Here is a 72,089-nt window from a genome sequence, read left to right on the forward strand (position 1 = left end):
ATGATGAAACTTTCTCGCCCGTGGCGATGCTAAAGTCTATAAGGATATTGTTTGCCATAGCCGCATATTATGACTATGAGATATGGCAAATGGATGTCAAAACTGCTTTTCTAAATGGGCATTTTAATGAAGATGTTTATATGGTTCAGCCTGAAGGTTTTGTCGATCCACAACATCCTAACAAAGTATGCAAGTTGAAGAAATCAATCTATGGATTGAAACAAGCATCCAGAAGTTGGAATCACCGTTTTGATGATGAAGTTAAGAAATTTGGATTCATCAAAAACGCTGATGAAGCTTGTGTGTATAAGAAAGCTAATGGGAGCATCATAACCTTTCTGGTATTATATGTCGATGACATATTACTGTTTGGAAATGACATTCCAACCTTGGAAGGTGTGAAAGCCTGGCTTGGAAGCTGTTTTTCCATAAAGGATCTTGGTGAAGCCGCCTATATTTTGGGAATAAGAATCTATATGGATAGATCAAGGCGGTTGATAGGTTTGAATCAAAGTGCATACATTGACAAGATCTTGAAAAGGTTCAAGATGGAAAACTCTAAGAAAGGTTTGGTACCTATTCAAAGAGGAACGATGTTGAGTGCTTCTCAATGTCCAAGCTAAAAGGATGAGCAAGACAAAATGAGTGGTATCCCATATGCATCTGCTATAGGATCCATCATGTATGCCATGATTTGCACTAGACCGGATGTGTCATGCGCCTTGAGCATGACAAGTCGATACCAACAAAATCCGGGAACTAGCCATTGGATGGCTGTTAAGAGCATATTGAAATACCTTAGAAGGACTAAGGATATGTTTCTAATATATGGCTCTGGTGAGGAGGAACTCGTTGTAAAGGGTTACACTGATGTGAGTTTCCAAACTGATCGAGATGATTCTCGATCACAATCGGGATACGTTTTCGTTCTCAATGGTGGTGCTGTCTCATGGAAGAGTGCAAAACAAGACGTGGTAGCTTTATCCACCACTGAATCTGAATACATCGCCGCCTCCCTGGCAGCTCAAGAAGCTGCATGGATTAGAAAGTTCATTGCCGATCTAGGAGTGGTTCGTACCATTCAGGACCCTCTAGAGATCTTTTGTGACAACGAGGGTGCGATTGCTCAAATCAAGGAACCCCGTGCACATCAAAAGACTAGGCACATTGAGCGGAGATTCAACTACATAAGGGATGAAGTTGAAAAGGGAAAGATATGTATTCGCAAAGTTCACACTGATCAAAACATTGCGGACCCACTCACGAAACTCCTTAAAAGGCCGAAGCATGAGAGTCATACTTGCGCCTTAGGACTTCGATATTCTAGTGATTGGATTTGATCAAAATTTGTATTTGGATATTGGAACAATTTTATTTTAACTCAATCATATGGTTTTGGTTATGGTCATGTTCTTGAGTTATGTTCCATTTTAGTATGTTTAAATCCGTGAATAATTTGAATTATTCTAAACGTCCGTGGTCGTTCATATTTGTGGGAACAAATGTGGAAGTAAGACTATTATGAACTTGGATTGGTAGATATTCATAAGTTATGAATATAGCAAAGGGTTGCTGCCAAGGTTCATAGATATTTATGGGATAAATATTGGACTGACCCGCTCTCAATTTTACTGCATGGAATCCTTGGGATTTGTGATCTTAAGTAAATTTGAGTAAAGGCGAACTTCATAGTATCCTCCGACCTAAGATACATATTGGGTCTTGATATTCATCGACTATTATGCTTTGACTTAGTTCTTCGATGCTCTGAAATATGTCAGTACATAAGGCTAAGCTCAGGTATAGTACAAGGTGATAGTGAGAGACGTATGTAGTCAATATGGGATTTGTCCCTCTATTCGTTGAGAGTTAAATGTCTAAGGCCTGACAAGTTAAATCAACAGAGAATGATCACTCTGTGTCTCTGGATTTAACATGACATTTGTGGCAAAAGGATAAATGATAGTTTCACCTAAATCATTTTCAAGTATGGGACTTGAAAGGGATGATGTTATTGAATGGCACTTCGTCATACGTATTAGGGGTAGTAAACCGTTGTTAGGCGGTATTTGCTACTTGCATCAATCTTCTATGTATCTTGTGCAAGTGGGAGATTGTTGAACTCGGTCTGCCCAAGAGACATATTAAATTGATGTGGCTAGTACGTTATGATCCAAGTCGGGTCATACCCAATAACAAGCTAGACAAACACCGATAATATTCGTTCATATATGATGTGATCATAACAAATGAATATTAACACTTGAGTTATTTGGAAAGGGGTTTCTAAATAAAATGTACTTGTGTAATAAACAAATCATATGGATGATTTATGTTTTATGAAAGAACATTACATAGTGTTATTTAAGTTGGTTAAATAACAATATGTGAATAATAATAACCAAGCATGTCTCTTAACATATAATAGGTTTTATAAGTTATAAGTTATAAACTTATAAAAGTATATATGTATGGATATATATATATATGTTTAAAGTTTTATAAAAAAAAAAAATAATAACTCTTTCAAATGTAATATTATTATATATTTGAGTGGAGACATGCAAGGTGAGTGGAGACATGCAATGGTTATTATTGGTGGAGAGAAAGATGCCTTTAAATAAAACCAAGTCTTTCTCTTTCATTCTTTCATAACACACATAATTTCCAAGTAAACTTTTCTCTCTTCCTCTCTTGGGTATTTTCATCCAACATAAGAAAAGAAGAAGAAAATTTCAAGTGCAAATCCTAGCTAGAAGTGGTGTGTTGTTGAAGCTTGGGGTATGCTAGCTTGAGGAGCTTCCATATTCAAGTTCTTACCTTTCAATCATCATCTCTTTCACCCGGTTTTGTCATATTGAAAGGTAGTAGTAACATGCATGGACTTATAGTGACATGCATGTATTTGATAGTGTGTAATTCGTATTTGGATCCGGGTTTGGGTTTTGAATGTTTAAAATTGGTTTTATACATATCATATTAACAAGATTTAAAACTTTTATATCCGCTGCGTTTTTGGTAAAATAGGGATTTTATCACTTTGATAATCTTGTTAAAACCCAACAAAAGTCACTCCAAACTCAAGTTCAAAATCAGAATCCACTGCCTACTACTCAAAAGGGGAACCAAACTCAACTCCAGATGGTCATGTGATTCTCAATATGGATGGTGACGTATGTTTTGTAGCAGGAGGTAGTAGTTCCTCAAAACCTCAAACCACAACTGGTAATTTCTCAACCAATGCTTCTAGCAAGAACTACTCACAGATGCGTATGAGTGTGAAATCAGCTGAACAACAGTTTGCTCTTTATACCTCCTTCATTGCATCATATGAGAACTACGTCAAAGGAAAAATAGTCGACCCTGCAACTTTGGATGAAGACTATGATCAGATCGACGCTGATGATCTGGAAGAAATGGATCTGCAGTGGCAGATGGCTATGATAGTAAGAAGGGTGAAGAGATTTATGAAGAAAACTGGTAGAAAGTTCGTTGGAGAAAGACCGGGGTTTGACAAGTAAAAGGTTCGTTGTTATAACTGTCAACAAAATGGTCACTTTGCTAAAGAATGAACAAATAAGAGAGTAGAATGAAGCCAAAACAGGCCTGCTCAACAGAATGGGAGTGGAAGTGAAAATAAGGCTATGGTATCTCAACAAAACGGTGGATATAACTGGAATATACAAGTTGAGGAGGTGTTCGAACAGGAAAATTTGGTAAACATCGAAACTGGAGGAAGTGACAAAGAGACTGGGGAAGATCAAGCATACATGGCAGAAGTGAGCGATCAACTCTCCGAGGTATGTTCTGAATCTCATTGTGAAAAACTGTCTGATCAATTGAAAATATTAATTGATCAGTTTGCTAGTTTGGACACTCAATTTAAAAGAAGAACATCACTATTCTAAAACTAAATAAAACAGTTACTCGGTAAAAATAAAAGCTAGTGAAAAGGATATCAGAAGTCTTAAAGCCACTCTAGCTGAAAAAATACAAGTGTTTGATCTTAGTTATGAAGTGTTAGAAGAAAAGACCAAACTAATTGCTGAAAAAGATAAACAGATAGCTGATTACCAGGTAAAAGTGGTGGAACTGAACAGAAAAATTGAACAATTTAGAAATTCTTCTGCGATGTTAGATCACATCATAAGTGTTCAACGTTCCCCGGTTATCAAAGGGGGAATTGGATTCTCTGAAGTTCCACCACCATACAACAACAATTATACATATAATCCTAGTAATCAGCACTCTGCGAATGTTGAAATTAGTAAGACAGTCCCAATAAAGGTTTCTGCTAAAGAAACTGAAGTTAATGAGAATGAAACAAGTAAGACAAGTTCTAATGTCGCAAGTTCTGTATCTAGTTCTGTCTCGTAAGATTCGGACAAGTCGTCCGAATCGGATGAGATAAAAGAGGAAGTTGTGTTACTAAAACGAGGGGAAGACTATAAGTTTGATGAGAAGAAATCTTCCCTAAATCCGTTCGTCCCACCATATGTGAGACAAGCGGATAGTAACGCAACCTCGACATCTGCAACAACTTCTGAGACGAAAGTTCAATACAGCCAGACTAGTTCAAACAGAAGTTGTTTTAGATGCAACAGGATAGGACATCTGGTCACTGACTGTCCTCTGAAACAGAGAAAATCTTGGAATATGAGGCCTACCAAAACTGAGAATAAAACGAATAATAATTATGATGCTGGTAAGAATGTGAACACACCAACTTTCAATCATCGGACTAATCCAAGATTTCAAAGAAATCAGTCTCGTATTTTTCCTGTTAATTACCAAACCAACTATTATAATTCAGTTAAATCAAGAAGGTTTGGATGGCCTCATAGCTAGTCATCTAGAAATTTTCCTTTCAGAACTTATAGAAATTCTCCTCAAACTGACTTTGGGCAACCAAGGTACTGGATGCCGGATAACAGGTTTAATCAACCCAAGACCAGAAGGTCTTGTATCCCCTGATTTTAATCTATCTCTTTAATTGTGCAGGAACAGTCAAACAGGGTTTTAAACAATATGTGGGTTGTTGACAGTGGTTGTTCCCGGCACATGACTGGTAACAAGAAATTGTTACGTGAATGGAAATCTGTTCAAGGAGGAAGGGTTACTTTCGCAGGAGAAAGTGGAGGAAGAATTAGTGGTATTGGGACTGTGACGAATGGAAGAATAAAGTTGGAAAAGGTGAATTTTGTTGAAGAGTTGAAGCATAACCTGTTGAGTGTCTCTCAGATTTGTGACAAAGAATACACTGTTCATTTTACTAAAGATGAGGCACTCGTACTATATCCCGGTTTCAAGATACCAGAAACCTGGGTTGTGATAAAGGCTCTAAGAGAAAAGAACACGTATGTAATGGATATGAGATTGACCAAGACGGCAGCAGAAGAGTCATGTCTTCTGTCAAAAGCAAGAGAATCTAAATCAGAGTTGTGGCACCGAAGAATGGGTCATATTCATCTTCGCAAGATGACCTATATTGTCAAGAATGGGCTGGTACTTGGGGTTCCCTTGAAGAATTTCAATTTTGAAGATCGATGTGTGTCTTTCAAGAAAGGAAAACAACATAAAAAGCCTCATCACTCCAAAAAGGTTAACTAAATTGTCAGCACCTTAGACCTACTTCACATGGATCTCTTTGGTCCTGTGAATGTAAAGAGTCTAGGAGGAACTTCATGCTGTTTGGTGATAACCGATGATTACTCACGATACTCTTGGGTCTATTTTCTGAAGGCGAAAGATGAGACAGTTCAGTTGGTAATTAACTTAATTACCAAAGTGGAAAATATTGTTGGGGGGAAGGTTAAGTACATCAGGAGTGATAATGGTACAGAGTTCAAGAACTATCATATGGAGATGTTCTGCTTACAGAAAAGGATAGAGCATCAGTACATCGCCCCATATACTCCGCAACAAAATGGAGTAGCTGAGAGGAAGAATAGAACTCTGATCGAAGGCGCCAGGACCATGCTAGCGGATGCTAAACTTCCCGTGGTGTTCTGGGCTGAAGTTGTTGCTACAGCCTGTTATATCCTTAATCGTGTTTTAACTGTTAAAAGATTAAATAAAACCTATTATGAACTTATGCATGGTAGAAAGCCAAATTTGAAGGGTCTTGAACCCTTCGGGTCCCCATGTTCGATATTAAAGACTAACTCTAAATTTGTTTAGAAAGCTGACGAAGGTATCTTAGTTGGCTATGTTGACACCCAACAGAAGAGTCTTTAATCTATCGAACAGCAAGGTTGAGGTGGTCTATAACACGGACATTACTAGTTACAAATCACCAAGGCCTAGCATGGGACCGGCAGAGGCTTTCGACTATGATAAGTTATTCAAATCTTTTAATGTGCCTTACTTGGATTTTGCAGACATTGATGAGAAAATGGCCTCACGGATGTTGTATGACGAAGAGGAGGACATTGTGCAACGGCCGCAATACAGTGAAAATCAACCGAGCTCGTCTAGTGCGGTTGAAACTCCAGTTGTCTCGAATGAAGATGAATTCTACAATCCATTTCACACTCAGACTCATCCTGATGAACTCTCTCCAAATCTTGAGAATGATCTGGAAGTCGGTCCGGTACAGACCACCAAAATTCACAAGAACCATCCTTTGGAAAATGTGATCGGTAATCATTCTGATGGTGTACGTACTAGAAGAAGTTTGGATGAACACACATGTGTGTATGCAAGCATCAAAGACACGGGTATTATAAACGAGTGCTTATACACCTGCTTCATCAGCCAGATTGAACCAAAGAATTATCAAATGGCACTGAAGGATAGCTCGTGGGTTGAATCCATGCACGAAGAACTGGCACAGTTTGAGAAGATGGAAGTATGGTAGTTAGTTGAAAAACTGCAAGAAGTGAACGCTATCGGTACAAAGTGGGTTTTCAAATGTAAGAGAGATTAGAAGGGGATAATCATTCGCAACAAGGCAAGATTGGTAGTTAAAGGGTTTAATCAACAGGAAGGAATTGATTACAACGAAGTGTTTGCTCCTGTGGCCAGACTGGAGGCAATTCGACTGTTTCTGGCATTTGCTGCACACAAAGAGATGAAAGTGTTCCAGTTGGATGTGAAGAGTGCATTTCTTAACGGAAAAGTCGATGAAGTGGTATACGTAGAACAACCTCCTGGTTTTCCTGACCCAGATTTTCCTGATCATGTGTATAAACTGAGCAAAGCATTATATAGGCTACATCAGGCTCCTCGTGCCTGGTACGCAACTTTTTCAGATTACTTGTTAGAGAATGGGTTTGAGAGAGGGAAGATCGACAGTACCTTATTTGTCAAACAGAATGGGTTTGAGAGAGGGAAGATCGACAGTACCTTATTTGTCAAACAGAAAGGGGGTGATTTTCTACTCGTTCAAGTTTATGTGGACGATATCATCTTTGCTGCCTCAAAAGTTATTATGTGTCAGGAGTTTGAAGCTGTCATAAAGAACAGGTTTGAGATGAGTGCCATGGGCGAATTAACTTTCTTTTTGGGATTGCAGGTAGATCAGAAGAAAGATGGAATGTTTATTCATCAAACGAAGTATGTCCATGATGTGATTAAACGCTTCAAGATGGATGATGGTACCCCATTTGACACTCCAATCTGCGTCAACCACAAACTGGGTGCTGATTTCTACAGTAATAAAGATGTGGATCCCACTCAATATCGAGCAATCATAAGTTCTTTAATGTATCATACTGCATCAAGACCTGACATTATGTTTGCATTTAGTCTTTGTGCTCGTTTTCAGACAAATCCAAAGGAATCACACATGAAGGGAGTGAAAAGAATCTTGCGGTATCTTAAAGGAAAGCCTAAGTTGGGACTATGGTACTCGAAAGGGGGAGAACTGGATTTGGTAGCATTCACTGATTCTGACTATGGAGGTTGCAATCAGAACAGGAAGTCAACAACTGGTGGATGTCAGTTTCTTGGAGGAAGATTGGTGTCGTGGCAGTGCAAGAAGCAGACCTCTGTAGCCATTTCCACCTGCGAAGCATAATACATGGCAGCATCCAATTACTGCTCCCAGGTTTTATGGATACAACAACAGATGCGCGATTATGGTCTGAATTTCACTCAAACTCCAACTTGCAATGATAACACTGCTGCTATCTCAGTAACTAACAATCCTGTTAAACACAGTAAAACTAAACATATTGACATTCGTCATCATTTTATACGGGATTGTGCTGAGAAGAAATTAATTGTGCTTGAAAAGGTTGATCACTGGATAATTTTTCCGATCTTTTTACTAAAGCATTTGACCGATCCCGTTTTCAAAATCTTGTTGAGCTTAATGGGATGATCAATCCCGAGTAACCTTGTTTTATCTTAAAAAAAAAAAAAAAACATCACTATAGCTTAAAATTATGTCGGTTGCTCAAGTTTAAAGGACATATCCAAGGATATGTTTGGTCCTTACTTCTACGTGTAGATTATAAGGATAGCCATAAACCAGATAACTGAAAGTAACCGGGGCGGTTTATGATGGGTTTTTATTCTTTCGCTTAAAATTAGTCGTTCATACTTAGTCAGAGGGACACATACTCGTATGTGGTCGGTCCGGCTGATCCTTTGGATCTTCAGGATAGCCGTTTACCTAAAGACTTTGACTTGATCGGGGCGCTAGAATTTAAATTTTTTTTAGGGAGATGATATAATTTTTCAGTCTATAACTTCGTAAGAAGTTTCTTTATTGGTGTTAAGTGAAAATTGATCCAACCTTGGAAAGTGATAGATAAACAGATTTTGTGTGCTTAAATGGCCTAAAAGACTCTAGAACAGTCATTGTATGTTATGGTAGCTTTCTATGGTGCGTAATAGTTGAAGTGATACAAACTAAATCTTCTCGATTTAATGTGGAGAATCATTCTGAGTTGTACATGTCTCCATATATGTAACACCCCGTAACCGCAGCGGAAACGTAAACGGGATGCAACAGACACGTCTGATATCAACAGAATTGCTTATAAAGAAAACACCACTACATTAATTCACACCATATTACATTGTTCCGGGTTTAGTTACCGTCTAGGCGTTAACACATAAGTTTTACCAGCAGTACATTAACATAATTAATACAAAAAGATCATTAAGCTTCCACAAAAAGCACGCATCATCAAGCATGTAGCAATTATTCCAGTTTGGGAGTACCTAGAAAGCATGTAAAGAAAACGGGTCAACTACGAATAGTTGGTGAGTTTCACTAATTTAAATAACAGTGACAAATCATTATAATAATCATATATTAGCGATGTAATTATGCTGAGCCCACAAGTGAAACCTCTGACTATCCACATACAACCCCGTGGCATACTCCGCCCACGGACCTGCCCCAAACCGCTATGCCTAACATTACATAGCAAAAATATATAACAACAAAATAGACATGTGCAACTGGCTGGGAAACATCAGCAAATCCATGCCGGACCAGTTGGGTTTGTCAGACCAATAGTACTATTCACACTCTACCGGCTTTTAGCTAATCACTCGTGTTGCGGGGCCTTACAATGTTAGCAACTCAGACAATTACCATCTTAGTACATTTCCGTACGATTCCCGTACAATAAAATATAAATAAATACACGCAAATCCATGCGTTCAGTATGTATTTAAACATTTCAATAGTAACATGCTTTCCGCCCCGGGAAAATATTTAAAAACAATTCAGAAAAAGGGGCTCGTGAAACAAGCAGATAACACAGTACGCAAGCTTTTAATCCGGATCTGTAATACGATCCCTAAGTTCGTTACTATACAATCACTATTAATATAACTTTAACCGTGCTAACCGGTACTTTAGGGACACTGTTAACCCAGTACTGTACCCGTTCCGGGGGCAATGTTAACCCAGAAACACTTCTCCGGACTCAGATTGTGATATCGTTTAGAGTTCAATAATCAAAATACTATTAGTTTATTTTCCCCGTTTCGCGTGCCTAGCACGGTTATCCGTTTTTACGCTTCAAAAACGAGTTTGGTCACACATGACCCGAAAATAGTTGTTGACTGATAATTTTATTAAAGTTGTGAAATTAGAGCTCGGTTTAAACGCCCCGATTGGCCGCGGGACCCGTTTCCGTCTTTAGCGTACCGGAAACTGTTAAATCGGTTAAAATTACTCAAATCATCCGAATTATTTTCGGATGATTTACATTTAACTCAGTTATATGAAAATAGTCAATTTTTAGGGTTTTTATACACCAGTCAGCTCGCTTATGCGAACTTTACCGGTTTACGCGTTTTAAGCTTTAAAAGTTTGTTTTTATCTTCTTTTTAGCACAAATAATTATCCGTTTAGACTCGGATCTTGAAATTTTGGACAAATCACTTTTTGACAGTGGGGATTTTTATAAAAATATTTCCAGAATTAATTTTTATATTTAAAATTTATTTATCTATTTTTAAACACAATTTAAACACTAAATATGTCGTAAATACCAAACGATCTTAGAAAAATCCCAAATTTTTCCTGGATGACCCCTGCCATCGACATAGTCCCCTGTAATTTTTCTAGAACCCAAAATCTTGTTTTACATGCCATTTTCACTAAAACCGAGCTAGAAAACCCTAGAACTCGTTTAACCGAAAAGCCTACTTAGACTTCTCCAACTGACCTAAAATTTTGTGTGTGCCTTTTACATGTTATAAAATGCTTATCTAGAATTTTCCAGAATTTTTCATGATATTTAACTATTTTTCACCATTTTTAGCCAAAACCGAGCATTAAATTCACCAAATATTCATCCTTTGTCCAAAAATTACCAAAATTTCACAGAACTCATATTTTCATATATCTAACACCCCTGTAAAAATTCATGACCAAACTCTAAACGTGTCACAATCTGTCCAAATCACAAACATCATACAAAAACCGAACTACCTTGTGTTTCTAGCTTCAAATCGCAAGGATCTCGCTTTCTAGCCTTTGCTAACAACTAGATACAACACCTACAAGCACAATAACACCACACCAAGCAAGTGACACCCACAATCAAGCCATTTCTTTCATGGTTTCGGTTATGATTTAAAAACAAAGATTTAAACCGTAAAAATTCGTTTTTGGTTCGTTTAACTCCTTTCTTGGACCAAGATCCCTTGTATAACCCGTATACATCACTTGATCATGCAAGAATCGGTTTTCATCTCGGTTTTTCACCCTTTTTCACTTGAAACCTCATTTTCTTGCAAATACCCTCAAGAAACGAAGATGAACACGTACATAACTCGATTTTTACCTCGGTTTTCTTGCTAAAATCTCGGGTTTTTGTTCATCATTTGGAGAGAAAGTTGGAAGAATGTTGAAGATGTTGTAAAAAAAATAACAAGATAAGGGGTGTTACCCCCTTATCCGATCGAAACCAAGAGGGGGGTGGGGTGGGGCCCACCTCTCCATTTCTAGCCACATATTTGGATTCCTGAAATCTGGATAATGTTTTGGATAATCTGGTTCAGTTCGTTTTTCGGTTAAATGTCTAATTCGGCTTAAAACGAGGCTAAAACGGTCGTTTTCGGCCTAAAAAATGAAATTTATTAAAACCGATTTAAAACTTTAAAAACTTAAACCATGACATTTATTATCTTAAAACATCATATCATTAATAATTGCGCATCTTTTTCGGCTTGATCGGTCGTCTCTTGCTTGGTTTGGTATTAAAGGTTTCGTTTAACGTACCGACGTACCATTAAATCGAAATTCTTTTTCTGTGCTTTAATTCACTTATCCCGAAGCTTTAACACTTCGTAAACATCACTAATATTATATATCTCGTCTATAATGTAATCCTCGATTCGTTCGGGCTTCAATAACCGTTAATCGGTTAATCGTATTTCCAATACGATTAACTGTATAATCGAGTATAATCCGTAATGTGAATCATACATACTCGTATAAACGCATTATAATTCATATATTCATTATTAAATAACACATAAATAGTACATACCGGCTAGGGTATACCTGATTTTTGCCGGAATCGTTACATTCTCCCCCCGTAAAAGAAATTTCGTCCTCGAAATTTTACGCGTCGACTACTTCCTTTTGAGGAAATAGATAGGGGTATTTCTTCCGGAATTCGTCCGTTCGTTCCCATGTATATTCTGGGCCTTGTTGCGAATTCCATCTAACTTTGACCAACGAAATCTTATTGTGTCTAAGTTGCTTGATTTTCCCGTCTACTATTTCTATGGGTTCCTCTACGAAATTGAGCTTATCACTTATTTGGACACCCTCTAAAGGTAACACCGATGTCTCATCCGCCAGACATCTTTTCAAGTTCGATACGTGACACACGTTGTGAACTGCACTTAATTCATCGGGTAGTTCTAATCGGTATGCTACGGGACCGATTTTTGCAGTAATATTGAATGGTCCAATATATCTCGGGGCTAACTTCCCTGCCTTTCCAAATCTGACTACACCCTTCCAAGGTGATACCTTCAAATACACTTTATCACCTTTCTCAAATGACAACGGTTTTCTACGGGTATCGGCATAACTCTTCTGCCGATCCCGCGCGGCCTTCAAATTATTCCTAATTTCAAGGATTTTGCTGGTCGTTTCCTGGACCAGGTCTGATCTAATAACCTGAGTGTCGCCCACTTCAGTCCAGCAGAGTGGTGATCGGCACTTCCGACCATACAATGCTTCGTAAGGCGCTGCCTTTATACTGCTATGGTAACTGTTATTACAGGAAAATTCAACGAGTGGGAGACGTTGATCCCAATTTTCCTTAAAATCCAGTACACATGCACGAAGCAAATCCTCCAGGGTTTGGATGGTCCTCTCAGACTGACCATCGGTCTGAGGGTGGTAAGTTGTGCTTAGATCAATACGCGTTCCCAGCGCTTCTTGGACAGCTTGCCAAAGATTGGAGGTGAAAAGGCTATCCCGATCGGAGATGATTGAGATGGGTATCCCATGACGAGACACAATTTCATTTATATAAATCTGCGCAAGTCTCTCAGTGTTATAATTATTTCTAATCGGAATAAAATGTGCCGATTTGGTTAATCGATCCACGATTACCCAAATTGCATCATGTCCTCGGGACGTTTTAGGGAGATGTGTTACAAAATCCATCGTGATTTGCTCCCACTTCCAATCGGGAATTTCCGGTTGTTGTAACATTCCCGAGGGTTTCTGGTGCTCCGCCTTAACCCTCGCACAAGTCGTACACTTACCGACATACGTTGCTATATCCTTTTTCATACCCGGCCACCAGTAGAACTCCTTCACATCCTTGTACATCTTATCCGATCCCGGATGTATGGAATATTTCGATCTATGCGCTTCGTCCATGATTAATTCACGAAGGTCATGGAGGGTCAGGATCCAAACCCAATTTTTGAAATAGAGAATTTCGTCCACGCGCTGTTCGAAATTCTTCTCATTGCCGTAAAGTACCTCCTTTTCTAATTGTTCCTCTTTCAACGCCTCACGTTGAGCGACTCGAATCAGGTCCGAAAGGTTCGACTGGACTACCATCTCCAGTGCTCGCACTCGCATTGGCTTAACCCGATCTTTCCTACTCAAGGCATCGGCTACGACGTTAGCCTTGCCGGGGTGATAACGGATGTCACAGTCATAATCGCTTAACAACTCGACCCATCTTCGTTGCCTCATATTCAGTTCTTTCTGATCGAATATGTGCTGCAAACTTTTATGATCGGTGAAGATGGTGCACTTCGTACCGTAGAGATAATGTCTCCAGATTTTAAGTGCGAAGATAACCGCTCCCAATTCTAAGTCGTGAGTAGTGTAATTTTTCTCGTGTACTTTTAACTGTCGGGAAGCATAGGCTATAACCTTATTATTCTGCATCAACACGCATCCTAACCCTCTACGCGATGCGTCACAATACGCGACAAAACCATCGTCTCCATCGGGGAGACTTAAAATCGGCGCTTGGCACAATTTTTGTTTTAGCGTTTGAAATGCCGTTTCCTATTCTTCTCCCCATTCATACTTTCGATCCTTTTGAGTCAGGAGAGTTAAAGGCTGGGTGATGCTGGAAAAGTTCTCTATGAATCGACGATAATATCCAGCTAAGCCTAAGAATTGGCGGATTTCCTTTGGCGTTTTAGGCGCTTGCCAATTCTTAATCGCTTCAATCTTACTCAGATCAACGTGTATTCCTTGATGGTTCACAACGTGACCGAGGAATTGCACTTCTTGTAACCAGAAGTTACACTTGGAGAATTTTGCATACAACTTCTCCTGATTCAGAAGCTCTAAAATTATTCTTAAGTGTTGCTCGTACTCTTCTTTACTTTTCGAGTAAATCAGAATATCGTCAATAAACACGATGACGAATTTGTCGAGATACGGTTTACAGACTCGATTCATGAGGTCCATGAACACTGCCGGCGCATTTGTTAGCCCGAAAGGCATAACTAAGAACTCGTAATGGCCGTAGCGAGTCCGGAATGCGGTTTTTGGGATATCTTCTTCCTGAATTCTAACCTGATGGTATCCCGATCTAAGATCGATCTTTGAGAAATAGCTCGCACCTTGCAGCTGGTCAAACAGATCATCAATTCGGGGAAGAGGGTACCTATTTTTGATTGTTAGCTTGTTCAACTCCCTGTAATCGATGCACATTCTAAGGCTCCCGTCCTTCTTTTTCACGAATAATACAGGTGCACCCCACGGGGAATGACTAGGACGTATAAATCCTTTATCCATCAATTCTTGCAACTGATTGGATAACTCTTGCATCTCGGACGGTGCAAGTCGGTAGGGTGCTTTAGCAACAGGGCCAGCTTGAGGTATTAAATCGATTCTGAATTCGACCTGTCGGGTTGGCGGTAATCCAGGAAGTTCTTCTGGGAAAACTTGTGGAAATTCGCGTACCACCGGGATATCATCCACCCGTTTCTCCTCAGAATCTGTGCCCGTCAAGCTCTCTAGATACGCCACGCATCCCTGGCGTATATATTTTAACACCTTGAGGTGGGATATAAATGGTATCTTTGTGCCCGACTTCTCTCCTTGCACTAACACCTCTTCGTCATCCGACACCCGGATCTTGACGATTTTCTTTTCACAGTTTATTTCCACTTTATTACGTGCTAGCCAATCCATTCCCACTATTACGTCAAAACTACCTAATTCTACCGGTAATAAGTCAATCAGGAAGGATTGATCGTTCAGAATAAAAGGGCAATTCCGAACTATCTGATTAACTATCATGGTTTTACCGTTAGCGACTTCTACGGTATAAGGTTCTATGGTTTCACTAATTGGAAGGTTTGCTATTGATAGGAACTTAACGGAGACAAAACTTCTATCGGCGCCCGTGTCAAATAATACAGAAGAGTAATGATCAGAGACGAGGAATGTACCTGTCACTACGCTGGGGTCCTGGCGTGCTTCGTTCGCCCCCATCACAAATGCTCGGCCTCTCGCCGGATTGGACGACGATGCCTGACCCACGGTTTGCCTCCCGTTTCCTCCCTGGTTCAGTTTCGGACAGTTTCTCTTGAAGTGATCTGTGCTGCCGCATTCAAAGCAAGCACGGCTGGTGGTCATCATTTGGTTTCCTTGTGGGTTTTGTTGTCTGGCTGGTTGGGTCGTAAATGGTTGCGCACGGATAGGTTGCGGTTGTCGGTTCAGATTGTTCAGGTTTGTCCTACAACTCGGTGCGTAGTGCCCAAACCTGCCACACCGGTGGCACACTACCCCCTTGCACTCGCCACCATGCTGGTAACCGCATTTCCCACACTTAGGGAACGTCCCTTTCTGCGATTCCTGCCTTCCGCCTGAACTAGTCATGGCGTAGTTCTGGGCAGCGGGCCGAGCACGTTTATTTTGCTGCTTCTCCTAGATCCTATTGTATTACGTACCTCGCTTTCCCCCAGCAGACTCTCCTGCCACCTTCAGTGACCCACTCCTCACGAAATCGTATGTGACGATACCAGCTTGCGTCACCGCATCCTCAAATGTCTTGTGTCCCCCAGAGTTGACTATACTCCTTACTACTGGAGTTAGTCCCCATATATAACGCTCAACCCTCTTTGACTCTGGGGTGACCAACCAAGGCACCAATCGCGACAATTCATTAAATCGGTTCGTATAACCCAAGTGGTCTGCCCCCTGCATCTCCAGGTTCCACAATTCGTTTTCTAACTTCTGCAATTCGTTTTTCGGGCAGAAATGTTCTAGTAAAAGGGCCTTGAGCTCTGCCCAGGTCATGCGGTTTGTCGCTGCCTGACCGCGAGTTTGCACTATTGTGTTCCACCATGTCAAGGCATGGTCCGTGAACGTGCAGGTAGCATACTTAACAACATAATCCTCAGGGCAGTTACTGATGTTCACAACAGACTCTAGTTTCTCAATCCACTTAACCAACCCATTGGGTCCTTCAGACCCGCTAAATTCTAGGGGCTTGCACAACATAAAATCTTTAATTGAACATCCCTTTGTTGTAGGAATCGGTTCAGTGCGGTTCGTTTCTACACTAGGTATAGGGCCATTACTGTCTGTAACGACCACCCTAGGCGGTGCGTCATTACTCGGAATCGGGTTACCGTTCGGTGGAGGATTAACATTTTGCTCCCCCTCATTATTGGTGGTCGTTTGATTGCTCGCAGGGCCTGGATTGGTCGTATTGTTAATACTGGCGGCGATGCGCGATACTATATCCGGTATCGCCGCCTCTAACTGTCGAGCAATCAGACGGTCCACATCCACTTCTGACATTCGAGCTGACCGTTTTGGTGCCATTCTACACAACATTAAGAAAATACATATAATTAATACAAATTCCAATCTCGATACATAACACATATTCCATTCATTAATAAACATCAGTACATATTACATAAACATCAGTACACATTACATTCCTACCATCATCACATAGATTAAGTTTTCGTACATCAGTCCTACATTGGCATCATTTCGACATAACCCGCTATGGGTCAGTGCTTGAATGATACATCAAAAGTATCTACAATGATATCCCCAAAAAAGGCCCCCTATGGGCTAGTGGCTGTACTATAACTACCCAAGATTCACTCTATGTTAGCATCGCCACTAACTGATTACACAGAGTATCAAAAAGCGGACCCTGACTACTACCACCCTAACATAACTAAACACGGTGGTAAACCAACCACACCAACACTGCCACCATCACCACCAACACCGCCATCAAACCCCGAATCCGTGTCTCCATCCGGTCAATCATCCACTGGGAGTATGCGCCCTCCCTCCTCAGCTGGCCAATCGCGTACTGGCTGTCCAGTACGCAGTCCGCCAAGTGTCTCCTCCTCTGGATCCCCACCGTCAAGGCGATGGTGTGCTCAACCACCTGCTCGTGGAGCACTCGGAGCCATGCAGCCTCGGAGGAGGGACGCTCATCCCTCTCCAGCCTAGGGGTACCCCACACGGGTGGAGGCACAGGCTCGGGCTGGGGGCGGGAGGACTCGCCCCTGTGGTAAGTGGGTCTAGGTGGGGTAGAGGTAGGTGGGACATAAGGGACACTGATCCGCGCCGTGAGGCGGGGACCGGGTCTGGGAGGGGTAAGGGTGACTTGTGGTGCGGGTGGGGTGGGGGATCTGGCAACCCTAGCAGGGGAGGACAAGCTAGCACTCCTACGGCTAGTCTCACTAGGCTCAGTGCTGGATGCTAGGCGTAAGCTCCTGGAGTTCCCGGAACTGACCTCCTCCGGGTCCTCCTCCACTGACAGACTTCGTGACCTCGACATCCCTACCTGTACACAAGTTAGCAAACATATAGTTTCTTCCATAATGTAAATCATGATTAATATACACATACTTATACAACTTTGTCACATAAAAATATTATCATATACTTACACATATGTTGCCGATTTTACCTATTAATGTTCCCCGTGACTTCCCCTGAATTTCCTCGTGCGGACAAGTCTGTTATTATGTTTCGGACCATAATAACTCACTTGCCCATACAAGTTCATCCAGATCTCGTCACTATAAATTATTAGTTGATATTCAGATCCTATAATACTTGAGCTACTGGTTATATTTTAGGTATCTTTTAAAGACATCCTAATTCTTTATAACCAATGGCTCTGATACCAAGTTCTGTAACACCCCGTAACCGCAGCGGAAACGTAAACGGGATGCAACAGACACGTCTGATATCAATAGCATTGCTTATAAAGAAAACACCACTACATTAATTCACACCATATTACATTGTTCCGGGTTTAGTTACCGTCTAGGCGTTAACACATAAGTTTTACCAACAGTACATTAACATAATTAATACAAAAAGATCATTAAGCTTCCACAAAAAGCACGCATCATCAAGCATGTAGCAATTATTCCAGTTTGGGAGTACCTAGAAAGCATGTAAAGAAAACGGGTCAACTACGAATAGTTGGTGAGTTTCACTAATTTAAATAACAGTGACAAATCATTATAATAATCATATATTAGCGATGTAATTATGCTGAGCCCACAAGTGAAACCTCTGACTATCCACATACAACCCCGTGGCATACTCCGCCCACGGACCTGCCCCAAACCGCTATGCCTAACATTACATAGCAAAAATATATAACAACAAAATAGACATGTGCAACTGGCTGGGAAACATCAGCAAATCCATGCCGGACCAGTTGGGTTTGTCAGACCAATAGTACTATTCACACTCTACCGGCTTTTAGCTAATCACTCGTGTTGCGGGGTCTTACAATGTTAGCAACTCTGACAATTACCATCTTAGTACATTTTCGTACGATTCCCGTACAATAAAATATATATAAATACACGCAAATCCATGTGTTCAGTAGGTACTTAAACATTTCAATAGTAACATGCTTTCCGCCCCGGGAAAATATTTAAAAACAATTCAGAAAAAGGGGCTCGTGAAACTCACCTTATCGTAAACAAGCAGATAACACAGTACGCAAGCTTTTAATCCGGATCTGTAATACGATCCCTAAGTTCGTTACTATACAATCACTATTAATATAACTTTAACCGTGCTAACCGGTACTTCTGGGGACACTGTTAACCCAGTACTGTACCCGTTCCGGGGGCAATGTTAACCCAGAAACACTTCTCCGGACTCAGATTGTGATATCGTTTAGAGTTCAATAATCAAAATACTATTAGTTTGTTTTCCCCGTTTCGCGTGCCTAGCACGGTTATCCGTTTTTACGCTTCAAAAACAAGTTTGGTCACACATGAACCGAAAATAGTTGTTGACTGATAATTTTATTAAAGTTGTGAAATTAGAGCTCGGTTTAAACGCCCCGATTGGCCGCGGGACCCGTTTCCGTCTTTAGCGTACCGGAAACTGTTAAATCGGTTAAAATTACTCAAATCATCCGAATTATTTTCGGATGATTTACATTTAACTCAGTTAAATGAAAATAGTTCATTTTTAGGGTTTTTATACACCAGTCAGCTCGTTTAGGCGAACTTTACCGGTTTACACGTTTTAAGCCTTAAAAGTTTGTTTTAATTTTCTTTTTAGCACAAATAATTATCCGTTTAATCTCGGATCTTGAAATTTTGTACAAATCACTTTTTGGCATTGGGGAATTTTATAAAAATATTTCCAGAATTAACTTTTATATTTAAAATTTATTTATCTATTTTTAAACACCATTTAAACACTAAATATGTCGTAAATACCAAACGACTTTAGGAAAATCCCAAATTTTTCCTGGATGACCCCTGCCATCCACGTAGTCCCTTGTAATTTTTCCAGAACCAAAATCTTCTTTTACATGCCGTTTTTCACTAAAACCGAGCTAGAAAACCCTAGAACTCGTTTAACCGAAAAACCTACTTAGACTTCTCCAACTGACCTAAAATTTTGTGTGTGACTTTTACATGTTATAAAATGCTTATCTGGAATTTTCCAAAATTGTTCATGATATTTAACTATTTTTCACCATTTTTAGCCAAAACCGAGCATTAAATTCACCAAATATTCATCCTTTGTCCAAAAATTACCAAAATTTCACAGAACTCATATTTTCATATATCTAACACCCCTGTAAAATTTCATGACCTAACTCTAAACGTGTCACAATCTGTCCAAATCACAAACATCATACAAAAACAGAACTACCTTGTGTTTCTAGCTTCAAATCGCAAGGATCTCGCTTTCTAGCCTTTGCTAACAACTAGATACAACACCTACAAGCACAATAACACCACACCAAGCAAGTTACACCCACAATCAAGCCATTTCTTTCATGGTTTCGGTTATGATTTAAAAACAAAGATTTAAACCGTAAAAATTCGTTTTTGGTTCGTTTAACTCCTTTCTTGGACCAAGATCCCTTGTATAACCCGTATAGATCACTTGATCATGCAAGAATCGGTTTTCATCTCGGGTTTTCACCCTTTTTCACTTGAAACCTCATTTTCTTGCAAATACCCTCAAGAAACGAAGATGAACACGTACATAACTCGATTTTTACCTCGGTTTTCTTGCTAAAATCTCGGGTTTTTGTTCATCATTTGGAGAGAAAGTTGGAAGAATGTTGAAGATGTTGTAAAAAAAATAACAAGATAAGGGGTGTTACCCCCTTATCCGATCGGAACCAAGAGGGGGGTGGGGTGGGGCCCACCTCTCCATTTCTAGCCACATATTTGGATTCCTGAAATCTGGATAATGTTTTGGATAATCTGGTTCAGTTCGTTTTTCGGTTAAATGTCTAATTCGGCTTAAAACGAGGCTAAAACGGTCGTTTTCGGCCTAAAAAATGAAATTTATTTAAAACCGATTTAAAACTTTAAAAACTTAAACCATGACATTTATTATCTTAAAACATCATATCATTAATAATTGCACATCTTTTTCGGTTTGATCGGTCGTCTCTTGCTTGGTTTGGTATTAAAGGTTTCGTTTAACGTACCGACGTACCATTAAATCGAAATTCTTTTTCTGTGCTTTAATTCACTTATCCCGAAGCTTTAACACTTCGTAAACATCACTAAATATTATATATCTCGTCTATAATGTAATCCTCGATTCGTTTGGGCTTTAATAACCGTTAATCGGTTAATCGTATTTCCAATACGATTAACTGTATAATCGAGTATAATCCGTAATGTGAATCATACATACTCGTATAAACACATTATAATTCATATATTCATTATTAAATAACACATAAATAGTATATACCGGCTAGGGTATACCTGATTTTTGCCGGAATCGTTACAATATACATATTTCTGAATGATAGGCAGAAAAGTGATTACCCAATCATACACGAGCCCGTGAGTGTTCTGATTCCCGCGAAGATAGAGTTATGTAATCTGCAGTGATCCAGATTCGGGACTTGCAGTTGTATTAGACTTGAAGTTATACTGTTATTTTAAAAAAAAAATAATAATAATAATAATAATAATAATAATAATAATAATAAAAATATCTATAGTTATTAATGTTGAGCCTTTGGAGCTAGTCTTGTTACAAATATCAAGTAAAAGGCAAGAAAGAATTTTTTCTAAGTATAAGAAAGATCGGGAAGACGACTCAGAAGATTAACTTGTGCTCATTGATTAATCAGACACTACGGGTCGAAGTCAACTCGAGGTGACTTGGGGAAAGCCAAATACGCTTTGAGAATAGATAGGAGACATCACAATCTCTCATGTGATGTCCATCTAAATTTTGAGCTTAATTGAACCTAATCCGTATCACAGAAGCGATGAAAACCATACTAAGTTTTATACCTACCTACAACCTGTTTCTCTATGTCATAATATCGCCGAACATGGATCTGCGGGACAGCCTCTTAGTTAGTATGATTCATGTTCGAATCTTTTCAAAGACATGCAGGCTTTCGTAAAGACTGAAATTTGATCCGGTTTATTTAGTCATTTAATTTTTACTTTTGTTATGTATTTTGTCTTATGGTTTACCTTCTTAAACTTTTGGTTACTCGTATTTGATCGTTTATTTTTCTTTTAAATTTTTTAATTAACTTCGCTACTGGCGAAGTTAGATAAACGGCGAGGTTGGTAAAGGGCGAAGTTAGATTAACTTCGCCCCTAGGATTTTTTCTAAACTATATAAACTGAAGCGGTGGTCAATTGGTCAAATTATTTTCTAACTCAAACCCTCGGCAAACTTATTCTCTAAATCAAATCTTGTTAAAATCTGGTTTCGTCCGTGTTAAAAGGTTCGTCATGTTATGGTGTTACATAATTCTTTCGTATCAACTGGTAATTTGATCCACAATGATATGTTTTGAGTCCGTTCAAGTTACAAGCCCTCGTCACACTATGTCGGTCCGAGTTGAAAACTATTTTGGGTGAAAAATATGTGTCTCTGGATCTTAATCAGACTTCCTCATTCATGTTTTTACTCTCTGATCAGCCACTCTATGCCTTAACTGGGTGTGAAGTGTGCGCCGTTTAATTGGCGAAGTTAGGGTTTTTGGCGAAGTTAACAAGTTCGCCACTTCCTTAACTTCGCTAACACTACAACTTCGCCTGTTCCATGTAGGGCGAAGTTATAACCTGCTATGACACTGAACTGATCTGGCTCGTTTGTTTTGTAGATATGGCTGCTGTAGCTGGTGCTGGGGGCGCTGGTGGTGACGAAGGCGGAGGTGATAAGAGACAGTCTTTTCCGGGTCACAATATGTATATCACCTTAGATCCCGATGCTCAAGGAATTGATGATTAGCGTGAGATCATTTCTTTTCGTATACGTTCACGCATCTTTCATGCTATTACTACTACTCTTCCGATCTCACGACCGAACATTGAAGATTTCTGGAACACGGTTGAGTATGATTGTCGTGTTGATCCACCGGTGATGCGAGCTACTGTAAATGAACAGGTGGTACAGTTCTCGGCAGATCAAATAAGGGTAGCTTTACAGCTTGGGGTTGAGACTACCAATGACCCCACCGACTTTCCGACTACGTTCAGAGATGGTGCGTTTCTGCGTATGGGGTATTCAGGCCCGTTGGGTGACTCTCAGAGGCGAAAGGGGTTTTTGTTAGACCAGTGGCAGTTCCTTATGCACGTGATGATTGTGTGCATGTCTGGTCGTAAGGCTGATACTGATGGTATGGGTGCGTCGATGCAATCGGCGGTGACTGCTTTGACTTACAACAAGCCCTTCAGCTTCAGTCAGATGATTTTTTATGAGATTGATCGTCAGAGACGTGCGGTTGCGCGGAAAGATTTTTGATGTATCCTAGATTCCTACAAATGATTCTAAATCATGTGGCTCCTAATCTGCCACAATGACGTCCTATTTCATATGTGGAAAGTATGTCTAAGAGAATCTTTGCGCAGTGTAAGTCATCGAGTGCTCGTAGCAAGCCTGAACTCCGTCCGAGGCACACTGCATTGTTTGGTTATTTGGTGAATTCTGCGTATGTTGCTCCTCCAGGTGATGAATTTCTTGATCCGGCACCGCAACAGGCCGATGTCCCTCAACCACCTCCAATGGTTCAACCACCACCACCTGTTGATTAACCTCCGCTGGTACAACAAGCACCTCTTGTCGACCCTATGGCAGCTCCAGCGGAACAAGTAAATCTTGATGTTGTTTTTGGAGGGAATGATTTCTTTGATATGGAACGGGTTGATCCAGCTGCTGAAGTTCATGCCTCAGTCGCAGAGGCATCTGGTGTAAATGTTTCCATAGTTGCTACATCTGTGGCGGACTCTGAGAGAACTGACTCCGATTCCTCCACTGACGATATTGTTGAAGCACAGCAGATACTTGCCCGACAAGAAAGAATTTATGGCAAGAGGAAGAAGGACTCAGATGATAGTGAGTCGGACTTTGAGGATGAATTATATAAAGTGGTACGTCGATCCAAGAAAGAAAGGGTTGGTGAAAGTTCAAGAATTGGTGAAAGTTCGAGGGTTGTTCGTTTTGCTCCACCTTCTTTATCGGGTATGACTATGTTACCTGCTTCTTCAACTGTTACACTGCCAATAACCTCAAGTGTTTCTTTGGTGACCACGTCATCATCTTTTGGTACCCCTCCGACCTCGTTTCAGTTTACCACCCCAGAGATTGTCTCTCTGCCACCACCTACCCTTACTCCATCGGAGGTGGTGGCTATGTTTGCTGAGTCCACACTGGTGGTGACTGCTGGTTTGTCTGTATCGATGCCATCCTCAATTCCTACTCAGCATACACCTATTATTCCCGCAAGCTTGGAGATCCCACTACGGTTTGCTCAGGCTACTTCTCCCTTGAATGTTGATTTTGATTCAAATTTGTCTGATTCGGAGAGGATTGCAGCTCTTGAGAGGGTGGTTACTGAACTGTCACGGGTAAATATAATTCAGTCTGAGACTATTAATCGTTTGGTGGCACAAAATCAGGTTCAGACTGCACTGCTTATTGAGCATGGTAAAATGTTTGATCAGCTTAAGGAGTTCTTAGCATCTCAGGGGGATTCGAGTTGCAAGGGTGATGAATTGAGAACAAAGAAGAGGCAAGACAGAGACGATGATCCCAATGCATCGAAAGGTGTAGGTGGTGAGTTGCCAAGAACTGAACAAACTTCTTGGACTTCCATATCTCAGGGGGAGTCTGCGGGTCCGTCAAGCAGGTAAGGTGGTGATACAGTGGTGGTTGTAGATGATGAAGGGGTTGTGGGAAACGATGATGAGGAGTTAGTCGATGATGTGTTAACAATTGATGAGATTGAAAAGATTGGGAAAGAGATAGAGATTGATAGTGAATTGGAAGAAGGGGAGATTGTTGATGATGGTGTAGAGTATGATATTCCAAGTGCCGATGAGGTGAAGCTGAGTTTAGATGAAAATGTGTCGGATGAGTCTGAATGGGAAGAACAGCCAAGATGGAAAGAAGGTTGTGCTCAGTGGTTCTTCAAGACAAAGAAGCCTGCGGTTCCAACAATGTTTAAAAAGAGTTACAATATCAAGGGCTACGCTGAGTCAAAGAAAGTTATTATCTGTTGGTTGTATGATGAACAGCTGAAATTGTTTGTGATTAAGCGTTATGATGGGGTTCAGTACTTTAAGAAGGCTTTGAGATCGCTCAACACCTTGCCTGTGTGTGAGGTGAAAGATTTGGCTCAGTTAAGACTGATAAATAGAAGTGGTGATAACTTTGCGGATTGGGTTGGAAAGATCGTATGGAAGGAAAGTGTGAAAGAGAAAAAGTTTGAATTGTTGAAGCCACAGAAAGGGAAGTTAGTCGAAGACAAGGAAAGAGGCATGAGGACTGATGGGAAACCATGGATGGTGATGAAATACAAGCCGATTCGTTGCTTGAAAGAGGTTCCGATGAAGATGATGCCCAAGGATGTGCTGAAGGATCTCAAGTGGTGGTACGTTGACTGCCAGAGTGCTGAAGCTGTTATGGAAGATGAGGATGAACAGGAGATCCTAAGAGTGTATGATCCCATGAACTTGGTTAATTTGTCTCAAGCTGGTTTGCAGGTACATAATGATAAGAAGATTTTCTACATTCCTGCGTGGAAAGATGAAGCTAAAAAGTACCAGAGGGTGGTCTCTGTCTGCATAAGACAGGAGTTCATGCTTGAAGATGAGTGGTACGATATTTTCGGATTACAAGACACGAGAAAGAAGATAGAGATATGAAGCTACTACCAAGGGGGAGTCTGTTGGTGCATAATGCCAGTAGTTCAATATCTCGTGTTTATTTGTGTCTGTAATCGTTTAAACTGTTTGTTTTGAGTTGAACTTGGTATTATATGTTCGCCCTTGTTTAGGCAAACTTGATGATTAGCGAAGTTAAGACAACTTCGCCTAGGATGTTAGGCGAAGTTTTCGAGGTTTATAAACCATCCATTGCGGCTGGTTTTGGTTAAGTTTTTGGTGTTTTGAACGATTGGTTTTTTGGGTGATTCTCTTAATCACGTGTTAGCAATATATCAAGTATTATCTTATGTTCTTGTGTGTTTGCTTATATTCAACGTATTAATCGTCTCGACACTCGTATCGTATACGTGGGGATTCCGCACCTTCGTGTTACGAGATATTCCTGTGTAGATCCGGCTGGGAACCTACAGAGGCTCCCCGACACACGCTGCTAGTGTGACCATAGAGGTTACACTTATTGCGTTAACGGCAAGCGAGTAAGCGGGATGATGGTGTTGGCAAGTGTTACACAAAGGGTGAGAGCCAGAAAACAGTTTCTGTTTTGGGGTGCTTGGTATTGCGTTTGAGGTTGTGATAGGTGGGTGACAGCATAGTTTCGATAATTAGGTTTCCTTTTCTTTTTGGTGTGGTGGGATGAGTTGGAGTAGTTTATGGATTGGGGTTGCGGGTCAACTTTGGTGAGGGTTGATGGTTCGGGTGTACTTTTCTCATTGGTTTTCTTGGAGCTTTTGATAATGAGGGTACCGCCTTTGACATGATTTTAGAAAAGAGCACCGGCTAAGGTAATTGCATCATGAAGGGTTTGCGGTTTACTACTCATCACCGAGTCGCGGATTTGCATAGGAAAATCACCGACATACTTGTCAATCGCCCATCGAGGGGAGTGACCAAGTGGGGAACCAAGAGACTAAGCTCATGAAAGCGGTCGGAGTAGGCGGAGTTGTCACCACTCTCTTGCTTAAGTTCACAAAATTCGGATTCGAGTTTTTGAAGTTCATGTTTTGGGCAAAATTTCTTCATTATGACTTCCTTGAGCCTGGTCCATGAGTAGGCCATAGCTACTTCCGCCCCATTTGTGAACATTTCGCCATTCCATCAAGTGTGGGCGGTTCCCTCGAACATGCTTGAGGCGTATGTGGTTTTCTTTGCTTCGGGGCATTCACAAAGAGTAAAAACGCTTTCCATCTTTTCGAACCATTGTAATAAGGTGGTGGCACAATTCATGCCATGAAATTTAGAGGGGTTGGCACTGGTGAAATTTTTCAAGGCAAAGGTGTGAGGTTAGGTGTGGTTTGAGTAACGGTGGGTTGGGTGGCTTGAATTTGAGTTATTAGTCCGGGAATCACAGCAGTGATTTCTTTAGCAACCTTAGCGGCCATCCGAAGACCGGAGCTCGGTTTGCGATTTTGGCGACGGATTGGAGGCATTCTAAAATAATAAAAGAGATATAATATAAGTTCGAGGTAATTGATATAAGTATGAGGGAAATGAGTAAACATGGGGTTTTAATGATTGTGAGTCCTAGAGTTATGAGGATGTTAAAAAAAAGTTTATTTTGTTAGTAAATCAAGTAAAAAAAGGATGTTAAATAGTTTAAATCTTTAAAGTTTGAAATAATGTGTTAGGATTTAAAAGCAGGAAAAACATGCATGAACCACCATGACTAGTTGTCCCAACACTAAATCTTAAAAATTGTTGTAAAGTGGGGAGTTGAACATGTTCACGAAATCACCGTGTTTTACACGTTTTGTCCCAAATATCGTAATAATAACAATAAAAAGTAAACGATGAGGTAATCGGGTTGTTGAAAATATTAGTCCACGTATCACCATGGCTCTTATGCTTCCAACAAAAATATAAGGAGGCAACTGCAACACTTGCATTCGACAACTTAAAGTATTGACATGTATAACACAGTTCGTTGGCCTAAAAGACGAACACTACATTTCAACCATCCCAGGTAAGTAAATCACCTTCGATTCTTGGAATCTTTTTGTAAAATGGTCGTTTCATAGTGTTTCGCCCTCTATGATGGCTACAAACCCGATATAAATTCAACCTTTAAGGGATCTTAAATAACGGGATCCAAATTAAGTTTGTGATCCATAAACATGACATGAAAAATCTACTTTTTGCGGTAAGGTAAGGATACCTTGGAATACTATGAGAGTGTGTGCATGTGTATATTTTGGATATTAAATGAAATAAATAAGCAAATGAATATAAGTGTAATGAACAATCAAGTAGGGTAACACGTATAAGCATCACGTATAAGGACCCTAAGGCAAAACCATATTAGGTCGTTACGTCTAACCGCCTAACCTATAGTCTTGGCTCAAATACTAATCTGTCACACCACGACCAAAGGCGGCGGAACATGCCGGGGTGCAATGGATTGCTCAAGAACACAAGACACTATTAAAGTGACAATATTTAATAACTCATTCATTTCATTCAATCAACCAAATAACACAACTTGTTCATACAAAATAACATCAAGCATAAGAAATAAATTGTTCATTTTTCTAATAACTTAAACGGTCTCAAAATAAAGTAGCATCCTCGAACTCCAATCAACCAATAATCAAACCTGTAACAATGCATAAAATAATATTTGTCAACACGTATGTTGGTGAGAAATTTCATAGTTTTGAGTATATATAATATGAGGCAAAATCCACAAACGAATATGAGACTATAAATAAAAGCATCAATCGTGGTATATAAAACATATGTAAATGAGGATCCTTTCTAATCGGTAGCAACCGACATACTCAGATAATGATGCCATATGCTACTTGCACAAGGCTAAGTAGTTAGGGGTGTGTATGATCATACTTATTGTATTCCACAACAACATAAAATAAACACTCATGCACGTAAAGTATATGAAATATATAACACACAATAGAGAAAGTATTCTAAGTATCATACACCCTAAAATTTGTGGTTTGAAGATAGAGTATTATAAATCGTTCTCGTTTTCGATAAGTATGCATGTTACCCCCCAAAGTATAAAAGTGAAAACGGGGGATGAAATGTACTCACATGAAATAAGTAACTTGAAGGATAGTTTGCGATAAAACGGGGGATGGGTAAGTTCAACGGGCAAGAACAAGATTAAAAAGAATCTTGAGTTAGTAGATGGTTTTGAAAGCTTTAAACTAAAATAACTTGACAAGTAACATAAATAAGTAAAGTTTGAAGGCTAAAATGTAAACACATAAGGAATTAAAGTATTTGATTTTCGAAAAGTATGTTTACTCGAAGTCGGGTCTCGGTATTCTATTTATTAGTTTTTACTTAACCTTTGTTAAGTAAATATTTGGGTACAATTGCAATATTGCAAAGTTAAATAGATACCAAAATGAGACTTTACGAGTGTTCAGATTTGTCGGTTCGAGTCTTGATAATTTCTCAAGCTCGAAGCCAAGGTTCCAAAATGTTATGAGATAACTCAATGAAATCAAAAGAAGCTTAACCAAGTGTGTAGTTCTATTAAGAAGAACCTTGACGTCCGTTAAGCGAGTGATTGGTTTTATCGGTCCAAACTTGTTATAAGATCAAGTTAGATCCAACATACCAAGTGTTTTGAGAAAACAATTAAAGATTAGTTTATAAAATAGTTTAGAGAAAATATGAGATTCGGTGGCTCAAAACACACTAGTGTGTCTTAAGCGAATGAACTCGGTTTAGTTCGGTCTTGGTTCGGTCCTTGACTCGGAATAAAACCAAGGATGGTTGTCACATACCCAATACCATAGAACTTATTAAAATGAACTTAGAAATTATAATACACAATTCATACTTGTAACATATAAATCATTTTAAATATAAAGTATTTAAACAAGAGTTCGGTTTTGGTTCGGCTCTTGACTCGGGTTGAAACCAAAAATGGTGGCCACATATCCAATACCATAGAACTCATTAAAATAAACTTGAAAATAATAATACTCAAATATTTCATACAATATGTTAACAATAAAGTATTAAACAAAAGTTCAGTTTTGGTTCGGCTCTTGACTCGGGATGAAACCGAAAATGGTGGCCACACACCTAATACTATTGAACTATTAAAAAATGATTTGGAAACAAAAAGTAATTAGAAACTAAACAACACTAGTGAACTTGCATAAATTAAAGCATAAGTTAAAGCATAAATTAAGGTATATATCAAGGACTATAATAGTCCTCCATGTAGCCTTGCCTTGTAGTACAACACTTCAACCGACCGTGACCATAGAAGTGAAAGCCGAAGGAAACAAGGGGTGTATATTATATATATGTTTCAATATTTAGTTAGAAATAAGGTTAGTATTTGTTTGACCTTATGTAATCAAACTAACAAGAGGTTGAAGATGAAAACTTGGATTTGAGAGAGAGTTTGGAGAAGATGAACAACCAAAGTGGTGTATGGAACCTTGCTTTTATAATGGTAAGAACATGGTTCATTCAAATAGGGTAAAATTGCATGTGATGGTTAAAATGGTCAAACAAGCTTTTGATAATTGACAATAATAATCCCTAAAGTTTGTTTTAAGTCATTTTTCATCATAAATAGGTGTTTTAACGTACCGAAAATGATGTTTTCTTGACCCGACATTTGTGAAACATAAACGAACATAAAATCCAAAAGTTTTACGAAATAAGTTGAATGGCAAGTACGGAATAATAGGCTCAAATAATCACAATAATCATTAGAAATGATCTCAAGGTTTCATACGGTAAATGGTTAAGATGCAAGGTAAGACACTTCAATGAATTAACTCATATCATACGCATGTATCCATAAGCCAAACATAAATCGTGACAGCATACAGGTAGCTACTAGCTACTCCTGTACTTTGTCACATGAGATGGCGAGTTGGCATACCCGCTATCCACCTACTTAAATTAAATCCTAGGATCGATCCATACGCCTCCTAATAGCCATATGTACCAAACTTGTACTTAAGAGATGTAGTGAGCTAATCTTTTCGTCTCAGAAGGAGCACATGTTTTCGATGCCGCAATAACATACTTGTGGGACATTCATGAGAAGCGAGCGCTTAGGGTAACGAAGTACAAATTGTTGTATTCATATAATTCCAAAGAATAGCTATAGTAATCTTATATCATTATAACAGTTAACGAATAAACATGCGATTATATGTACAAATAACCATAATCTTATCACGGGGCATCAAAGTCAAAAATAATTTAAAACACAAATGAAAAATTACTCAAACGAATTGATATTTCGAATATCTTAGGAGCCTAAAAAGTACATGAAGTACATCGGGTTATATGAATCGAATATGAGAGCAATAAGTGGTGGACGGAGGATCCGTACTTTATATGTTGATCAAAGTAAGGTTGTCTTTTGATTGCTCGAGATTTCGTTTGTTTGTCATATCTTAATTAGTATATTGATCGTCAGCGGATGTAGTAGAGCTTCCCATCTCTTCAAAATATATTGAAGGAACGTATTCACGACGTGAACAAGACAAAAATCGATATCTATAATCAACGTGAAGGTGCGAAATCCCTAAACGTGATCGAAAAGAACAAGATTACTCATTATATTCTCTCTATTTCTCATATATTTCAATCTTAGTGGAGTACAATATGATATGACAATTAGGGAACTAGTACAAGTTGGACTAAAAAGCTCTAAACTCAAAAGCCAAAACAACCTATATATATAGGTGAGTTTGGGGCTTATACGCCGTATAAGTACTCCCATGAGTTCACAACATTACAAAACATTCCACACACTACTATTCTAATACATGACCTACAAGACCAAAGCGGTAGACATTTTATGTACTAACAAACTCCCCCTTGGATATTGTGTAACATCCGAATTTCGGTTTTATTAATAAAATAAATATCCTTTATTTTATAGCGGGTCGTTATCGGTTTAGTTGAATAGAATACGACATGGACTTGTGTTGGGTAAATGGATATGGGTTATGGACTTGGGTTATGGAGGAATGAAGGAAAGACCATGGGCTTAAGCCCATGATCAAAATATATATACCCTTAAATCTCCATTTAATTCATTTACACACATATCCCTTACACCATCCAAAACACACACTTAAGATTCTCTCTCTTGTTCTCTCTCTCTCTAAACCGATATAAAGAAGGAAACCGAGAACCGACCCGAGGTAATACTAGTATGATGTTTTATTAGCTTAAACCCGTTAGATATAGTCACGAAACGACGAGCCAACACCGTTAAACCATTTAAGTCACGAGATCCGGATGGAATCGGGTATAAACCGAACCTATGATGAGCTTAGGGGTCACCCTAGCTCAGATCTGGATCGAACGGGATGAAAAACGGTGAAAAACAAGCTAAAACCCGTTTTTCCGGTGAAATCGCGTTTTTCCGGCGGCTTTCCGGCAATGACGGCGCCGGAAAGGTGGCGCCGGAAAGTGGTACGAGGTTAAGGGGGAATGTCAGGGAATGTTCTGACATTCCTGACCTAACCCTAGTTCGCTACAGGAATATAGCGAATTAAAGGTGATTCGCTAGCTAGTTCGTCCATGGGAACATAGCGAACTGATTACAGTTCGTGTTCAATTCGTTAAGGGAAAGGGATGACGAATCACCCTTGATTTGTTATAGCCAGTTCGTTAGAAGAGAGAACGAATTAGATGGACTAATTCGTTATATGGACTAATTCGTTATGTGGACTGATTCGCTAAGAGTTTAATTCGTCATATGGTTCAATTCGCTAACCAGACCAAACGAATAAGGCCTGATTCGTTATAAGGTAACGAATGGGTTCATTCGTTATGAACCCCATTCGTTAAAGGACTGGGACGAATTAGAAGTTTAACATAATGACAGAATGGTCCCTGGACTTAGAAAAGAATGATTTAATTACAAATAAGCCCTTGAACTTTTAAGTAGCATATTATTCAATGATCAAAATGCTAACAGAAAATGTGTTAAGATAGTTAATAAAAATAAAATTTTTCCAAGCTGACCTGGCAGCTTAACCCCAGCCAGGGGCTCTGCCCCTTGGACCTCGCTAGGGGCTGCCGCCCCTAGAACCCCGCTGCCAGGGGCGCTGCCCCGGACCCCCGTTCGTTGAGGTTAATGATTAAACTAGAAAGACGATATGTGTAGTGATAGTTTATTGATACGTATAATTATTATACAGTTAGTCGTGCATAGCTCAAGAAGGGAATAAGCGTAAATGGTGAACTCAACCGCATTGAGGTGAGTTTCTAGCCCCACTTCCATGTTATGTTTTCGGGGCTGTGTGCATACTCGATGTGATAGTTAATACACTTATCTTAAGTGGTAAGTGTATGTCTTACATGATTTATGTATGATGATTGTTTGACGGTGCGTGAACGATCTTCGGATATTGCATGTACCGTCAGGTGGTAGTTAAGATATGATTGATAAGTATGATGAAAGATATGTTGTATGTATGAATATATGATGTATGCATAATGTATGTATGTTATGATGATGGTACGTGAACGCTCTTCGGACATTGCACGTATTGTCAAGGAAAGTATGTATGAACAGGTACGGTACAGTTACACGAAACAAAGGGACCAGACCCTAATAATATCTGTGATGGTAGGGACCAGACCCTAATAATATCTGTGATGGTAGGACCAGACCCTAATAATATCTGTGATGGTAGGGACCAGACCCTAATAATATATGTGATGTTGGGGACCAGACCCTTTATAATATCTGTGAGGTTATAGAGCGGAAGACTCTTTAAATAGAACAGATAGTTATGTATGAAAAGTAAGTATGAATAATGTACACCCCTTCGGGCACGTGTGCAAGTATGAGAACAGATTGTATGTTGTATGATTAACTAGAACTCACTCAGCGTAGCTGACTTTTAGTATGCACGCAGGTGAGTAGATTGAGGCAGCTTGCATAAGAGGAAGCACATGGCATGGACTTGAAGAAGCTGGCATCTCAAGAAATGTTATGTTATTCTAAAGACAATGTTTTATGTTTTAAATGATTTGAATGCCCGTTAAGACGACAAAGTATGGTTTTGTAATATGATGGTTTGAATGTTTTAAGATTCCGCGAATGTTTTTATTAACTCTGATATTATGAATTGTGTTTATGAGTAAATCCAACGTCCAAATGTGAGGCACCGGTAACGGGGCCTTACATATTGCTTGGTCTTGGTGTCTAAGCAGTGGACGTTTATGCTTCAACAGACTCCCCCTCGGATTTTGCTTAGACCAGGTTCTCTAAACTTCGATCATTAAGTCATCATCAATAATTCTCCCCCTCAAGTCAACAGTTTCAGAATCTTCAGGCATATTCATTAAATTAGAACTCTTGCTATCTGAACTTCCAGAATTGACATGTGAAACCGTTGAATTATCTGAACTTTCGGATTTGACTGATATGACATTGTTATCCAAACTTTCAGAACATGACTCTTTTTCAACACAAACTTGATCGAATGAGTCCCTTTTCTTAATGATCCAATGATATAACTTTGATTTGGCTCTTTTCACATGAAATTTCAAACTTTTAAACCTTTTTACATCATAATATTTCAAATCATCAATCTCAACAACTTTTGGTTTTCCCGAAACATTTTTAACGGTATCGTCTTTTCTTCTGACAGTTTGTTTCGGAGTATCCTTTGGAAAAACTGATTTGACGTCTGAGCTCGTATTTTTAGATTTTGAATTTTGAAAGTTTGGTTTTTCTGTTTTAAGAACATCTTGGTTGCCTTTAGATGTAACATCTGATTTTGGAATGTAAGCATACTTAGGACTATTCTTATAACAAGAAGGTTCCTCAGTTTGTTTACATTTGTCCTTTTGAGTAAAGAAATCCTTATTGAAATGAGTTTGATACTGGATTTCTCTCTCGCTCTCAGATGTTGTACCATGTACGAATTCAACCTTATTAACCAATTTTTGGTGGTTTCCCAAAACCCAATTAGCATGCTCAGGCTTATACCCCACACCATGATCATTATATCCATAAACAACATCCCCAGTTACCTCATCTTTACCAATTGGTTTAGGAAGAATATAGTCTAGGACAAAAGATGTTTCTTTGTAACTGTTAAGCTTCAAATCAACTCTCTTTCAGTCTTAATTTTAACAGTTTGTAGTTCTTCTTTAAGTGCAGCATTTTCGTCAATGTATCTGTTTATTGTTTTCTCATTTTTATTAATCTTCTCCCAAAGTGCCTTTTCGCATTGTTGAAGTTTATCATAAGTTTCCTTAACACGTTTAAGATCATTTAGTAAAGAGTCGGTGTAAGTTGTTAACATTTTGTACTCCACATATTTTTATAAACATTCTCTATAAAGTAACTCACATTTTTCACATGATTTTACATGAGCACACTTGTCCGTACTTTCACAAACATCAACTTTACTATTCTTTTGGAAAGACAATTCTCGGTCCTTTATCTTCTCTATGAATTGAGTGAGATTGTACGTGTTGGGGTCTGATTGTATTGACATAATGACTATACCTCAAACTTCAGGTGAATTTGTGTATCGGCCAACCTATCAATGTATACGATCTCACGTCTTCCAATTCCGATATGTTTCATTTCGCTCACAAGCTTGCAATATCATTTGATTAAACGATCAAACGATTCTCCAGTCATCATCTCAAAATCATCAAATTCTTTCTTCAAAACTTGCCTTCTGTTTCTTCTCAATGCATCTTCAACATTAAACAAACTCGAAAATTCCATTTTGAAAATTTTCAAAATTTTGTGTTTTCAGCGTATAAGTTCGAACGTATAAGTCCTTAGCAACGTATAAGTCCAATGTACAAGTCTTATAACCCACTTATACGTCGTATAAGTCCAAGGTATAAGCCTTATAACCCACTTATACGCCGTGTAAGTTCAATGTATAAGTCCAACGTATAAGCCTTATAACCCACTTATACGCCATATAAGTCCACCGTATAAGTCCAATCATTCAAAAAAATGTTAACGTTTTTCGACGTTTGACCTATCAAACGAGCTCGAAATCACACGAAATTTTCCGAAAATGTTCCCAATATCAAAATGAACATTTTGGTGCAATCAGATTTTGATTTGGAACGGGCCAATTTTTCGCGTTTTTTAACGAATTTTGACGTTTAAGCAAGTAAACAAACTCAAAATCTAACAAAACTTTCCAGATTTGATCTATAAACAAAAACAAACAATCCCTGAGATTTAGGACATGACTTGACTTTTACGAATCCGGAACGAACTTTTAACGAATTGAGAAATAGATCGATTCTTGATGTGAAACGAGTAGTTCTTGTCTTTTCTTCCAATATCGAGCACCAAAGCTTTGATACCACATGAAGGAACGTATTCGTGCCGTTAACAAGACATAAATCGATATCTAGAATCCACGTGAAGGTGCGGAATCCCTAAACGCGATCGAAAACAACAAGATTACTCATTATATTCTCTTTATATCTCATATATTTCAATCTTAGTGAAGTACAATATGATATGATAATTATGGAACCTGTACAAGTTGGACTAAAAAGTTCTAAACTCAAAAGCCAAACAACCTATATATAGGTGAGTTTGGGACTTATACGCCGTATAAGTGGGTTATACGGCGCATAACTTGCGCCGTATAAGTACTCTTATGAGTTCACAACATTACAAAACATTCCACACACTACTATTCTAATACATGACCTACAAGACCAAAGCTATAGACATTTTATGTACTAACAGATATTGGTTGTAGATGTTCTATTTTTAGGTGAAACGTATAGTTTTAAGAAGACTTGAGATAGAAAGAAGTTGGTGTCAAGCAAACTCATTATAATGCACCATTTCAACCACAAAATGTTTTTATTTTTGGACCTATATTTATACCTAAAAACCCTCCAAAGCTTTAATGCTACCGATGATATCTTCACATCTTTATCTTTAAAAATCTTCACGGTATAAAATTTATAAATTGCACACAAAGCACCTCAACCATAATATATTAGATACAGATAATCTATTATACAAATCTTGCCAATTAAACAAGACAACACATCATTTGCCGCTAATTTAGGCATATATATACCCATTAATTATTTTCAAACTGTGATCGAACTTAATATATTCGGACAATAACTTTGGTTTACTTCCGTCACTTGGTGATGACACATTCTTTCATACAAAAGTCACATATTTATCAAATCTGGGTCATTTTAGGGGGTGTTTGGGTTTTCTTATTTTTACCTCTTTATAAACTTATTCACTTTTATAGATTAAAATAGTGTTTGGATAATATAACTTATTAAACTTTTTAAAAAATGAAAAAAGAATTCTCATAAGTTAGGATTTTGTAACTTATAGAAAACTCCTTGTATAAGGTATAAGAAAGTGTAAATAAGGAATCCCAAACATGCTTTTAACTAAGAAACAGAATACCCATTTCACCATTTAGTTGGTATGCTCCAACACAAAATGAATTTTGATCAATCAATATCATATACATAATATATGATAAGTTTACGCCCCTAGATGCCCATTTCATGATTTAGTTAGAAACCATCAAGAACATAAAAGTTACTAACTGATTAGGATGAGTATAAACTATTAGATGCTATAACAATCAACACTTTCAGAGTTTTCAAGTAGTTTTTATATTAGCTCAAAACCGCCATATTTGATGAAAACAAGTTCTATCATGTTCAAATCATCTCAGGTAATGTTTCTAACCTATAAATTTCACAAGTTTTTGATATGGAATTAAAACCTATATAACATAAAGAATTTGTATAGATACCGTTCCCCAAAAGTGTGTATGAATTTACAACACCATTAGAACCGATTTGCGTCTCCAATTTGATGGCTAATTTGCAAAAACACTAACTTGGGCACAATACCACATTGAGTAAACTAGATCTGTATCGATACACCACTAACCAAAAATATTTATAGACATACTGATACACCCTAAACCAAAAACCAGGATGTTACAAGTAAAAAGATAAAAAAAAAAACATAGCCTTTGTTTCATGTACCATTTTGGCCACGGGATACATCGCTAAAAAAACTACCAAATAACCAAAGCGAAATGTCATGGAAAACTTAACAAACTTGATCAAAGATCTCTTCCTTTTGTTGATTGAAAATACACATATTTAAAACCAACTAAATAAACAACCAAACCAAACCATGCATACCCCAATAATAGTTGACATAGAATGTGACATCTTTCAGGTTATAACTTTCAAAACAGCTCCATCAACTGTTGAACAACATCTGCAACAACAAACATACAATGTTACCATCTTACATGTTACTTCACCCATTAGCAATCATATGCTATTTAAAAAGCAAAAGGGTAATAGACTAAGATGCCGCAAATTTAACCTATTTATCGACAAGTTGTAGGGGTCAATTTGATCGGGTATAGTTTAAAACTGGAGAAAAACTGGTTTTTAGGTTTTCAGTTTTACATAAAGGTGTGAACGAGACCGGCTCGTGAGCTACACGAGACCGGCTAGTTAAAGGCTTGACTCGAGCCAATCTTAAATGAGCTAGAAGCCAAGTTCGAACTTTAAAGTAAACTTACTTAATAAACAAGCCCGAGCTTCACTTATGAAGCTCAAAATGACTTGCGAGCCTAAACGAGCCAGTTATTAATATAATTTTTTAACTAATGTATTAAGAACATATTTATATAATAATATTTATTATATATAAAATCATGACAAAAACAACTAATTAATATATAAAAACTGTATACAAATAATTAATAAATAGTAAATGAGCTGAGCCCAAGCTTGAGCATGAAAAAACGACTCATGAGCCGAGCTTGAGCTTTTACAAAGAGCTTAAGCTCTCATAAGTCAAAAGGAGTCGATCTCGGGCTCGACTCGTTTGTACCCCTAGTTTTACATTTATGGTCCGTTTTCAGTTTACACTAACGATTGAGATGTTTGAGCCAAAAAATGAGTTTGTGGTTTACACTTAGGATTGAAATGTTTGAGCCAAAAAAGGAGTTTGAGCCGAAACTTTTGAGCACAAATAACAAACATCATAAACAAGTTTGGTGAAACAAGGCCTAACCAAAACGAACTGCAATTTTCAGTTTAAAAAACAAAACCGAACCACTGGTTATTAGTCTTGTCGGTTATTTCTGTTTCTGTTCGGTTAATCGGTTTTACTTACCCTTAATAAACCGGTTGATATGAAAAACAAAATAAACAGCTAAGACAAAAGCAGGTCAAACAAGCTGACGAGAAAGTTAACCAAGTTGCCCGACCCGTGAAAGTACATACCTTTTAGCACATATGGAGGTGTGTAGAACTCTTGCCAGACATTATGACATGAAGTAAGATCCATATTTAATGATCTTGCAGCAAGATATGCGGCTCCAGCAGCAATCTGGTGCGGTTTGAACTGAAGCCAAAGCGAGCTACGCAGCCTACAAAAAAATGATGAAAATTTAGAAAATAACACGAAACGCAAAAGACGAGTCGATAACATATTATTAAACCTATGATAATTAACAAACCATTTGTAGCATCAAGATCTGGCACATCAGCTTTAAATTCTTAGTAATTACCAAAACTGTAATAAGTATCCCAAGTTAGAAAGCGGGTGGGCCAAAGCAATTTTCTCTTACCAAAAAAGAAAGCAGCATCTGGTGTACATCATCTTGTGCAGAATTGAACCCCAGCAGGCTAATTGAATAAGCAAAACCAACTAATTTGACTAACATTTTGTCATCCTACGAAAGCCTTCTTTCTGTGGATGTGTGCCAATATGCATGTTTTAATATACGAATTTTATTTTATCTTTTCTTACTCGAACAAAACTTGCAGCAGCTCTAAGCTAACTCGGCCACTCGAGGCACACAGACTCCAAGCATGAAATGTGCTTATTGGAGACTTTGACCCATTTGTTTATGCCTTCCCTAACATGTAAAATTGGTAAATTCAGATAAACTGGTTAAGACAAACGAGTCGTACAGATCAAAATACATAAAAACCTCCTAAAGCGTTTAATTTCAAAATCAGAGTATCATTTTAGTAAAAGGTTACTTTAGACATACTTAAAAATGTTGATTATAAGTAAAATTCAGGAAAAGAAATGACCAATTGACTATGAAGTGTTTCAAACCCGACCAACCCAACCATTTTGACGCGTTTTAAGAATTAACTGTTACGATCTGAACAACGTTAACCCCATTACCCAACAAGCCTGTAAAAGAGACCGTCAAATAATATCCAAATTGAATATGTGATTACAATGGAGGAGAACCTGACCAACCGAACCATTTTGACACGTTTATAATATTAGCTGTTATGACCCGAACAATTCTGGACCTGTAACCCAACAAGCCTGTAAAACAATATCTAAATTGAATACTATGATTACAATGGACGAGGAACCTCAATATACAACCCTAGATAAACCTAACTCGGGACCGTTGGCTAAACACAACTAACTTAATAATAACTAATTGTAATTACAAAGCCCAAACCACCCATTTTGCTACCTCTAGTGCTTATCCTGCATACGCTTTGCGCAAGACAACCCTTCACATATGTTACATTTTTTAGTTGCCTCACTATTATCCAACAAACTATAAGACTTTAGATTAAGCAACTACATCAACTATTACACACAGTTGGAAGTCAGAAGATCAAGTTAACCGAAAAAAATACCAATAAAAGTATTGGGTCAAAGTGAGCAATAATTTTTCCTTTACTAAGTACTAACAAAGTGGTACTTACATAGAAAACACCTAGATGCACGTATCAAGAACACCACTCACGGTGACAATAACCACATAACAAAATCATTATACAATACTACCAAAATTTTATTAAACAATTACTGACACCTATATACAGCGAAGAATGTATCAAGAATATAAGAAACAAGGTGCATTCTATTTAAGTCAACTTAGTTACATTTTATTGATAACAAGTCACATACATAAAACTAAAAACAGCATGGGTCAACCAAAGTTTTTGACCCAACCAAAGCTGAACATAGTTAAAATAAAACCAGAACAAGTTTAGAGCCCTTATCCAACCCCCATACCTAGCATGGATATAACTACCAGAGCCAACAGACATGCACATACTAAACTCATTTTTCATTATATTGAAATCTCGAAGCTCGTACTAAATTTCTTTACTCTTTTCTTAGTCTATTCAGATACAATAACAATTCTTTTAGATGAAGTAGTTGATCAGAGCATAATAATAATAGTTATAGATTTATAATTTTGTTTTGTGGTTTCATTTTAGAAATTGACCGCCAACCAAACTGTGGGTTAACTGCAATCTTAGATTAGCCAAAATGAGGTTAAGTTAAATTTCATAGAAACTGCATCCAAATTGCAAACACATCGGTTGGTCAACTTCAGTGAGAAATAAAACTGCATATCTATCCACCAGCTAAGAAAATCATACAGGCGTGCATGCATGCTACTCTTCTATTCATCCTGCAATTATATTTCAATCCAAATAAATCAATATTAATAACCGACAACTACACATGCCACGTGTACAAGAGAACACAAGAAAGATTACCGGATCAAGTAGAAAAGTGCACAATCTTCATATCCTATTCTATAAAATTATTCCATGTGTGATACTAATCAAACAGCATACGCACCATAAAATTTGAAATTCACATATAATTGCATTAAACTTGTTGGAAAGGAAAATGATGACTCACCCTTCACTAACCAAGCTCAAAGCAAGGTTGACCAAAAGAGTCTGTGCAAGCCCTAATTTGTCAAGAATTGATGTAAGATGAGCGTACGGATGCTGCACGTTAAGCTCAAAGTTTAAAGTTGTTAAAACCATTTGCTCAGCTTCAATCACCCTCTCCCGGTACTGATCAAACCAATCCTGTTAAATTATGGGTCATTAGACATACGATATCATACAGATTAGGCTTTTAAACGAACCGAAGAATATGTGTCCGTGTTTGTTCATTTAACTTTAACTGAACAAACAATCGACGAACACGAACAAGATTTTCATGTCCGTGTTTGTTTGTTATGAAAATGAAAGTGTTCGTTTCCGTGTCCGTTCATTAACTGCAAAAAAGAACGTAAATGAACAAATGTAAACTAGCGAACGTAAACGAATAAACATATATTAATTTAACTGAACAAACGTTCACGGACATAAATGACCGAACAAGACATGCCTTCATGTTCGTTCGTTTAACTAAACGAACGAAAAACTTTGTTTATGCTCCTTTGTTTGTTAAACGAAATTCCAGTCAAACGGTTCACTAAACGTTTGGTTCGTTTACAAACGTTTGGTTCGTTTACAGGCCAGGCCTAATATAAGTCACAAAAATATTACAAAAGTTGTGTACTCACCACAGGGAGTGTATAGCAAAGCACATTAAAATCCTGCTTGTGAAAAATTTCAGAGGATATTCTCAAAACAGTGTTCAGAGAGCAAGGTGTCTCTTCGGACTTTGCAGCAAGAAAAAGAGCAGCAGTAGCAATCAACTGCACGGTAAATTGTGCAGAAAAATTTAAAAATAATTCTAATAGAAAAATAACCTCCATGCAATAAGAAATTATGTATTAACTTACAAATCTATCATGTGAGGCATGTGACCGCCTGAGAAAAAAGCGGTGGCATAGAACCATAGCAGTTGCAATAGTAGTTTGTGGCCTTCAATGTTTAAGAATCTTGTCAAATAACAAAGTGAGCACAATTACACAAAGGTTTATATTGCATGATTTAAAACAAAAATTAACAATACATTAAAACGCTTTACTTACATAAATTCAGAATCTTTGTCTTCGAATCTTGTACGGTCACGTTTATAGGTAGTTGAAGTGATCCTAGAGCTGGTCGGGAAGAAGTCAAACGTTGAGGGTTGATTACCAATTAGTTGCTGAAAATTTCCTCCTTTTATGAGAAGGTAAAACTTCGAGATCAACATAACTGTACTGCTGTCTTGAGAAGTCATGGGTGGTGTTATCATAACGGCTGTTTGTGGCGAAAGATGTGGCATACATGTGAGGATCATCATATCTTCCAAATGAAGATCCAGGATATTGACTATGATGAGGTCTAGCAAAAGACATTGTTCCTGTAGAAAGAAATGTTCAAAATAGCAAATTATTAATAAACAAAACTATAGTTTGTTTGTTTGTTTGTTTGTGTAACAATCCATACTGAAATTGATCAATTTTAGATTAAAATCCTTGATTTTTCAACACAATAATAATAATAATCGATAGGTTATCCTGAATAATCAAAGTCATGATGAGGTTATAAATCTAAGCTCACCAAACATGAAACAGCTACAATTACACCGAAATCATCAACAAGATCATGTATCATTATTGAAAGAGGAGAAGAATTATACCGATGAAGAAGAGAAGAGATCGATCCAATTTAATGGAATCAAAGAAAGAAAGGTTTTTGAGATTGGTGGAAAGAAACCGTCTCGTCTTGTCTTGTCTGTCAAATCAAATCAACAGAGAGAGAGAAAGGATGACCGAAAGAAAGAAAATAATAATATCTCCTCACTTTAATGGAATAATAATAATAATAATAATCTCTCCTATATACAATACATTAGTGAAGGACCTCTTAGGTACAAACACTATTGCATAAATTACAATCTATAATGCATACAAATTAGAAAATGTAGGGGTAATATAGTATTTTATACATCATGTACATTTAAGAATATTTAGTATTGAATATATTTACAATTATGATCCTTTAACTTCAACAAAACTTTGTTAATTTATCAAGTAGTTACAAATAAACTCTCTTAACTTTACCCATTTATTTGACAAATTCATTTAAAAACTTTATTTCTTCTATATCTTTTAATATATTATGTTTTAAAAAAACCCGACTTTACCATTGCAACGTGCTTAATTTTGTCGACGTTTCAATGTAAATTTTATTTTTTTTGAGGTGTTTATGATAATGTACAAGTCAATTAAACATAAGAGTACAACTCATATATGCACTTATAAACCTCAAATATAATTACAAAGTTAACCACTCAATTATATTCAACTTTTGTAAGTTTAATTAATAATTATTCTTCCACCCTTTAAGTTTACCCATATATTCATCTATATTTTCATTTTTCTTTGTTTTTCTTTTATATCTTTGATTATATAAATTTTAATAAATTTCAACATTACAATCACGACGCATTTATTTTTGTTGACGTTCCGATGTAAGATTTACGAATTATATATATGCATGGAATAAAACAAAATGATTTCGTGTCACTTTAAAGGAAGTATAAATTTTGGTGAGTTTCGATCATTTTTTTTGTTGATTTTGGTCAATGATCAAGGACTTTGATAAGTCAAAACGCGTTCAAGTTATCACGGGTTGTAAGCCAAACGGGTTGGCTATGAGTGGACATTAAATCTTTGGTTGTTTATGAAGATTGCAAACACGAGTCTTGGGAAAGTTGATTTCACGGGCTGATCTGGATCTACGACGTAAGTTGTGGGGTTGCGGGACCCCCTCCCCCGAAAAGTGAACCCCATGAGAAAAAAAAATTCTTGATTCGTCACTGGTTGATGTTTCATATACACACACAATGAAGGTTATGAAACCATTTTTTCGAGTTCTATTATCTGCTATATTCTTAAGAGAGATACACATATATATTATTGTATTTTATGCTATCTCATTTTAAAGTTTTTGAGAATTCAACTTATTTTTATATTTATTTATAGATGTCAACACAATGGCTAAGCCTCACTCAATTGATCTAGAAAAAAAATACATTTGATTATATGTTCAAAATGGAATATGTTTTTTTAATCATTTGTTAATATTTGTTTGCTATTTGTTATCTTTATGATCATTACATGTCTTGTAACTACTAAAAACGTTTAAACATATTGTCGTCGCCGCAACATCGCGCGGGTTTACCGCTAGTAATAATAATAAAGCGTGCCTGTCTTATGTTTTGTTTTTTTAATATTTGTTTTCTGATTCGGATATTCATTCAAATTTATAAATACTAACCTACTTATTTTAACTATAAATACTTTGGGCGAAGATAAAATACAAAGGGAGACAAAAAGAGAATGATTTGTAACCACACAAAAAACCCTTAAAAATAATAAAAAAATCATAACTCAAAATATAAATAAAAAACGAAAAAAATTAAAAAACTATCATCATTCTCGGTCCAAAAAATTAAAAAAAATGGCGAAAAGACAAAATAACGAAAATAAACAAAAGACACAATTATAACTAAAAAAACACAATAGAACGCAAAATATAACACAATGCCGAACATAATATAACACAGTGTCGAGTAATATAACACAATATAAGGGAAAAAAAACACAATGTCAAGGAAAAAATACACAATCAATACGAAAATAAACACAAAACACAATAATAAACAAAAAGACAAAATGATTTTTTTCACTTACCATTGTATGTTTTTTTATGAAAACGAGAAAGACGGTGAAAACATTTTTGTAATATTACTTTTTTCGTTTTTTATTAAATTTTGAGTTATGATTTTTTCATAAATTTTTTTCGAGGTTTTTTTGTGTGGCTAGAAATCATTCTCATCCTTCTCATTTTTGTTCCCCTTTATAAAATAACTTGACCACATATCTTAAATATATATAAACGAAACCTTTAAAATCTCTCTTGTTCCTCCCTACATTCTCTCAAACCACCAGATTGTTTTATTTGTAAATGGTAGATTCTCATGCATTTGACCCTAATTCACGATTGTGGGTCTCATCAAACCCAGATAGCCGTTAAACGGGTTATAACACCTCATTAAATTAAAAATTAATCTCACCAAATATTTGATATGAAAATCTTGTAAATAGGGATATACTAAAAATTAATATCCATTTTAAAAAAGATATAATTTATAATTAAGAAAACAATTTTATTGTAAAAAAATAAGCGGGTCATGGGTCTCACAAAACCCGTATAACTTTCAAACCAGGTTATAACATCTCATTTATTTGTGAACTCTTTCATCTTCAAATCCTAAGTATATTATTAACTTCTTTACGATAAATAAAATTAAAATCCAAAAAAAATATATAAATATTAGAAAGGAATAATTTAAAACAACCCCGTAACACGGGGGATAAAAACTAGTTATTATATAAAATGATAGAAATTTTATATAAGGTAAAAAGTTTACTTCAGTCAACTACCACAAGAGCGGTTATCTTATATATCAAATGTGGTGTTGTCGTCACAAGAGTCTACTAAATATTATAGACGTTCACGGTAAACTTTTTTCTGTCAAGGTCCTTCTTTTACTCTTGCGTGACACCTCACCCAGATAAGTATATAAAGTACACAATTGATACCAACTTAAAGTGTAATACACTTATTTTATTTATACAAGTTGTAAGGTTGGAACTTGGAAATACAAAACGTAACCAAAATATTCCTATCTTGTGATTCAAATTTTCCCAAACACCATCGATTTGGGGTCCAACGGTTCTTCTGGCCACATTGGTTCGTAGTCTATGGTAACTAGCCCTAAAAGCTTCATTACTTATGGCACATGCTTAAAATACACGTCAGCTTATGCTGCTGTGTTCACGAATATCAACAATTTATCAAAAACACATCAACACGTTCATGACTTGTTTCTGAGCATCTCTATTCTTTTGTTGCATAATCTTTTTGATAGTATCATTTTCTTTTTCTAATCTCTACTTCAACTCATCATCATTCATAGCAGCCAAAGTCTCAAAGCTTATACCAAAGCTTCTCAATTTTACAACCAAAGGATGTTTCCTTTTAGCTTCCAACATACTCAACTCAATGTTTGTCCTTTGTTCCTCAGTCATTGTGACTTGAGGAGACACAACACTGGCAGCTTCAGCACCTTTTTCATCATTGTCATTATTATCATTAGATTCATCAGACTCATCCTCCTCTTCTGTTGATTCATTAATTGCATCGATTTTGGGCTCATCAGAGGTTGGATGTTCAAGGTTTGGTTCACTCGCAACAGGAACATCAGGAACACCTTGAACTTTTTCTCCTGGTTGCAAGGTTTGCAGTGGGACTGCCCTGATTGGACTATCTTCATCATCAGGAGTTTCAACATAACATTTATTCTTCTCATCCCATTTTCCTCTCTTCTTAGATCTTTCATGTTCAGATTGTTCAGATATCCTCTTTCTTCTCATATAGGTCTTAGCAAACCTCTTTACTTTTTCTGCAAATTGTTCATGTAGTTTTGAAAGTCTTTCTTGATTCTGTTGAAGTGTTTCATGAGATTCAGTCACATTTTCCCTTTCTGGCCAGCTGTCAGTTGGGTTTTTCCTTATATATTCTCTCACTTGATCAGCCCATTTCTTGGCAGCCGTTGAAACAATAGTCTCACCAATCTCCTCTTCAACCATCATCTCTGTACCCATATTGGTCTGTTCATCAGTTTCAGTTGACTTCTTTTCTGGTTGACTTTGAGATTGAAACTTGCTGACCACCATAGCCAAGGAATTGTCTACATCTTCATCCCTTTTCAAATTGATCAAAGCTTCAATCACATCTTGATAAGCCTCATCCTCATTTATCATTTTAGAAATATTGGCCTGGTTGATCAAGGCTTCTTGCTCTGCCAGTTACTCTGGAGTCAGGGTTTGGGCCAAGATTTCCCTCTCCCTTGTTTCTCTCAATATATGTTCTTGTTCTCTCCTGGCAGCAGCAACAGCAGCTTCAGCATCATCTCTAAACAAAATATCTTTCCGAGGATAAGCTTTAACAGGCTCTTCTTCTGTCACTTTTTCTTTGCCTTTATTCATTCTCTTTTGCACTTCTTCCTCTTCATTTTCTGGAGGGAAATTATCAATATCTCTATCTAACTCATCCATTTCCTCATCATACTCTACAATCTTGGAGCTTTCATGTTGTTTAGTTTCAACAATTGGCTCCTCAACAACAGCATTTTCATTATTCATTACATCAGTTTGAATGTCAGTTAAATTATCAGTAGCCACATCAGTCAAGACATCAGTAGCTATATTTTCTTCAACATTCATCTTTTCTACTCCATCTCCTGTCTCCTCAACATTTCTCTCTTCATCATTCTCTTCATTCCATACAACATTCATAATCTCATCATTTACATCATAATCCTGTTCTCCAACATCTGATTGTCACCTTCATAATCAACATCTTCCAATCTCCTTTCATCACTCTCCTCACCATCATCATATGCATTCAGGATGCATGTTAAACCATTAACAGTTTCTAAACCCTAGCACCTGTTCTCCAACATCTATACCATAACTTGTTCACTATCTTTTTATTTTCCGGGCACACTTTGTGCTAAGTGAAGTGTTCCCGAGCACACTTTGTGCTTGCTTTCCGGGTACACTTTGTGCTAGGAAAGTGATCCCAAGCACACTTTGTGCTAAGTGCTCCCGAGCACACTTCCGGGCACACTTTTGCTCCCGAGCATGCTCGGTAAAAAAAAAGTGATGTGCTCCCAAGCAGTGTGCTAGGAAACAGAAAGTTTGTGCTTGTGAAACATTTCAAAGTTTTGAAGAAACTTTTGAGATTTTTGGTGCCATTGACCGTTTGACCAAGCTGTTCTCTACGGAAGATATATACCAGGGGTATTTTGGTAATTTTTATCCAATCATCAACAAGCTTACGGAATTCAAACATCATACAATTTCACGACTTCATCAAAAGCTTTACAAGAACAAGTGTTGACCAAGCTTAAGGATTTAATCACTTTTAGTGTCAACCAACATATGAATATGTTTATTTTAAGATTTTTACAATCTTGATAAGGATGGTCAAGATTGCTTCACCCACACTTGATTTGAAGACACATTTATTAAAGACAATTGCAACGAAATTGGGGGAGTAAAAATCTTTGAATTTCATTGCAAATGGTTAGCTTCAAATCAAGTAAAAGACTCAAGTTAAGGAAAAGCTGATCAAGATCAACAATCCAAGGTTTGTCAAAGATGTTTCATTGTTTGTAAGTTTTCAGATTTCCTATTACGGATGAGAAGATAGAGTCATCTCCAGCAACAATGTTGAAAGGATGATCAGTAGAGTTTAACCACCTATGAAATAGTCACTTGAACAACCAAGAACGGGTTATGGTTGACTTGAATGCTATCTTGATTCAGGGAATGGTTTGAAGATGATTTACAAGGGAAGAGACAAATTTGAAGAATTGAAGATTATTTGATGATCACATTGAGTTTATTTCTTTTTGTGATAATCTTGTTACTTGAAGTTGATCTTTGAAGTTCAAAGCCTCGTTCATGTGCCCATACAACTATATCCAGAAGTGGTATAAGAGTGATAATTCGAAATGAACAATGGGAGAAGCTTAACGTGAGGGGGAGAATTTCAACGAAAGACAACGAGTTATGAGGTGATCATGGAAGAAATTCGATGGCATCGGTCTAAGGGGGAGATTGTTGGAACTTATGTTTTAGACCGACGCATCGAATTAATTTGTGGGTAAAAAATATATTATTTGGTCTCAACCAAGGGTGGATGACTTGAAGACTAAGTCATGCTAGACTAGTATAAATAGAAGTTTTTATTCATTTGTCTAGTATGAGTGATTGTATTGTGTATGTGTGAGATTTAGGGTTTTATCCCTATGAGAGAGTCTCTGCCTCCAGGATGAGCTCTCCTGGTGGTGGCTGATATTTCTTAATCGATTGTATGTATGAATGTATGTATGAGTGTTTCATCTTAATGAGAATCATTCGGCTAATATTTCATACTACCATTTCTATCTTTTGTGTTTTGATTACAATTGTTCATCCTATTATTGATTGATAATCAAATCAGGCTCTCTCCTAATACACCTCATCCGTCCAGACATCTTTCAAGAGTGAATCTGAGTGAGATTCGATTCTAACCCTTGACCCGAGCTCCACACCGATGATTAATACCGACTATTTTCATGCTTCCGCACCGGGGCTTGGTTCTCTCATTTTTGCATTTGCATTTGTTTTAAACAGTTGATAGAATATGTACGTAATATTGCATGGTACCTCATTCTTGATGCAATAAAGGGCCCATAAATTCCTCAATCCCATGACTCTTTCGCGCTGGCCACGTTGAGTGACTGTGTGGCTCAACAGGCGGTGAATGTACCTCATCAGTGGGTCTCGTAAGGCAGTTCTCTTGGTGCTGCTTGGAATGTAATTTTCACCTTCACAACTCAATTGTTCCCATGCTTGTATTCTGGCGTTTCCTGGTTCAATTGATTCATCACCATCCTCATCTGCAAAAGTTGTCTCGGCCTCATACCATATGGGAGAATCGGTCTCTTCGTTCGTGTAAATGCCCAAACGATCCCCAGTTGTGTGATTGAAGTTTTGTACCATATTCCTCCAACCCTGAGTTCGATAGATTTTTCGTCCCACATATATAAGTCCTTTGTTTTTATTGAGAACGAGGATAAGAATTCTTAGTCAATTCGGTCACTGCTTTTCCATTCCGGTTGAGAACACGCGCCCATGGCCAGTTGACAAACATTTTGTACCTTCTCCACTGGTTTACCTTTCTCGACGTTTCGGCACATGCGTAAAAGTTTGGCTCGGGTAATCGATTGTTCAAATAGACTAATCTTTGTTGGGTGATTCTATCTCGCATTGTATCCTCGGGAAAGACCAAGAAAGCATGGTCCTCGTCCCCATATTTAGCCATTTGCAGTTTTAGAACAAGATTAGGCAAGTAATCACAAATTTTAATTGAACATGTGGAACAGAGAGCAAAGCACGACCTTGTGCCTCATGATGCACGGCCCCATGCTTATCTGGTTTTGACAGTTTTGAAATTTGTGACCAATTTTGACTTTTGGTTGACTTACAATTGACCACGAGCGTGTTTTGCATAAACACAAACCGTGTTTTCAATCTGATTTTGAAAATGTTAAGATTCGAACTTGCGATTCAACCCGGTTCTTAAGAAACATCATCCGAGTTTGATTTTTATGGTATGGTTAGTCCAGGACCCGAATCCGAATGATTTTTCTTCACAAAATCCTTCAAACCTAAGTTCTAATCCGGTCAAAATAAATCAAAACCCTAGATTCTTTTAATTACTCATCCTATTTTCCGGGTATTGGCCCGATGTAACAAAAAATGGTATGAAATTCGGATTTTGAGGTCCGATTTAGTCCTAGAATGATGAATTAGAACTATAGAATCATCTAATTGACATAACTTTTGTTTGGAATCGAAGGTTTGAAGCAAGTATTGGAATAATTGGTGTTGGTTCACAAGTTTTTAAATAGAGGTGGAATGAGTTTTAGGGTTAAGTTATGAGGAAGTTGGTGTTTCTGGTAAAAATATCGTAACTACACTGTAGGCTGGGGAACAACCCTGTGCTTGGAGAAGCACGACCCCGTGCTGCAAGTGACAGTCAGGTTCTTTTGTTTTAGTTGTGTATTTAGCGAGCTTGTTTGTGTTTAATTGATTTTTCCTTTGAAGATTATGGTTAAAAACATAAAATCCTAAGAAATTTCATTAAATTCCGAACATTACACCGAAAATAGCACAACATGAACCGACAAACATAAACTAACTTAAACGAGAACACATTCTAAGAAAACAAGACAAGGCTTATCCTACTCGAAACTACTAAAGACCACATTCCTGAACAGGTCTTGAAAGTGTGGCGGTTTACCTGAAAATACATTTTAACATGATAAGTAGCTATTGAACTATATTATTTGATAGAAGTTACAGTTTTTAGAGATTATTTGAGGCTAAAAAGATGTATAATTTTATATACATCAAGTGAGTTCTAGTTAATCAGGCAACATACAATACGTTCACATACTTATATACATACCCAAGGATATATATATATATATATATATATATATATATACTTAACCTGTTTACATTTCTTTCATACACACATTCATACATTCATTATTTCTTACTTTCTTTAACTTACATAATACACATATAACTATCCTTGTGTTTTGTAGAGCCTTTCGCCCCATAACCTTCACAGATAATATTAGGGTTTGTTCCCTACATTCACATATATTATTAGGGTATGTTCCCTATTAGGGTCTGTTCCTTACATTCGCAGATATTATTAGGGTTTGTTCCCTACATTCGCATATATTATTAGGGTATATTCCCTTCATACTTATACAACCATGCAACCATACATCTATACATTCCTCCTTTCATTCATACATACAATAACATACTTCTATACAAACACAGTCGCATATCACACAATTACCAAATACAATAAGTGTACTAACCTATCACATAAAGAATGCACACAGCCCCGAAAAGCATAATAGAGCATGGGGCTAGAACTCACCTGTGTTCTGTTTCTCTCCGAGTTAAGTGTAATACCCCTACTTAACTATGAACGGCTAATTTTGTAATAATTATAAGTGTTAATTAATTACTTCTAACTATGCCATACTTCCTGGTTAGTGAAACCTCTAGCTAATGGGGGCCAGGGGCAGCGCCCCTGCCATGGGGTTTTAGGGGCGGAAACCCCTAGCAGGGTCCAAGGGGCAGAGCCCCTGGCTGGGGTCGAGTTTCGTTTCGATTAATAAGCCTTTGCTAAAAATTTTATTTTCATTAATAAGCCTTTTCTAAAAAAAATTAATTTCATTAATAGGCATTTACTAAGAATTCATCAGAAAATTAAAGTTTAAACGAATCGGGTCGAGTTTCAAACGAGTCGAGTTTTGTTTTAATCGAATCGAGTTTCATTCTAATCGAATTGACTTTCATTCTAATCGAATCGAGTTTCAATTCGGTTCGTTTCAATTCGATTCGACTCGATTCGTTTCCATTCGATTCGATTCGTTTTAATTCGATTCTTCTTCCAAACAAATCGAGTGTCTCCAGAACTCGATTCAAACATGGTTTTTCATGTCTTTCCGTCCTAATCACTTCCTTACATCTCGTTATGCCTGTTTTACTAATAAAACGAGTTCTAGGCCATAAAAACTTCTTTTTCTCACTCTAACACGGTACAAACGTCACTCGTTTGTCTCGTTTCATTCTAAACATCTTGTTTACATTTTTCTTACATAATAAGGCTCGATTTGTCATAGTATCAAATCCTAGGGCAAACCGACCTCAAAAACTTTATCTTTAACCTAAAACGTACTTTTTTGGTTCGGTTTTGCTTCGGCTTGGATTCAACATGTGAATCTAGACATGTTTCTTGCTTGACGTGGAAGCTAAAATGTGAACTCTAACATTACCTTAATCTCGGATCTATGTCCGAATAGGATGAGAGTGTTTGTGTGTGTATGGAGGCAAAGGTGGTGAATGAGTGTTTTAGGGTGCTTATATAGGATAAGCCTATGGACTTTAAGGCCCATTACCATCCCTTATTCCATATTTTGTTGTGCAAGTCCACACTCTATTATTTTTATTTAACTTAACTAAATAATAACACACCATTAATTAAACATAATTCATTTAATTATTATTATTATTATTATTATTATTATTATTATTATTATTATTATCAAAAGTAGGATGCTACAGCCCGATCATGCAATATTCATAATATTTTCCTACACTGCAGATCTTTACTGGATCATTGGTGTTTAGTCCTACATACAATTAGATTCAATCACAACGTACTGGTGGGTTTCGCCAATTAGTCCCGCCGTAGCGGCCCGTATATATACATGTGTATGGATGCATGGGAGTTATCAATGATATATCACATGCGTACATCCGTCATGAGTTGACATGTTTGTAATATTTACAGTTTAGACAAGCATGCTCACGTTGGAAAGCATTTGTAAAACTTACCTTAGTCTTTATGGAAGTTTACTATAGCTAACCCGAACTCTATTCCCTGATTAGAACCAAAAGAATCTTAATCACTCGTCGCACAAGGATAGGGTGTACTAGCTAGTCATTACCATGGTTGGCTTTAAGTAATTAATTATACCAAGTTTAAGCATGGATGATCAGTCCATGCATAGACTAGGTCGAGTCACTCACTGCCTACCTAGGCTATGAAACCTAAATCTTCTCCTAATATTGTATTAAAATATTATTTTTATTAATATTTATTAAAATATTCAATTTATAATTGAATTTAAAGTATTAAATTATATTACAAAGATTTAAACGCATACATGCTATGGTGCTAGACGAAGGGAGTATCTAATATTCTAGTATTAGGTTCATATATTTGTACTATATATAATACATAACTCATGGGCAAATTAAGACACTTTTCCTTAAGACACTAACCCACATCGACTCATTTCTCTAAATTTGCCAACCCATTTTGACCCGAAAAAAAGAAGTTGGAATTTTAAGTGACCCATTTTGAACCATTTAGTTAATATCTATGACCCAAACCAACCCATATAATTTATAAAACAACCCAAATTGACCCACTTGAAATGGTTTGGGTCAAGATTGCCATCCCTAGTTACAAGCTTAGCCCTTTAACTTTTAACAATATATTCTTTTTAGTTTCACATTTAACCCAACTTCCACCCATGACTTTTAAACGGTCATAATTTTTTCATAAGCAATTTTTTTTTAAACCGGCACCATAAGAACGAGAATTTTGTTCTCTTTAATTTGATTATGATATCGTCTTGGTTTTTTTAGGTAAAAAAATTAACATATACGTAGCGGTGTTTGCAATCCGATTGTGGTCGTTTTTTAATAAACAATTAGTAGCGGTTTTTGATCATCGTAAACAGAAACAAAATCATTAAAAATTGAAACCAAACCATTATCAACGGTTCGTGTTCCCGTTGCATCGCGTGAGCACCTTTCTAGTATGTAGCATATAAGTCTCTTGCCGACTCGATCCATGTCGGTTTTCAGTTGCAAATTTAACTGTGTTATAAAGTAGATAAAATGGAGAGTGAAAGACATTTTATTCATATGTAAATACAAAGGAACATATACATGTATATATACTAGGTGGTAGAGGTGAAGCGGTAATGCCATAATGAGGACGTAATGATGTTACATAATGTCTGCATTTACAATCATTTATAACACTCCCCTCAGACATATTACCGTTCAATATACATAATAAAAAAAAATACTTCAGGACCTAGATAAAAAACTGATACTTCCGGATCAGTTTTGCTGCCTCATTTAAAACCTTGCTAAGAAAACTCAATAGGACAAAACTTAGTAAAGGGACAAAGAGTGTAGTGTGTATAATACTCCCCCTCAAACCAATACACGTCTTTCAATATGTAGAGCTTGATCTTCTATTATGAGTGCTTGACTTGGTCTTTGATGTGGTCTTCTCTTATTCGAATTCTTGTAAGTTATGTTGTCTTTATGGAGTCGTCATGTCCTTTTTCAGCATCTACACCTTGCATGCTTCTTGTATATGTTCCATATTTTAACTTAGATGAAAACATTCATGACAGATATCTTATATTGTTGAACGTTCGCCATGATTTGATAACATTGTGGCTTGCTTGTCGATAGAAAATATTGTGTCGCTCTATGTTGATACATAAACTAACTATGATCATACATTTTAAGTTTATATATATATATATAGGGGAAAGTTATTTTGAGAACCATGGTGAGTTTTAAGAAATTTAAGAGCTCAATTTTGAACCACACATTTAATTAAATGATATGAAATATGTGGTTGAGATTAAATTTAATTAAAAAATGAAGCAGGAGAGAGAATAAATATTTTTGATAATTACACAAGTTTAAACGTTAGTTACACATGTGTAAAAAGTCGATTCGGTGTGTAAAAAAATGCGGTAATTTTTTGTACATCACTTACACTTACGTATTACACATGTGTAAAAAAAATTCGGAAAAAAAAATTGTTATGTTGAGTTCTTTCGAGTTCTTAAAACTCAAAGTGGTTCTCAAAAGAAATCAATCATATATATATATATCATAAGAATACCCATCTAGATGAGACTTATAGTTATTATTTTAATGGAGATATAAGTATCGTGTCTTGCAAATATATGGAGATATATGTTTAAATTATGTTTTAGTGTCTACGTGTTCGGTTTAAACTCGTATCCACTTGCACATATACAGGGGATGTAAGAAATATCATATTTGATATATTAGTGCATTGTTAATGCTTAAATACTGTACTTCTGGACCAAGTATTTATTTGCCCTTTCTATGGGACGTTTGTTTAGAGATTCTATAATCATGAATATTCTTAATGAAAAAACTTGGAACATATTAAAATATTTTAATATGTTCTTCGTAGTTTGATTGATGGGAAAATATACTCGAACTCCAGGTCGAGGTATACTATCGTTGTGTCAATGTCTTTCAAAATCTATCGCTATAAGTTCGACAATTTCTCTCGATAATGTTTAAATCAGCACTGTAAAATGCGATTATAATGAACTTTTAGAGTGACAATAATGATAAATAGATATGAAACTTATACCTCTCTTTTAACAATATATAATGAGTCGATTGTACCATATACGACCAGATTTCTTGCAAATTATATCAAAACATCTCGATGTAATGTTTTTAATGCTTTTGGCATTTTAATCTTTTAGGAATTCATATAATTCAAGTTTCCCGTACAATTAAGTGGTGACGACATTCATAAGTTTTATCTGAAGTCTTTTTGAGAATGCAAGGCCGATTAAAGATCAAGGGATTATTGTATCCACTATAGGGGATCGAATAAAATTTTTCTCATATTTAACTAGTATGATTTGAGAAAAAACCCTTGTGTTAAAGTTGTGCCTTATTTGCATATTCATTTCGTTTCTTTTTATTATAAAGACACCCATTTATAACCAATTTGTTTGATGTCTATGGGTTAGGTCTGTAAACGAGCCAGCCAGAGTGTGCTCGAGCTCGAACTTAATCGAGCTGGCTCGAGCTCGACTCCTTTTCTTTATCGAGCTGAAAAATCGAGCCCGGGCTCGTCGTGCAGGGCTCCTTTAATTTTTTTATTTTTATTTTACAAGTTTTGATATATAAAAGACAAAAAGTTATAATTTTAACATACATGTTATACAAAATATAGAATTTATAAACTTTATATGTTTTATTTAGTTATTTTTTTATAAGGTTTTAGGTATTGAGTGATAAAATAAATGTATAATTTTTATTTATTTATTTCTTGGTATGCTATTATTATATAAAGATATTAAATTTTAGGGTTTAATCTAAACGAGCCAACGAGTCAAGCCAAGACTGGGACACGAGCCGAGCTGACCCTGGCTCGAGCTCGGCTCGTTTATAAATCGAGTTGAGTCGAGCCGAGCTCATTCAGAATCGAGCCTTTTCGAGCCGAGCTTTTTTCAAGCTATTTTCGATCGAGCTTCAAGCGAGCCGCTTGATTTTTGAGCAGCCCTACTATGAGTGTTCGAACTTCAGGTTCGAAAAACTTTTGCTTGTCGAGCGAATTATTTAAGCCTTTAAGGCATCTTTCCATTTTGGCAAATCATATGTGTATGTAGTTTTACACATTCTTATACGCATAATAGTTTTATCGTCTAAATTTTTACTATAGCATATGCAAAAAAATTGTCAACACGTGTTTTGTTTTGGTTCCATATTGTACTATTTTGTACATAGTTTGTAGATATTTCATTTATATTTAATATCGGTTTTCCTTTTGGAACTTTGTATTCCTATTTTGAGGTAATTTCTATATTGTACTTGTCACTTATTTGACAATAACCTCTTATGGGGTTTTTGTATTAGTCTCTTTTGAGACATTTGACCTCTTATGTGGCCATATAGATAACATCTTCTGGATGCTTTATATCTAACCTCTTCTAGGGTTACACTAACTGCTTTGTTATGCTCGTATTTTTTTGTCGGTATTATCTTTGGAATCGATTTGTCTTCCACGTTTCTTTGTATGGTAATCTTTCTATGTTTACTTCAATTCGAGCAATTTGTATTCATAAATGCATCTAGTAATTCATTTGCTTTTTTTAGCAAGTATATTTGCTCATTTGGACTTCAAATTTTCATTGACCACTTCCGGGATCAAAATTTGATAGATGCTTTCTACATTATATATTTTCATACCAGTTTTTATGTATATTATCTCCCCCTAAGACCTCTTATACACTCGTATCAAATTTGACAGTCAACATATTATACTGAAAATAAGCCTCATGTTAATGTTTATAGTCATTCAGAAATGATTATTAGTTAAAGCACTAATGTAAATATCAAGTCTTCTATGTGGAACCATTTTAACGCGTTGTGGTGGTGGTATTAGTACATAGACCGCACCACCTAATATTTTAATGTGGGACCGACTTGGTTAGCTTTGGAGAATATTAGGGAGTACTCGTGATTAGCAGTTGGGTTTTAGCTGATTATTGGTGTAGTATGCGCTCATGTAGAGATGAAAATATTCATCTCATTAAGACTGATTAACTATAATCGCTTAACTAATAATTCATCTAATGCGAGAAAATGAGTTAGCGGACGTTCAACATATAAAGTGCATTTTGTTAGTAACTTATGGTTACTTACCACATTTGTTGTTATGTGATTTATTATATATATTTTAATCGATAAATATTTTGTTTTCTAATATGATGTTATGGCCATATTAGTTGACGTAACATGAAGATATTCAATATCATTTTTTTGTCATGATTTACATGAATATATTTGAAACTTAGTAAGTTTCTTCAAGATTTTCTGGAATATAAGACATCATTTATTATAGATCATGATCCATACTTTACACCGATCATTATATCATCACATTCACTTCATGGAATGGATTACAAACCATGAAATTAACTTGTATGGTAGCATCACTATTATTTCTTTAAATATGTACATGAACACGATCTTCACATTGATCGTTCTATCATCACATTCACTCTATGGAATGGGTTAGCATCACACAACTTTTATGGTGGGTGTTTCAAATCTTGCAGATTCTTTAACAATCTTGCTAGTTGAAGAGCAGATTTAAGGTTTGACAATGGAAATTGTTTTATTGAAACTGTTAGAGTCTCACATTTCGAGTATCATTCCTGGATCACATTTTTTTTTCTTTCAAATAAGTAGGCATTTTAAGCATGCAACTTTCATTTAAATTTCTTATATGTCATGTAATTATGTGGTAGCCATATAATTCAAATAAGCTAGTTTTACCCATTATTATAGTGAATCATGCGCTCCATTTGATAATTCACCAAAAATATAAATAACACTTGAGCAAATATATATATATATATATATATATATATATATATATATATATATATATATATATATGTAACACCAAAAAAATAATGATCCATAATTTCACATTGGTAATATATATCAAGCAAATAAATCAAAATTTTCTTAAAACAATCTTCAAACATCATGAAATAAATGTATTCATAACAAGCAATTTAACGGTGTTAAAAGATCCATGTGAAGCCATAAAATAAAAAAAAAACAAAAAACTCATAAATGGTCTTGAAACATCATGTAATAAATTATCTTACAAACAATGAATTAAAATAGCATAAATGGTGTTAAAAGTGATCTTTTATTGTTGTTACAACTTATAATTTTAATAACATCTATTCAAGGCTAGTTACAACCTATAAAATAATATATCAATTTAACACTCATGCATTATCTTTATGTTACAATTGTTTCTATGAAAAACAATCAAACAAAGTAACAAAATAATTTATTATGTAGATATTAAATAATCAAGTTATTTTCATATATGTAGCAATTTAAAAAGAGTCATAACTATATCATTTTTATCTAATAAATACTGTAACCACTATTATGTAGTTAATGTTAACAATCATCGTGATGATAACATGTCATAAACTAGATAGAATGGAGAGTGAAAGACATTTTATTCATATGCAAATATAAAGGAACATATACATGTATATATACCAGGTGGTAGAGGTGAAACGGTAACGCCATAATGAGTAAGTAATGATGATACATAATGTCTGCATTTACAATCATTAATAACAGATTATTATTATTATTATTATTATTATTATTATTATTATTACTATTATTAAATGAACTCGTTAGTTTATGTGCACGAATAAAATTTTATTAATATTATATTGCTATAATAATTTAGCTCAAATCAAATTTATTCTCTTATGACAGTGAAAATATAGTGCTTTATAATATTATGAATATGTCGTTGGGACGAACTGATTTTTTCTCTATGTTTCGACCTAAGTTGTAATAAAAATGGAACAAGGTCAAAATTAAATATAATACACTTTTTTTTGAATGAATTCTTCATATATTAAATAAAAGGATCCAATTACAATAAAGATGTGGGTAAGCGGTCAACAAGCTGTGCCGCCACCCCCTTTTGAATGGCAAACCCGATACTACTGAAAAACAAAGTTATAGTTCTTTGGCGTTGATAAGTTATTGTGCACAATCCGTTGAACACTTTTAAGAAACATAATAGCTTCGGGGGCAATGGACCCAAATGTATCAAAAGTAAAAGGAATGAAGGCGTGTTGATTCACATGCTTAACAATTTTTCTTGATTCTGCCCTCAACACAGCGTGCCTAACAATAAACCCGGTATCCCTAAGCCCAACAAGGGGGGAAAATCCAGTAAGGTCAATACAAGCGTGCTTCCCCATGCCCATACAAACACAAGAACGTCTGTTGGCTGGAGAGTAGACCAACTTTCAAGGGGACCCGACAAGAAATTCACAGGAGCTTCTTTTTTTTCCGAGATCCTTGCTAGTTATAACACATCACAAAGGAAATCTCTGACCAAATTATGTTTATATTTATCCAAAATTATCCAAACAAAATTTACGGCACACCGGACATGGCTCATCAACTGGGAATAGTGGGATCATTAAATGATATTTAAGAATGGTCTGGTACTTCGCTGCTGACATGTGCTACCCTACACCTTCGATGGGGATGTCGTTCAAGAAATATTGAGCATGGGGAGCCTGAAGGCATTATAGCACTGCTCTCTGGCGAGTTGATAGGTTAAACTCCTCTCCCAAAATTTGGATGCTTTTACTATAAAGGGCACTCTCCAAAGCATATTAGGCTTTAGGGGACGATGTCCTTATTAGAAAACCCACCAAGATCAAGATTGGGAAAGGAACTATGCAAACAATCCAATGCACACCAATAATTTGAATCCAAACCATCAATATCACAATCCCACAAAATGTGGTCCTGTAACTTCCAAGATTGTGCTCTCGATGCTATGAAAGCAAATGTGGAAACATCCTCAGCTGAATATAAACCTAAGCCCCTAAAATAGATTGGGAGAGACGCTAGCCTCCATTGAAAATCCCCAAAAAATGGACCCCCACATACCACAATATCATTGATCACCTCTCGGAGCCCGTTGTCAAAAATTGAGACAATATCTTTAATAAACATAGGATGGCATGTTTGGATACCGAATAACATATTAGCAACCCCCATACAGGAGCGAAGCAAAAGGAGCTCACATTAAGGGTCACGCAGAAGAGTAAGAAATTTCATTTGGTCCGCTGCGTTTGAAGCACTATTAAAGGCCAAGCTAGTGATAAAACCGGCGTCCCTGCTAACCGCACCCCCAAGAAGTTTCACACCCAGCTTCGGCCTCCAAACCCCGCTAGGAAATATACCTATTTTTGTTTTTACCCCATAGAAAGACGGCCAAAAAACTTCAATTTTTTTAATATTGAGCTCGAGCCCCAAATATTGCTTTAACATCCCAAGTTTCGTCGGTATTTATAGGAATTGTGTTTAGTTAAATTAAAGAAGATAAATGTAATTATTTAAAGTAGGAGGGGAATATGTGTCATTAGAAGAAAAGTTAAACATGAAACCCTATACTTCTTCAATAAATGTAGCCACCATCTCGTTTGTAATCATCCTAGCCTCCAAACACATTCTTTAATAAATTCTCGTTTTTGAGAAAACCACCCACAAATACACGACAATTACTGGAGATCTAAACGTTGGATCAGTATCAAATTTTAACTGAGTTTTCAAAGAATATATGAGGACGACCTAAATTGACTTGGGATGAAAGGATTAAGCAGGATTTGATAGACCTAAACCTCTCCGAGGACATGGTTGAGGATAGGAATTCTTGGAGAAGTAGAATTAAAGTTAAGGATTTTTAAGGAGAAAAGAATACCCTAGGGCCTCTATTTACCTTATTTTAAGCACACACCATAATAATATTCTCTCTACATAAATAGTATTAATATTATTATTATTGTTATTACTATTATTGTCATCATCATCATCATCATCATCATCATCATTATTATTATTATTATTATTTATTATTATTATTATTATTATTATTATTACTACTACTACTACTACTGTTGAACTCTGATCTCCTTTGTATGTATTTTAGAGCTGAGGTTCTCTCTGGAAGCCACCTCTCTATCCATGTGGATAGAGGTACGGTGTGCCTACATCCCACCCTCCCTAGACCCTACTTATAGCTATACTATTGGTGGGACTTCACTGGGTATGATTGATTGATTGATATATGAAGATTCTCACCGATCAGATCTTCGATTAGATGTCAGGAAGTCTGGTTTTTAACAGAAAAACCGTAACAGCTAAAAAGGGAATTTTCCGGCAACTGTTCAGGTTTTCTAGCAACTGTAGTAGCGTTTTCTGTCGAGGCCGAGATGATGGGTTTGTAGATCGGGGAGAGACGGTTCCGTGGCCGCTTGAATCACTCAAATATGAGTTCGTTTGATATGGTTTTGGTCTATTCGAGTGATTTCGAACAAAAACCTCAAAGGTACGTTTTTGTTAAAAAGGTTTACTTTTCCTGTACGGATTTACATGAAAATTGGTAGAATAATAGAACGGGCCACGATTATTGATAAAGTAATGAACTTGTGAGTATATGGGTTAGTTGGTTCGATTCGGGTAAAATGAGTAGCGATTGGTTCGTGAAAAGAACTAGGTAAACGGAGTCGGTTTTGCGTGAAACTTATTAGAATCTTTTATCTCGGATGACCCAACATTATAGAACCCGAAACCACAGTCCCATGATGCCGAATGAGCCTTTTGAATCTATATCTTGCTTTAATCGGGTGTTTAATCAATCAAAAACGAGCTTAAGGGCCACCTTAGGTTGGACTAGGACACCCCGAAGCTACCTGGATTATAAACGATCAAAATCTGGCCAACCATGGTGGTTAACGGTGGCTGACGGCGCCAGAATCGAAGAAAAACCCGAAAAAACGTTAAGCATAATCAGATCTGAACATTTACGCCGTATATGTTATACGGGCGCATATGTTTGGGGGGCACATAAGTATGGCCGTAAATGTATGTATAACGTATATGTTTGTATGACGTATATGTATGTATAACGTGTATGTATGCATGGCCGTATATGTAGAAGCACATATATATGAAAGTATAAGTTATACAGACGACTTATGCTTAATAACTTATGCGCTGACTTATACGTAAAAATGACTTGTGTGCCAAGAACTTATGCGGCATAGAATAAGTAATTAATTAATAACTAAAGGTAATGCTTAAAAATGATAAAAGCCTAGAAAGAAAGACCGATGCTAGAATAGATACGTAAGAGCACGAGAGTAGTAGTTAAACTTATGTGCCTTGTTACACAGTTAGCCGTGCTCAGATGAAGAGAGGCATTACCATCAATTCTGAAAGAAGCAGAATCCATGTGAGTTTCTAGCCCCTTTTTCTTGTTATGTTTTTGGGGCTGTGTGCATACTCGATGTGATTAGCTGATTCATTTACCTTAAGTGGTAAGTGTATGACATGTGATTATTATATATATGATGCATGAATGATATATGTATGTTGCAGGAAAGATTGAGAGTATGCATGTGTTAGTGCACGGTTTGCGTCTCGAGTCTTTGTATTTATCGTTTATTTAATGTAAAATATATTTATATTAAGCTAGTTTGTTAGTGGAACAGGCTAGTTCGTTAAGGATGTTTAACGAACTAGCCCTTAAGTTAATTCCCTCTTGATTCGTTAAGGATGTTTAACGAATCAAGGGGTGTTTCGTTAAGTTATTTCGTTTATTGTAATGTAACGAAGCCGGTGTCGAGGTCGTTATGGAATGTTGACGAACTAGACCCGTCTTCTATATATAGTGGTGTGTCCACTGTTTAATTTAAGTTTTGAGATAAAGTTAACGAACCTCTGTCCATTTTCTCTCTCAAGCTTCATTAACGTATTCAATCTATATTATACATATACATATATACAATTAATACCAATATTAATATATATAACATATAATTAATAGCATCATGAACTAGATCCGTTTAATTGTTATTAAGATCTTAGATCTAAGATTGATCTAGGGTTCCATAAGTGGTATAAGAGATTTCGGTTTGTTCGATTGCTCTTGATTTGATTTATTAATCATTAATTAAGGACTATTAAGTGTTATTTTGTTTTTATTTGGTTTCGGTTTGAATTTAGATCAAATTAAGTGTGAATTTGATTGTGTTATGGATTGATTGGATTGGATCTGTGTTTGGTAAGGTATTTGGACGGATTTGTGGTTTGGAACTGGAATTTGGATTAGTTTGTGTGGTTTTTGGTTGGATCTGGTTATAGCCGAAAACAGAGGATTGTTTTGGTTCAAATTGGTTTCGAGTTAAAGGGTAATTGGTTACGAGATGGAATGAGTTGGTTTCGCTTCGAGTTTTCGAGTCGTTTGATAGGTAACTTGTGCAATTTGGTGTTGAATTGATTGAGTATTACCGATATGGGTTTTGGTTTTGGTGTTCATATTTTTCCAGAAATCTTGAAAAGAAGGTTGAAGATTTGAAGATCTTCATCTGTATTTGAAGTTCGTTAAATCTCAAGCCAATTCGTTATTGTTATTCGCTAATTCGTGTGTGGTTCGTTACTCAATTCGTACCCTGTTCTAATTCGTGTCATTCACTTCGTGTGACACGTATTTAGTTCGTTAACATTAAATCTAACAACTTTTTGCCATGTGGCAATAGTTGTCAGAGTTTGTTACAACCGTTGTAACAACCTCATTCGCTATAGTTGATTCGTTATCAACTGTAGCTAATTCGTTACTTTAATTCGTCACCTAATTCGTTAGAAGTGATTTAGTGATTCGTTAAGGAAACTCACCAGTTCGTTATCTTAATTCGCTAAGTTGTTACTTAGTGATTCGTTAAAAGAACCATCTGATTTGTGTCACTATTCCTGATTCGTTAAAATTTTCAGTTTCATTAAAACCTATTCCTGATTCGTTACCTGGATTTTCTTTCGTGAATTGTGATTCGTTAAGTACTTTTTACAGTTCGTTAAAATTACTGTTCATAGTTCGTTAAAAAATTTTTCAAATTTAACCCTTGAAATTTGATTATCTTGTCATTTTTTTCAAAATGGCTGGTATGTATGCTTTGACATCCCAAAATATGTTAATGCAACAAATGTTGCAACTGGACACCGAGATTGGTTCACATTCAAAATGTCCACATTTAATGAAATTTAGCGATTTTGCTAAATGGGAACCTCGTTTCCGTGCTCATTTGGGTTCTGTTCACCCTGATTGTTCGTATTTCCTGGATGAGGTATATACTGTTACTATGATTGGAGATGAGACTATCAGCTTCACACCTAAAGCTATCTTTCAATACTCTCAAGAAGAGAAGAAAGCATTGGAAATTGAAACAAAAGCGAACTCTACCCTTACGATGTATTTACCTAAAAACATCTTTCACCAAGTTGGTAGCATAAAGATTTGTGCTTCGTTATTCCAACACATTCGTATGAGGAGTATGGGTAACATGGCTGAAAGAAATAAGGTAATGCTCAAGTTTCAATTTAGAAACTTTAACCTACTAAAGGGTGAGACTGTTGAGGAGATGACAACAAGGTTTAATCATTTGATAGCTGAGATGGATAAAATGAATTTGGAAACATCTGAAGTTGATAAGATTGATACTATCAAGAGTGCACTACCAATTTCTTATTCTACGTTTTTAATGGTTCTGAAAGAGAACAATTATTTCAACAATGAAGACTTGACTGCATCCGAATTCATGCAAAAGATCGAAGCAAGAGAGTACGATCTCACATGTCAAAAGTTTTCTAAGGACAATCAAGATCCTGCTTTTTATGGTGGGAGTATGCTGTAACACCCCGGCTTAACCGGAAACGCCCGAGTGCGACGTACAGGTTGCCCAAAACACATGTGACACTATTAAGTGACAATATTATCATTAATTCATTCAAATCTCAAGTACACAAGTTGTTCAAATAAACAAATACAAAGGAAAGAAATAAAACGAACATCAACTTTGTTTATTATTTAAGTAACCTAAATTCTAGTGCCTTCATCCATGTCATCCTCTAATAATGGTACCTGTAACATATGTATAAAATAATGTCAACTAACTTAATAGTTGGTGAGTTCACACAGTTTGATATCAATACATAAAAAGCATACAACTTCATGAGACAAGTGTAATAATCGCGCAAGTAAGTTCCTTTCCAGTTGGGATTGTGCACCAACGTACTCGGATAATGAGGCCCTTTTCCACTCACAACAACAAGGTCTTGAGCGCAAAGGGGGGCATATGATCATACTTATTGAGGAAACCATGAGCAAGTAAATTCGAGCAAGTAATCAAGTAAACACACAAGTCCATGTAATGAATTGCAGTTTGTAAATGAAATAGTAATTATTTGAGTTTATAAGATACATATGCTACCCACAAAAATATAAAAGAGTAAGGGGGTGTGAGAAACTCACCTTTGAAATTGAGAAATAACTTGGAATAATAAGCGAAGATGCGTTAAAGGAACCGAAGCGGTCAAACCTCACAAACTATATATAAAAGAAAGAAAGTACAAATGTAAACATTAACTAGCGGGATCATAGAAATTAGATCGATTTAGTTTTATGTTAGAGATTATGAATTAACTTAGTATATTTTAAGGTATTTTATAATATAATATCCATTTTAATCTTTAACGGATTTTAACGGTTTTTGATCATATTTATGAGATTGGAAGTCTATAAATTTTATCAAAGAAAACTATTGATTTTAACGTAATTTTAGCATATTAGCGTTAAAAGTTAACTAATGACCTTAATTAAAATATAATATTAAATCGGGTTTTTACAAACACTTAACGGAAAGTATAAAAGTTGATGTTTAAGTGAATAAATAATTTATAAAGATTTTATCTAACTTAAAATAATTTTATTTGATTTTTAATCATTTTTATTAATTTTAATTGATTTTATATAATAAATAAGAGGTTTAAAAAAATAAACCAAAAGGTGTACCGACCCGGGTTCGAACCCGGGTCCTCACATTCAAAGTGAGCAGCTCCAACCACTGTACCAGCTCTAATACTTGTTTTATTACTGAAAATAATATATATATAAACAATATTAGAAACTTCATCTTCTACACTAATAAACCCTAGGATTCAATTTGCTTAAAACGTTCCATGTTTGTTAATTTAAAGTTAGGGGTTTTGTTTTGTGGCTTAAAATTATTGAAACCCATATAACACTTACTTGAATTGGTGCCGGAATGGTGGTGAACGAAGTTCGGCCGGAGACGGATATTGGACGAAAGATTATGAGATTTAAAGAGTTTTAGAGAGAGGATTGAAGGTTGGTGCAAGTTTAGATGATGATTAGGGTCCTATTTATAATGTCAATTGGAGCGTAGGACGAGTAATTGGTCGTTTAATGATTTTGAATAATGTCCGGCGGTTATACGATTAATCCGGCAATTATTGGTTGTTATCACGTGTAATTATTCTTGATTATGGATTATAATTTGCGGAGAAACGTGATAGGGGGGCTGGGTGATTATTAATATTATAATTATTGTATTTTAAATCATATTTACATATTGGCCCCTGAACTTTTAATATATGTTAAAACTGAATTTATATTCTATTTACATTTTGAACCTTGTACTTTGAGATGTTATATAAACTTGATATAATTTTGTATCTTTAGATTATTTATATATTTACCCGCATAGTTTGAAGATTGATTATTTTATTTACTTTAAATCCCGAAGTTTCGCTATATGAACCGAACGAATACAAAAATGAACGAATAATAATTATAAATTGTCATAATTAATATTCAATGATAAACGACAAAATCGAAACGACACAACGGGTCGGTTTAATGAACACAAATACGAATATGAATACAAATAAAAATTGATAAATGTCGCATATGCCCTTGAGTTCAACCATGTCTCCAATCACTGCATTTCTTACACACAATGCAAGTGAGAATGCGACAATAATCTATAGTGATCCAAGAGCATGTTTTTACACTGCTGGAAATTCTGGATCACCTGGTGCTTCTGGTGGATCTGGGAATTCATTCACTATAAATCAATTCTCACCGCCACCAACTGTCAACATGAAGGAAGCTGAACAAAACTTTGCTTTCTTGACAACCTTCATGTCTTCCTATGAGAATTTGGTGAGTAGTAAGATAGCTACAAGTGATTTGACTGATGAAGACTATGATCAGATTGATCAGGATGACTTAGAGATTATGGACTTGAAATGGAACATGGCAATGATTGTTCGTAAGGTTAAAAGGTTTATGCAAAGAACCGTCAAAGATCTTCCCGCGTTAAACAAGAAGTTGGGTTTTGATAAATTGAAGGTTAAGTGTTATAATTTCCAAGAATTCGGACATTTTGCTAAAGAATGTGATAAGCCGAAAAAGGAGTATACTGGTCCTCGTTGTCAAAACCAAAGTTCTTCTACACTACGAGGGAATGATGCTGAAAAGAAACCGTTTACTTCTGGGTCACAAGCAATGTTAGCTGATGGAACCGATTGGTCACAACGACTGCTGTGTAGTGATAATCAAGCCAATTTGGTTATGTTCAAGATAAATGATGTTTTTCAAGATTCAAGAAGAAGTGAGTTATCGTCTGACAATGACACTGAATCGGACTCTGATGATTCATGTGTTAATATTCCAACCACATTTGCTTGCATGGCTAAGTTCAATGAGGTTAGTTCTTCTATCTCTGCTAATTCGTCTGCTAGAGTTACTTGTGTTGAATGTGAAACTAACAAACCTAAGTTAGAATCTTTGAAAAATCACAATGATAGTTTAGTGAGAGAAATTGCTTCACTAAAGGATACTTATCGACAATCTCTTGAATCTCAAATGAGATCTCGAGAGAAGATTGAAGCTTTGTCGACAAGTAACCATGATCTCAAGGCTAAGTTATCTGTTAAAATGACAATTAATGATCAAAAGTTTCAAGAAATTTTGAAACATCGTTCGAAGATAACCGAGCTTGAGAATGAGGTTTTTCATTTAAAGAACAAATTGGGACAATTTTGAAACTCTTCCTTTTTGCTAACGAAATATTGAAGTATCTGGTAAGCAAAAAGATTCGAAAAAGGGTATAGGTTTTGTTGAAATTCCACCACCTTTTCACAATGATTATAAAGCAAATCCTTTTGCTAGAAGAGAAGAAGATGTGATTATGAAAGAACCTGTGATTTCAGAAAAATCTAAACCAGTTAAACCTGAAACTGTTAAAGCCCAACCTGCAACTCAAAAACCTCATGTAGAAAGCAACAAAGTTTTTGTTGAAAATGTTGATAAAGTGATTATTGTGGATGTGTTTGAACCTGAGGTTATACACAAAACCGAGAACATTCCAAGTTCAAATCACATTCATTGCGAGCCTCATGAATTTGAAGAAGTTGTGTATGGTTTATACAAGCCTCATGTGAAAAAGGAGGAACAAGTGAAAGTTAAACTAGTGAAGGCAAGGAAATTAGAAAAACCAAAAATTTCTAATGAGGACTTGATGCGTTTCATCAATCCTACTGTTTCTAGGCCATCATCTGCTCGTGTTTTTAAGTTAAAGGGAATGAACACGATGTTCACTGAAAAAGACATTCCGATTAGTATTATCAAACTTGAACTGATCGAAAGCATTTTTTACAATGAAACTGACAAGATACAAGATCTTAAATGTCAATATGCTTGTGCCAAGACATCAAACTCATCAGGTCCTTTGATTAAAGCAAAAATATTGTTAAAACATGCTAAAAAGGTTCATTTTGTGAAATCATCTAGAACTGATACTTTGCAAAGTTTTTCAACTGTTCTAACCTTGACTTTTATATGAAAAAGAAGTCTGTATCGTCTGATGATTTGGCCAAGAGTTTCACTAAAAATGTGAGTCATCAACCTTCTGTTGCATCTGTTTTTGCTAAATCTCAAACTGATCGTGTGGACATGCGAAGTTGCTTTCTTTGTGTTCAACAAGGTCATGTTGTGAGAAACTGTGGACATAATATATCTCAGAATCTTCATCCGTTTGTCAAGGACCATTCGAAACCGGTTCCTTTGATAAAGGAGATTTTGAAACGACCTGTGTCATGTGATGATGATAAACACATCATGTTTTCAAACGTGAATCCACGTAAGGTAATTCATGTGAACGAAATACATGGTCAAGTGAAACCAAAGTTTGTTCCAACTGAGCCTATATGCAAGAGCGTGAAGTCAAATGTCGTTCAAGCTACTTATCTATGACGAAAGTCTAAGAAGCCGGTAACTTATTCTCAAGTTGCTGAACAACAGTTGAATTCAGTTCAAGTTAATATTCTAAAAGAAACTCAAAAGGTGACTAAGACTGAGGCCTGGGCTGCCTTTTTGAACTAATCACTTTTATTTTGTTTGTAGGGTACATCCAAGACCGTGCCTGGTGAAAACTGGATAATGGATAGTGGATGTTCTCGTCATATCACTGGAAATGTCGACCTCTTAACAAATGTGAGAAATATTCAAGGGGGTTATGTGGCGTTTGCTGGGAATTTCAGGGGGCATGATAACACAAGAAGGTGAAGTTTCAAATGGTCACATTACGTTTGAAAAAGTCAATTACTGTGACAAGGTGGACCATAATTTATTGAGTGTGTCGAAAATATGTGACAAGAAGTACATCACTATATTTACTGATGAAGAGTGTCTGATTTTGAAAGTGGGATACGTGATTCCCGAGAACATGGTTGTCATGCGATCACCTCGATCAAATGATATCTATGTCTTAAATATGAGTTCAAAGTATCATAGTCTATCGAAATATGTTTTGTCTCTAAAGCAACCGAGAAGGATTCTATTCTATGGCATCGTAGAATGGGTCACATTCATGTTCGAAAGATGAATTATTTAATGGCGAATGACTTAGTTGAGGGTGTTTCTTTAAAGAACTTTAAATTATCTGACCATTGTGTTGCGTGCAAGAAAGGCAAGCAGAAGAAAAAGTCACATCCATCTACGTTATTAAATTCCATTGATACTCCTCTTGAACGACTTCATATGGATCTTTTTGGTCCTGTGAATCATGCTAGTATCTCTGGAGATTGGTATTGTCTTGTAGTTACCGATGATTATTCAAGATATTCACTAAGATCACTAAGATCGAATCACTATACAAGCAAAAAGTGAGGAGAATTCAAAGTGATAATGGTACTGAATTTAAGAACACTGTATTGGATTTCTTTTGCATTCAAAAGGGAATTCATCGAGAATATAGTGCACCCTATGTACCACAACAGAACGGTGTTGCTGAAAGGAAGAATAAAACTTTGATTGAAGCTGCTAGAACTATGCTTGCTGATTCTAAGCTTCCCGTCCAATTCTGGAATGAGGCGGTGAATACAGCTTGTTATATGCTTAATCGGGTTCTAATTGTTAAACGACTCAAGAAGAAAACTTATGAGCTTTTAAACAATCGAAAGCCTAACTTAAATTACTTGGAACCATTTGGGTGTCCATGTACGATGTTGAAGAAGGATGTGGGTAAGTTTGAAGAAAAAGCCATCAAGGGATATTTCTTGGGTTATGCTTCTCCAAAGAAAAGGGTATTTAATGTCTCTTCTGGTTGTGTTGAGGAATGGTATCATGTGGACTGTCAAAAGTACACCACAACTCTTCAAGGGAAAGGTCCCGACTGGATGTTTGTTTATGATGGCTTATTTAATTCATTTACTCTATCAACTGAGAACCTAGATGAAAACCTGGTTCGAGCATACTTTGAAAATCATTTGGCCATTCCAAGATTTTCAAGTTCTAATGATGTTGAAGCTCCAATTGCTGTTCCAACTGAAGATCCATGTGATGCTTCTCCAGCTGATTTTGATAATGTATCTACTTCTTATGATGATAATCAAGCTGATGATCAGGTTATTGAACTTGACAGTGATGTTTCATCTCCTGAGCTTGGAGAACATTACACTAACTTATTTGAAAATGTTGTTGTTCCTGAGAATCCCATTCTTCGGATTCATAATTATCATCCACAGGAAAACATCATTGGGGAAATTAATGTGGGCATTCAAACACGTCATCAAGTTGCTTCGTCAAGTGAGAATAACGTATTGTGTGCTTATGCAGATTTACATTCTTCTGGAATTGTAAATGTTGCTAAATTCACTTGCTTTCTATCCCAAGTTGAGCCAACGACGCCTCGTATGGCACTTCAAGATCCTTCTTGGGTAGAAGCCATGCAAGAAGAATTACAGCAATTTGAA

General features: G+C 36.5%; 1 protein-coding gene across 1 annotated transcript; it reads right to left on the reverse strand.

The window, feature by feature from the left end:
- Nucleotides 1-37,487: 37,487 nt before the first annotated feature.
- On the reverse strand, nt 37,488-42,279 carry LOC143534702 (cyclin-T1-3-like). Its single transcript, XM_077029132.1, has 5 exons — nt 42,165-42,279; nt 41,943-42,077; nt 41,285-41,460; nt 38,869-39,014; nt 37,488-37,846 (listed from the first exon to the last, which is right to left on the reverse strand). Exons 1-5 carry the CDS (start codon nt 42,219-42,221, stop codon nt 37,815-37,817), a joined length of 546 nt encoding a protein of 181 aa, XP_076885247.1. The 5' UTR covers nt 42,222-42,279; the 3' UTR covers nt 37,488-37,814.
- Between the last annotated feature and the right edge of the window lie 29,810 nt (nt 42,280-72,089).

This window comes from Bidens hawaiensis, unplaced genomic scaffold (assembly GCF_021521415.1).
Source record: "Bidens hawaiensis isolate Kalapana, Puna unplaced genomic scaffold, B.hawaiensis_p1.1 tig00010300_1, whole genome shotgun sequence".
Classification (NCBI taxonomy): domain Eukaryota; kingdom Viridiplantae; phylum Streptophyta; class Magnoliopsida; order Asterales; family Asteraceae; genus Bidens; species Bidens hawaiensis.

Excerpts from the sequence above, each read along its gene's own strand:
- LOC143534702 (XM_077029132.1), bottom strand. The coding sequence starts at position 42,221 with ATGGTTCTATGCCACCGCTTTTTTCTCAGGCGGTCACATGCCTCACAT. Across the intron at positions 42,078-42,164 it reads ATGCCTCACATGATAGATTT|TTGATTGCTACTGCTGCTCT; the intron begins GTAAGTTAATAC and ends TTTACCGTGCAG. Across the intron at positions 39,015-41,284 it reads TTGAGCTTGGTTAGTGAAGG|GCTGCGTAGCTCGCTTTGGC; the intron begins GTGAGTCATCAT and ends ATTTTTTTGTAG.